At 36.0% G+C, this 70690-nt stretch overlaps 10 protein-coding genes, 1 long non-coding RNA gene, 1 other non-coding gene and 1 pseudogene across 13 annotated transcripts; 7 read left to right on the forward strand and 6 right to left on the reverse strand.

The window, feature by feature from the left end:
- Nucleotides 1–2501: 2501 nt before the first annotated feature.
- LOC125197056 (vacuolar iron transporter homolog 4 pseudogene) lies at nt 2502–3426 on the forward strand (annotated as a pseudogene).
- Nucleotides 3427–8546: 5120 nt separating this feature from the next.
- Nucleotides 8547–11630, reverse strand: LOC125192504 (uncharacterized). The gene is made up of 4 exons (XR_007171414.2): nt 11233–11630; nt 10808–10890; nt 9444–9485; nt 8547–8996 (listed from the first exon to the last, which is right to left on the reverse strand). It is a non-coding gene; the product is annotated as an uncharacterized LOC125192504 (long non-coding RNA).
- A 5809-nt stretch (nt 11631–17439) lies between these two features.
- Nucleotides 17440–20540, forward strand: TRM11 (tRNA modification 11 protein). Its single transcript, XM_048095989.2, has 6 exons — nt 17440–17800; nt 17944–18155; nt 18712–19029; nt 19136–19210; nt 19592–19666; nt 19809–20540. Exons 1-6 carry the CDS (start codon nt 17602–17604, stop codon nt 20340–20342), a joined length of 1413 nt encoding a protein of 470 aa, XP_047951946.1. The 5' UTR covers nt 17440–17601; the 3' UTR covers nt 20343–20540.
- Nucleotides 20541–23292: 2752 nt separating this feature from the next.
- On the forward strand, nt 23293–24880 carry LOC125192948 (peroxidase 43-like). The gene is made up of 3 exons (XM_048090631.2): nt 23293–23852; nt 23929–24091; nt 24405–24880. The coding sequence occupies exons 1-3, from the start codon at nt 23454–23456 to the stop codon at nt 24812–24814; spliced, it is 972 nt and encodes a 323-aa protein (XP_047946588.1). The 5' UTR covers nt 23293–23453; the 3' UTR covers nt 24815–24880.
- A 1933-nt stretch (nt 24881–26813) lies between these two features.
- Nucleotides 26814–28459, reverse strand: LOC125196496 (FAD/NAD(P)-binding oxidoreductase family protein). The gene has a single exon (XM_048095027.2). It carries the CDS (start codon nt 28401–28403, stop codon nt 26964–26966), a length of 1440 nt encoding a protein of 479 aa, XP_047950984.1. The 5' UTR covers nt 28404–28459; the 3' UTR covers nt 26814–26963.
- A 218-nt stretch (nt 28460–28677) lies between these two features.
- Nucleotides 28678–30909, reverse strand: LOC125196497 (uncharacterized). Of its 2 annotated transcripts, XM_048095029.2 has the most exons (4): nt 30738–30909; nt 29743–30229; nt 29588–29647; nt 28678–29428 (listed from the first exon to the last, which is right to left on the reverse strand). In XM_048095029.2, exons 2-4 carry the CDS (start codon nt 30226–30228, stop codon nt 29051–29053), a joined length of 924 nt encoding a protein of 307 aa, XP_047950986.1. In that variant the 5' UTR covers nt 30229; nt 30738–30909; the 3' UTR covers nt 28678–29050. The 2 variants fall into 2 exon arrangements, with proteins under 2 accessions (XP_047950986.1, XP_088912322.1); XM_089056196.1 differs by lacking the exon at nt 30738–30909 and having other exon boundaries at nt 29743–30237.
- Nucleotides 30910–36618: 5709 nt separating this feature from the next.
- On the reverse strand, nt 36619–39129 carry LOC148927384 (uncharacterized). The gene has a single exon (XM_089056573.1). The coding sequence runs from the start codon at nt 39127–39129 to the stop codon at nt 36619–36621; it is 2511 nt and encodes an 836-aa protein (XP_088912699.1).
- LOC125197595 (small nucleolar RNA R71) lies at nt 38636–38742 on the forward strand. Its single transcript, XR_007172131.2, has one exon. It is a non-coding gene; the product is annotated as a small nucleolar RNA R71 (small nucleolar RNA).
- A 3485-nt stretch (nt 39130–42614) lies between the features above and the next one.
- LOC125194768 (F-box protein CPR1-like) lies at nt 42615–43742 on the forward strand. Its single transcript, XM_048092994.1, has one exon. The coding sequence runs from the start codon at nt 42615–42617 to the stop codon at nt 43740–43742; it is 1128 nt and encodes a 375-aa protein (XP_047948951.1).
- Nucleotides 43743–48053: 4311 nt separating this feature from the next.
- Nucleotides 48054–50841, reverse strand: LOC148927385 (F-box protein At3g07870-like). The gene is made up of 2 exons (XM_089056574.1): nt 50761–50841; nt 48054–49181 (listed from the first exon to the last, which is right to left on the reverse strand). The coding sequence occupies exons 1-2, from the start codon at nt 50839–50841 to the stop codon at nt 48054–48056; spliced, it is 1209 nt and encodes a 402-aa protein (XP_088912700.1).
- An 8033-nt stretch (nt 50842–58874) lies between these two features.
- LOC125194769 (F-box protein At3g07870-like) lies at nt 58875–59744 on the forward strand. Its single transcript, XM_048092995.2, has one exon. It carries the CDS (start codon nt 58875–58877, stop codon nt 59742–59744), a length of 870 nt encoding a protein of 289 aa, XP_047948952.2.
- A 4695-nt stretch (nt 59745–64439) lies between these two features.
- Nucleotides 64440–65329, reverse strand: LOC125194771 (uncharacterized). Its single transcript, XM_048092997.2, has 2 exons — nt 65015–65329; nt 64440–64829 (listed from the first exon to the last, which is right to left on the reverse strand). The coding sequence occupies exons 1-2, from the start codon at nt 65327–65329 to the stop codon at nt 64440–64442; spliced, it is 705 nt and encodes a 234-aa protein (XP_047948954.1).
- Nucleotides 65330–68487: 3158 nt separating this feature from the next.
- LOC148927386 (F-box protein At3g07870-like) lies at nt 68488–69570 on the forward strand. Its single transcript, XM_089056575.1, has 2 exons — nt 68488–68751; nt 68890–69570. The coding sequence occupies exons 1-2, from the start codon at nt 68488–68490 to the stop codon at nt 69568–69570; spliced, it is 945 nt and encodes a 314-aa protein (XP_088912701.1).
- Nucleotides 69571–70690: the final 1120 nt, after the last annotated feature.

The raw sequence follows: 70690 nt of genomic DNA on the forward strand, positions 1-70690 counted from the left end.
TTCACTAAAACTACATTTTAAAGAACTTTTATGTACATTACTTTTTTATTTTGTTTTAAATTAACAAAAATAGTTTGAAAATTGTACTATTATTAATTAATTGATTAGTTTTATTATTACTTTTTACTTTAAATATGTAGAATTATATTTTGATTAAGATTTGTATTTTTAATTTTTTAATTAAAAGTTAGTTCCGTTTAAGAAAACATTAAAATTTCCCAAACAATTAAATGTTTTTTAATATTATTTTATATATAGAAATTATAAATTAAATCTACATACCATTCTTATAAAATATTGCAATTAAAATATGAAATTTATTGTATATCTCAATAGAATATTATTAAGATAAAATTTATATGGAATTCATAGTTAAATTTATAGTTTACTAAAATAAATTTAGAAACCAAATTTATATATATATATATATATATATATATATATATTCAATTTCTAATGCAAAACTTGGTCTTTGTTATGGTTCCACTGTAAAAAAATTATTTTCATATATATTTATAAAATATATTTAAATATATTATAGTACTCCTTATATGGTTTCGGTGAACTATATTTTGGTACTTAAGCTTGCTATAATATATAAAGGTTGTTTGGACCAAAAAAAGACTAAAATACCCTTTCGGAGCATAAGGGTATTTTGGAATAAAAACTATTCAAAAAGTGCAAAAATCTTCAACGATATTACATGAAAGTTCAGGGACCTGTAAGATATTTTAAAGTATAAGGAACGCGTTTCAAAATATAGCAAAGTTCAGGTATAAAAAATGTAGTTCGCTCCCTTCTTGATGTGTACTGTTAATTTCTTATCACAGGAAGAAAAATAATAATTACTTGATATTATTATTATTATAAAAACAATTCCTCAAAATTAGTTTAATTATAGACTATAGATTTATTGCAATAATTTGTGTAAATTCACTTTATTTATCACAAACAACAAATCATATTTCATACTAATATTTTCACGAATTGACAAAATTGATTTTAAGTGTGATGTTGGTCCCGATTATTTTTGAAACACTAAGTTTTTTTTGGTATATGCAGCTTGCAGTAGTTAACATTTAATTATAATATGACGCTATAATAGTTGACCATTTTCTATTTCAAAATTCACATTAAATTGCGATGGTTAAATGTGTGTACCTAATGCCAAATTTATTAGTACTTCTTTTTGGGATGAACGGTGTAGGTTTTAATAAGCATACAGTATGAACTCATGTAATTGACTTACGAATATGACATTTTCGTTTCTCAGATATATATAGTACTCTAATTTTTGTGTAGTAGAGCAGGGAAGAAATAAAAAGAAGAGAACCCGATTTTTGCGGAGATGGAAATAAAAAATGTTCAAGGAAGAAAAAGGACAAAATATAAAAAATTAAAAGGCTAATATTATTATGAATTGCAAGTGATGAATATACTACTAAAAGTTCCAAAATACCCTTAAGACTTCAGTAATGTAGAGGCCAATTAACGTATTTATAAAGTAAAACATACTGTCTTAATTAAGTCATTTAGTCGAGGATGACTTAGTGGTGTTAGAGTACTACGGTAAGTTGAAAGTCCACAAACCTTTTTTACACTTAATTTTTCAAGTACAATTTACATCTGTGTTTATTTGTAGACTATTCTCCATGTGCACACTATAAAGAACGCCCACATATGAGTGGGGCGGTACGATATATTTTATCAAAAATTTGGTACGAGAGAGTATTTTCACCTTACAAAAATTTTCGTTATACCGTGCTTTGGTATACCTAATTTCAATATGACAAATTTCAATATCAATATTGTACCTCATTTTTGGTATATCGTACTTTTGCGGTATACTAGACTTTCGACATTAATGAAAATAAAATATATGAGTCTTTAGAATATTATTTAGATTTTATAATTATATTTTATATAATTATATTTATATTTAATAATAGATTTTATAATTTAAAAATATACTATATATGTAATTATATTTATATTTTTCGTATATACCGCAAATTCGGTATACACTCTTTTTTGATAAATCAAAATTCAGTATACACTGTGTATGTGATACATACCATATTTTTGGCATATAATGTAATCACGTTAAAAATGGTAATATACTGATTTTCGGTTGCCGCAATATATGGAAATTCATACCATTACATTACCGAAATATTTCGATAAGTATGAAATCGTACCAAAAATATATTTCGGTAAGGCATGATACCATACCAAAAATTTGATATTATCAGTATTTCTCTAATATATGATAAGACCAATATTTCGATATTTTGTTATTTTTTCCAACCGTACAAGTTCATTTAATACATTTGTCACCAAGTATGAAGGATAGACCTAAAAGGGTAGATATATTTAATTACGACTAATTACACTTTTTATTTTTGTTCTTTAGAATAAAATTAGTGTCAACTGAAGCTAATATATAGTGTCTTCCTCTATAAATACCTCTGCGTAGCCATTAGCCAATTCACATCATCTCTACTTGCAAAGCAAAGCCCTCTCTAATCTTCATATATGGCTGCATCAAACCAGCTCCAAATTGTAGTCCCTAATGATCTCCCCAAAGTGGAGGAAGAAATCGACTACTCCGAAAGGGCACAGTGGCTCCGAGCGGCGGTGCTCGGAGCCAACGACGGCCTGGTCACCATTGCGTCATTGATTCTTGGAGTCGGAGCCCTCAAACACGAAGCCAAGGCCATAGTCCTGACCGGCTTCGCCGGACTTTTCGCGGGAGCTTGCAGCATGGCCATCGGTGAGTTCGTGTCGGTGTACACACAGCACGACATAGAGAAAGCGCAGAGGAAGAGAGAGAAAGGGAACGGAGAGGAGAGGGAGAAGCTTCCGAACCCTTGGCAGGCCGCGGGGGCTTCGGCCCTCGCCTTCGCGTTGGGGGGCGTTATGCCGTTGCTTGCGGCTGTCTTCATTTCTGATCATAGGGTCAGGATGGGGGTGGTGGTGGCGGCCACCACGTTGGGGCTGGCGGGGTTCGGAGGTGTCGGGGCGGCGCTGGGGAAGACTAAAGTGGTGAGGTCTTGTGTGAGGGTGGTGGTGGGAGGGTGGGTGGCCATGGCTATCACATTTGGTCTCACTAAGTTGCTTGGCTCTAGTGGATTTGCAGTCTGATTTTTCATGTTGCTCTTTTGTGAGTGAGTTTGGGTTCGTGGAAGATATATATATAGCGCAGCTCAGTTGGTGAGATCGGGGATGCTCAAGTCTTCTGATATGTATATTTATGGAGTAACTATAAAAAGTATTGCAATAAAATGTGCATCAACACTTAACCTAGTGTTCATGCAATTTATATATGTACGCATTTTGTTAGATTTTTTTTTTTGAATAATTAATCTTATATTGTATCCATCAGTTCGATTTATATCACGTACTCCTATACTATTTATGTTTTCAGTTCATTTCTAACTTAATTTATTATTTTAGCATTGCCTTGTTTCTTAAATTTTGTTCTCAACTAAAAGAAAATATAAAGGGGAACAAATTCGTACCAAATATAAATCGAATATATACAAGCATGATACTTGAAGTCTTTGAACCATGAAATAATTCATGTGACTATTGTTTTTTTTTTTGCCACCACATGACTCAAAAATTTTAAACTGGGGGTATCTTTTACTTTTGGATAGATTTATCTGTCGCAAGTTCATGTTACACTATCTATCCATTAGGGCATTAGCAATGGTGACCGATCGAAAGGGTCGAGCGATCGGCGACCCTATGGGCTCTCAAAGGTCCCTATTGTGGAGATGGGGCTATCTCCACTCACCAAGGCCGAACAATCGCCTCAGACGATCCGCCATCGGCTCTCCATGGGCCCTGAGATAGCCCCCATTGCGAGTGCCAGACCGATTATCAATTTTTTATTTATTAAAAATTAATTTATTAAATTCCTTCCCCTATAAATACTTCATCCTAAATTATGTGTGAGAGAAAAATATGAGTAGAGAATTAATTTATTATGTATATTAATTTAAGTTATTTAGGTTTTGATTAAAAATAAAAGAAAATAGTATTGATGTGGAAATGAGATAGACTCTGTGATGAGCTCACATTGCCGAGAAATAAGCTCCGAGATGGGCTACTGACGTGGCAGAAGAAAATCTATACAATATATAAAAGGAGAGTTTTGGGAAAGTTTTTAATTTTAATAATTAGGGGAGTTTTTAATTTTAAAAAGTTACACTATTAAATTAAAAATGTAGATGTGGGAGGTTTTGGGGGAGTGGGAGGTTTTATAATAATTTATAAATGAAGATATTTTATTTTGGGGGGAGTTTTAATTTAAAAAAATTACACTATTAAATTAAAAATTGTAGACGTGGGAGGTTTTGGGGGAGTGGGAGGTTTTACAATAATTTATAAATGAAGATATCTATACAAGGTTTATGATCAATTGAGATTTTTTAGGGTAATTGAGAAATGAGATGCAATATCAGTCACTCATTTTTATTAAATGAGTGGTCCAGATTTTGCCACATAAAAAATATTTTTAGATTAATTTATTACAAAAGGGTATAATGGTAATTAAAATTCAGCAACTCCCATCTCTTGCTCTCTGCTTCTCGATCTCTCTCTCTCCATCTCTGAGGTGTTCCTTCCATACACTGAGGAATCTCCTTACACAAAATTGCACCTCGAATTCGAGCTCCGTTCATCTCATGATTGTATTCCTCCATCAGAGAGAGAATTGGAGATCAGATAATATAGAAAATCGAGAAGAAGATGAAAATTGAAACCCTAGGTAGAATCTGAACGCCGTACAGACTGTGCAACAACTGCCTATCGAGATCGGTGAAACCGAATTTCAGACGAGTTTGGCGGCGGAGTACAAATTCGAAGGTGTGGAGAGAGGATCGAAGTCTGATAAGCTCGATAAGGAGCGACGACATCGGCCACATCTACCTCTGCCGCCTCCGAGGCGCGGCGGACGACAGTGTTGTTGCAATTATTTAATCAGTTTGATGAAATCCTCAATTCAGATGAAATAGCGAATCCTCAATTCAGATGAAATCAATTTTTAATTTATTAATTTAGTGTTGTTGCAATTATTTAATTAGCTAGAATTGTTGTATATTTGCAGATTATATGCTCCGATTTTGACCTCTCTTTATGCTTCGCCGCCGTCAAGTACCCTGACTTCTCGCCGCATCCACCATCGCCGGCGAAATCCTCCACCGCATCGGCACTGACTCCGTTCTCCTGCATCTCCAACCGCCTCTTTTGATATGTGATTTGGTGATGATAGTCGGAAGGAATTGGATTGGATTGGATTGGATTGGGGAATAAGCTTAATCATAATGCACTCAAGGTGTTTGGTGATATTCCCCAATTGGGAATTAGTCATCTCCTTTTTTTAATGTTGTTGTTGACATTAATTATATGTAAAACGTTGCAGTTGAAATTAATTATATAGTTTGTTGACATGAAAATGTTTATTCTTGACATGAATTATATAGCTCGTTGACATAATAACGTTTGTTGTTGACATGAATTATATAGGTCGTTGACATAAATTTTATGAAAAATGTTGTTGACATAAATTATATGTAAAACATTGTTGTTGACATGAATTATATGTAAAATGTTGTTGTTGACATAAATAATATAGGTCGTTGATATGAAAATATATGTTGTTGACATTAATTATTTGTAAAATATTACTGTTGACATAATAATTGACATAAATAACGTTGTTGACATAAATAATATCAACTACACGTACAAGCCTACAAGCCATGTCAACTATGTTATATACTATGTCAACTTCACGTATAAGCCATGTCAACTACACATAGAAAACATGTCAACAACAATTATAAGTCATGTCAACTACACGTACAAGCCATGTCACAACAATCAGAATTGTTTTTTAGTTGTTAACATATACTACTCCCTCCGTTCCACTTAAGATGACATATTTTCCTTTTTTGTTTGTCCCAACTAAAATGACACATTTCCCTTTTTGAAAACTTTCTCTCTCCAATTAATACACTCAACCACTTTTCCTACCCCTATTAAAATCCATCTTTCTTTCTTTCTCTATTTCAATACATCCACCCACCTTTTTTCTCTCCAATTAAACATATTAACCAATTATTCCTAAAACCCCGTGCCGGCTAAGGAATGTGTCATCTTAGCCGGGACGGAGGGAGTACAAGTTATTGACATTTTCTTATTAGTTGTTGATATTTGATTTTGCTCTCTATTGACATCTATCGTATGATTTTCTTTTTTAATTTTAAGATTTATTTTCTGAGTTGTACACACTTTATACAAGCTGTTGACATTTGGTTATAAGTTGTTGACATTTCAATACAAGTTGGAGTCAGGCTTCCTTCCGTGCTCCTCGCCGATGAGGTCGTCCAGACTGCCCCAATCCTGCCTGGAGGGGTAATTACAAATATAATTCATGTTTTTAAGGTTAATTACAATTAAAAATCATGTAAACTATGTTAGGTTTGGTATACTGAAAAGCATGTTTCGAGCAAGTTTCGCTCGAATAGAATCTTGCTTGTATACGTAAAACTCTACAATCCACTTTTAACCCGATTCAGTATTATTCGAGTAGTCTCGCACGAATAGAATCACTATTATTATTACATTGTGTTTGCTTGTGCATTTATAAGATGTTTTACAAACATTTAAATGCATAAGAAGCAAACAAAGTCTAAGTCTTTTGCTTAGTAAACTGGTTGTGGGCGTCGTCCACTTTAAGGTAACACAGTCGGTTCTATGCAATGCTTTGCAAAAGAAAAAGAAGAATTTCACAACCCAGATAGGCTTAGACTACCTATCGTGAAAGGTTGCAATGTCAGTCCGATTATTTCTAAGCCTTTCTGAAATAAGATGACGTTGGTGTGGTATAACACTGAATGGATCTAACAGCAAGACGTGTCTTTATGCTATCTACTGAAAGACTAGGTCTTGATAAAATACTATTTCTTAATCTACATATGTTAGCATTGAGCATACGGTATTGATTATGCACTACTTTGACTTATCAAATGGTGCGGGTTTTTCGCAACTCAATAATCCTGATATATTGGGTAGTGGTGATTAATATCTAGCGGTGCTAGGATTGCTATTATGTTGAATCGTGCACGAGGTGAGTCTCGTTTGATAATGTCCTCAAGAGGAGCTCGAACAAGGTTTTATTATTCGAAAAACTGGCCAGTTGGAGTTTTATTACTCTATGAATAATAAATAAATGATTCTTGCTAAGTCCACTCTTGGAATTAATAAGATATTAATTAATTAAGTCCATAGCAGACATTAATTAATTAATGGACATTTATATCTTAAGCGCATGAAATAAATAATAAACAAAGTGGAAATCCGAATTACTTATAATTTCGGATTTGGATGGGGAGAGTTCAATATTACTTCTGTGGTGGCTGCTCGTAATATTCCAATATAAGCTTGTATTAAATTGTGGGTTCAATTTAATTAGTAAAAAGCTAATTGGGCGAGCCCATATCCAAAACCTTCCATAGATCCCTGTCTGGGCCCAAAAGGAACTTAATATAAATAGGAGAATAAAGGAGACAGAATTAACACAATTTTCATATTTGTAATTTTCGAAAATTTCAGCTTCCCCAGCTGTAGTAATTTTCGAATTCCACTCCTTTTTCCAAAAGGATTTCTTCTGTCTTCTTTATTCGAGTCCTAGTATTTTGATAAGATCAGCCCACCCTGATATCGAGATACAGTTCGGGAACCAGAGAGAAGATCCGTGGTCTAGTATTGAAGATCATCACGTGGAGAAGGCGCAAGCAATCGACGATTCTTTGGAGAATCAAATCGGTAACTCTAAACCGTAGAAATCATGTTTAGGATTTATTTTCTATGAGCATGAATTATTTGCGTTCTAGCATGCAATTATCTGTTTAACATGTGAATTGATTAATCGCATAATCGGTCAAATAGATCCTACGTCTGATTTATTTGTTTTGTACAAGTCTTCCGCTGTGCAAGGGGCTCCAAACCCCATCAAACTATATATACTAGCTGTGTCAACAACTAATATAATTATGTCAACTATGGTGCACATCGTGTCAACGGCACATACAAGTCATGTCAACTACGGTACATATCGTGTCAACTACACATACAAGTCATGTCAACTATGTTACATACTATGTCAACTACACGTACAAGCCATGTCAACTACTCATAGAACACATGTCAACAACAATTATAAGTCATGTCAACTACACGTACAAGCCATGTCAACAACAATTAGAGTTGTTTTTTAGTTGTTAACATATACTACAAGTTATTGACATTTTCTTATTAGTTGGTGATATTTGATTTTGCTCTCTATTGACATCTATCGTATGATTTTCTTTTTTAATTATAATATTTGTTTTCCGAGTTGTTGACACTTTATACAAGCTGTTGACATTTGGTTATAGGTTGTTGACATTTCAATATAATTAGTTGAACTGATTAACATTTGATATAACTGATAAGTTCAAAAGTCAGAATCCACAATAATAGTTTTAAAACCCATCTAAAAAATAAGTTAACATCAAACATTAAAATCACTTTTTGTTCACTTCTTGTTTCTACGACTAAACAAATCCTTGTACTTGTGGTTTAACTCAAGCAATTTATCCATGTTTGCTTCTATCCAATCATGAGCCAGTTGTAACATCGGCAACCTCTGGTTATTGTAAATTGATGCAATCATCGTGTAGCAATACTTTTGTCACCATATCTGATGGGAGTAGGTTCTGAGACCCAACTCCACTGTCATCTACATCAAGACTTTGTTCTTCATTCCCTTGCTGCTGCTCCTCATTACGAATGTATCTCTTCTTTATACGTCCTAAACCAAAAACTTCTGCACTGGTCTCTCTATCTTCTCTAGCATGAAGATGCTCACTTTTCCATCCTTTCATTAATGAAAATGTTCGAGGAACAAAACACTTGTCTTGTGTAACTCTGTCTAAGTAGTAGAGCTGCATATGTTAAAAAATACATGTCAATTACTAGTGTGTAGTGTCAACTGAATACACAAGCCAATTAAATAACTAATACTCCCTCCGTTCCATAGTAATAGGGGCGTTTTTCCATTTCCGTCCTGTAACACCCCTTACCTAATTATTTTAATAATCAATAAATAATGTCACATTTTGGTATTAATCTTGAATTGACAGAAAAAATATATATATATATATGTATATATTTAATATATAGATACTTTATTTTCCTTTATTTGGCAAGTAGGAAAACTGATATATGATATCTAGAACTAGAGCATAAACCTGTTTCCAAGATTCTGAATGTATATTTTTAAAACCTAGATAACGAAGTAAATAGAATGTCCATTCTACATTAGACATTCTATACATGCCACATCTAACATATTAAACATAATTTTTCAAACGCAAAGGCGGGCTAATGACCTGAGCAGCTGTACAACAAAAGAGCTTGTGTGATCCTCTAATCTGCATGGGGGAAACAAGAAAGGAGTGAGCTTCAACAAGCCCTGTAGTATATACAACATTAGAGCAAAATTTCCGGAGTTAAATAAACTTTATGCAACCCACATATTTATAAAATTTATTACCATGAATTTCTCTCTCCATAATCAACATCCTTATGTCCATGTACATATGTTTAGTTAAAAAGAAATTGTCAACAATACATCTGACCTTTATATCATCCTCTCTTGATTTTGGAGACTTACCGAAATCATAATCATACATCACTTCATTAAAATATCTAGAAATATGCAGTTATAGTATAAATGTCATCACTCACACAGTTTCAACACATATATACTTACCAGATCTATACATTTTTATTCTTTACCAACACCAACCACCATTTAGATTCCACATTCATATAGTCGCCATTGCTCTCGATGAATTTACCACAAAATCGATATTCACATATCCATTCCTAAAATATGTAAGACAGGATACAAAATAAAAATAAGCTAACCACACCAATTATTGAATTAAGCCCAAAGAATACATTACGATCTTATTCAAATATCAATGCATATTCGGATGACAGATCACTAATATCTTCACATATCCGAACAAATATAACCCCTTAAGTGCTTGGTGACCGACTGGGATACACAGACCAAAACAGAAACAAAATTTAAAACCAGAAGAATCCAGAATCAGAAGCAGAAGCGAATTTTGTCCTCGAGAGGACTCCACACAGACCACCCATTTAGGGTGCAGACAGATACAAGATAATCAGATACACAGATCAGAGAGATCATATATCATAGATAGAGAGATATCAGATACAGAGATAGATATCAGAGACATATACTCATTCTCATCTCAATATTTATTCCAAATAATTTCTAACATAACATTTCAACAACTTTTTCAGACCATATCGTATCAAATGAACAAATTAGATTCCAACTCTCTCCATACCATCACACATCCAAAATTCACATAATTCATGACATAAACAACATATACAGATCACCCACAGAGTGTATAACTGATTAGCATACAATATTATTAACACCTGCTATAGAATATATTACTTTATAACCCAATGCAATCGATCAAGTAGGGGCATAACGTAAACTCATTCCCTTCTCCTTTTCATATTTCATTACAAATCATTCAACAACTCATCACATTCTAATAATTTACTTCATAATCTCTTATTCCATAATTAATCATAATTCATCGAGTTCACAAGTCACATATTCGCATATAATCACACAAGGACATTCAATTATCACATAAGAGCATAAAAAGAACTAAGCCTTTTTAAGTGCTGAGTATACTACCTCAAAATCCCAGACACCTTTGACATACGAATCACATTATCCATGCTCCTTCTCCATGTCATTTCCCGGCAGACCAGGGCAGTCTACTTGCAAAAATCATTATAAATTCATTTGAACTCAGATGAAGTTGAATTTGGTCACATGGCAGAAGACACATAAAGCTATGGTCATTTAAAATTCTGTAAGAAAATAAGGTCGTTTACTTGGTTAAACCGGAGCTGGAATACGCTGCCAGAACAAGACATACTAGCTGTCTTCTTATTTTCTTTCACTACAACATGCTTTGTATGTAAAAATCATCAACTTTCACATTTAGGGATAGGCTGTCCTAAATTATCTTCCACCAAAAAAAAATATGAACTTAAACCTTCGCTTTCAATCGAGGATGAAATTGGGCAAATAAAAGGTGAAAGGAGGTTGCTTACTTGAATTATTGGAGAATTCGCAATTGAATTAACGAAAAGATGAGGAATCGAGGTGTAGAAGCAACCATGAAGCTCACGGCTTCTGATTTCTCCATGGAGGCCGAGCTCTCCCTCTCTAAAAATGGATGTTCTTCCTATTCAACTTCAATTTATAACTATTTTTGGATGTTGGGTAGATGTGGGTTTAAAGCACAAGTTCTAAAATTAAGAGGAAGTAATGGGAGTAAGGAGTTGAGGGTAGTAGCGTGTTTTACATGCTTCCCGGAGGAGCCGTCTGGCGCTATCATGGTGTTGGCGCCATGGCTGAACAAAGAGAGAGCATGAGGGGAAATGGAGCAGAGAGAGGGACGAAGAGATGGATGAGGGAAAGAGAAAGTTTATGTTTTGATACCTATTCCAACCTTTTCTTTTTCTTTCTTTTTTTCATTCTCTAATTCCCCTTTCTTTATTTTACTTTAATTCCCCCAAAGACACGTTTCACTCCCCCCCCACCATATCATTATCCTTTTCTTCTTTTTTTTTTTCTTCTTAATTTCTATTTTTTCTATTTCTTATGTTTCTAAATATAACAAAAAGGACACAACACTCCACTATATCATAAACTCTACATTTTTAACTCTAAATTTTAAATTTCCAAAAGTTAGGGATATTACACGTCCGTTCCATAGTAATAGAGTAATTTCCCTTTTTAGTAAAAGTCAACACATTTTTCCACACCTACTTTACTCTCTCTTACTTTTTTCTCTCTTCATCTCTCTACCTTTTTCATTTTCCACTTTATTCTCTCTTTACTTAACTCACCTAACACAATTTTTCTTAATCTCTGTGCCGAAAAGTTTTGCCTCCATTACTATGGAACGAAGGGAGTACAACTTATGTCAACTATAGCACAAGCTATATCAACTACACATACAACCCAATGTAATCATGTTAACGGTTAATAATCTGTAATGCAAAATGTAAAACATACCATAAGGAAGGGAAGTGGTCAGACAAAGGTGTTCTTCTTTGTCTTCGACCAATTTCCCATTGCAAACTTGGACACAAACATTGTATATGAACAACAAATGATATTTCTCATATTATCCAGATCATCAATTATCTCTCCAATCTTAGATTTTATCATTCCACATGTTGATTGCTCAATCAATGCTGATTCTAATAGGACCAAGAACATTCTCTTGAACTGTGTTCCTCCTTGAAGATCTGCTAACATAAGCTGTTCAACAACTTTATGGTTCACGTTTCCTGGTTTCGTATTACATTTTTCTGCTATCTCCCTCATGAAAGGTGCATTACTTTTCCACTTTTCTCTAGATTAAGTAATATCACCTCTTGAAAATCCGTATACAAGCTCCACATCCTCTTCAATGATATGAAGTTTTCCCCCTATTATAAAGCTTTATCTTGCACTTTTTTTCATCAAAACTTTTTAATAATAAGAATGCTAATCTACTAGGAATGTAATCAATGTTGAAATGTAGGACACTCTCAAAACCCAACTCCTTCATAGCATTAATCTGTTCCTAATTCAGTTTGCTTATTGCATCAACAAAAAATAACGACTTCCTTAGAAGCCTTTGAGATAAATTTTCAGCAATTTCAATCTGTTTTTCATCCTCTACACTTTTCTTTTGTTTTTTTCTCAATAATCAACTCTGTCTGAAATACTGAGGTACTCCTTTTTCGCTTTGATATTTTTCTATTATTGGTTTAAAATCAAACATAATAAATCTATATCAATTATACACAATATCATGACAATAACAAATATACTCTGTTGACAGCAAGTGCATGTATATTACTAAAACTACGTCAATAGATATACCAAGCACAATTAACATAAGTTCAGGCATTAAGTATACTCTGTCATTAACAAGTATATCCCATATATAGCAAGAACAATTATCTTATTACTATTATGTCAATAGTTAAAGTTTATAATGTTGACATACCCTGTTGATTATCTTATAAAGTTTATGGTAAGCATATCCTGTTTACATAAATATGACTATGTCAACAACTATTCAAACAAACACACAATATGTCAATAGCTATTGATATACTACTACAACCATACATATCATCCTAACAACCATTCAAACAAGCATACAATATGTCAAACAAGCATACACTATGTCAATATAATTATGTCAACACCTATTCAAATAAGCATACACTATGTCAATAACTATTGACATACTACTACAACCATACATATGTTTTATACAACCATCCTAACAGTCATTCAAACAAGCATACACTTTGTCAAACAAACATACACTATGTTAATATAATTATGTCAACAGTCATTCAAACAATCGTACGCTATGTCAATAGTATATTATTATAGCTATATCAATAGCTATTGTATAAAATGTCAATAATCTTAAAAATTTAAACAAATCCTTAACTGGAAGGTGATGCTTGTCCTCTTCCGTTTTTTTCCATAATCATTGTTCCTTTCCATCTCTTCCGATTCTACCATCGCTAATCAATAAGAAATATTAGCAGAAATCGATTTCATAAGAAAACAAATTCAGATGTGTTGTAATACACTAAAATCGAAGCAATATACTTTAAATTTGAATCAATTTCTTAACCTGAAGAAGTCGCTTCAACAACCGCCTATTTGGAATGCCTTTTTCTGGATGCAATCGCCGCTTCAGCTTCAACTATTTCTTCGGTCCTCTTTTTTCGAAATTAATTGATGTAGAAAACTGACTGAAATCTAAGATTATGAGATGAATCGCGATGAAGAGGAGAGAAGATGCAAAATTGTATTTAGAATCGCGATGAATCGTGACAGAAACTTGGGAGAGAACTTTGAGAAATTGTTCGAGAGTTTTACAGAGTATTTAGAATATAGTTTAAACATTTTAGAACTGAAATGACAAAAATACCCCCCTGTTGACATAAACTACAGGCTGTTGATATCGCGCGAATGAGTGGCTGTAGTTGCATCTCAATTCTCAATTAGGCCCAAATCTCAACCTAACAAGACCCATCTATACAATATATAAAAGTGGAGTTTTGGAAATATTCATAAGATTGCCATTATGAAATTTTTGTAATATTAATAAAACAATTAAAACGTGGGGTTTTTTTTTTTTTCTAATGAGCAAGGCGGGATCATCGGACTGAGGTGACGTGGGAAGATAAGCAGAATATCAATAAGTTTGGAAGATTGAACAACCGCCTTCACGAAGTAGAAGATGAAATCAAGATTGCTAAGGTATTCGATTGTTCGGCTCTTTTGCACTCTGTTTTTGTGCATTAGGAATTTGAATTAGTTTAATCATTTTTTTAATAAATTATTAGTGTATGAGTTATGTTCAATAGTACTCCCTCCGTCCCACAAAAGATGTTACACTTGTGGGACGGCACGGGATTTTAGGAGGTTTTGTTTTGTGTGTTAAATGAAGAGAGAAAATATAATTTTTATATTCATGTGAGGAAGAACTTTTTCCAAAAAGGAAAATGTGACATCTTTTGTGGGACAAACTAAAAAGGAAAATGTGACATCTTTTGTGGGACGGAGGGAGTATATAATTAGTTTTGTGAAGGGTTTGTTAGAGAGAGAATCAGTTTATTACTAGATGTTTTGCGCAAAATAGCTGAATGAAAATGAGGAGGAATAGCATTTGACTCAGCACGATTTCTTTTAGCAGTGATAACAGTTAAAGAGAAGGAAAACTGTTAGTATTTTCTTTTAAACCGATATTAAGATGTTTCTCAACTCATTTAATTTGACCTTTTAGATCAGGGTATGCCTTTTTGTTTCTTTTTTTTTGGGTGAGTTTATTGAAGGTAGCTGGTTGTTCAGATAATGATCCACTCAAACTTGAGGTTATTTCCATAAATCTATAATTGAAATGTTGTGTGCTGAACATGTGTAGTAGAGTTGTATTTTGCTTTAGAAAAACAAGATAGTTGATGTGTATATGTGAAATGGTCATGCAGCAAAGAGAGAAATCATGATTTGCATTTTCCCTTAGATCAAGAGTGCAGTATATGTCGGGGCCTCTTCTGGACTGTCTACTGTTGCAAGTGAACAATCATCCCAGTCTCCCTCTTTGGATTCTTCCATTGGACCAGTTGCTGCATTTTGCCTGCTCCTATTTGACCCTCATCAGATTCACACACATTCTTATCATTAAACGTGTGATTAAGTGGAGTGAGTGGAAGGTTTTACTCTGTCATTTAAATTTGGTTTAAACGTTTGATCAAATTTTCAAATAAATTTCTTATTTGTCCTTTCATCGAATGCATGTGGTGTGAATTGTTCGATTGTGTACTTTCATGGGTCTCATCTTATGCTTTGCTCTACGGATGGTCGTTTTAATCTGATTGTTGATTTTGTGTATTGCAAATTGATTTTGTTACTTATTTTTATTGTAGTTTTAGGTGAGACGGACGACTTTAAAGATGACAAACGAGTTATTTTACTTATGACTTCTGTTGAAGAGTGATGAATTGTGAAGAATTGAAGGTTTTAGTTTATAATGATAAGGTTGATTTTAATTTTAAAGTTAATGTAGTGTATAAAGAAGTTTTAAAAATAATGAGTAATTATCTATTGTGTTTAATTCTTTATTGTGATAAATTTTTATCTTTCTACTCCATGATTTAATATTTAAACATTATAGTATGTGATTTGTTTCAAATTTATTATGATTTAATGTTGATTTGTATATATTTTTTGTTCTCATATAACTAGAATTATTGCTCATATTGTTTATTGTTACTATTGATTCTAAATTTGTTTAATTAATTTAAAATTGAATATTAATGTATTAAAAATATATTAATCTGTGCATAGCACATGCGTGATACTAGTTGAGATAGACTCTGAGACAGGGGCGGAGGGAGGCTGGGGCCAGGGGGGCCCATGGTCCCTCCACTAATTTTTTAAAAAAAACAAAGGGTATTTTAGTAATTTCACATTAATTATAATTTATAATATATATAATATTAAAGATAGATTTCAGCAAAATTATACTCCATAAATCGTTTCTTCTCAATTAGTTTTCTCCTCTGCCGCAATTCTACTCCTTCTACAGCGTAATCTGAAATCTGGTTATCTAAAACTAGGTACTCCCCCCGTTCCAAGATATTAGACCCATATACCATTTTGGGATGTTCCAACATATTTGAGTCATTTCTGGTAAAAATAAACTTTATTACCAACTTCACTTACACAACTAAACAACATCTCCTAAATTCCTGTGCTTAAAAGAAAGGGGTCTAATATCTTGGAACTGGGGGAGTATATTTTAAAACTCAAATATAATTCAATTGATTTTTCTATATATGTTGTTTTTTTTTGTTTGGCTGCAATAGTTATGTAAATTGAGACCTAAATAATCATATTCAAGCTCTAAATTGGTACACCTAAATTGAAATGGGTAGAAAGAAGATAGCTTATGTAATTCAATGGCTACGAAGGTTCTTTGTTGGAATTCTTTAACCCCTATTCTTAATTTGATATGTATGTATTAATAGTTTTACACTACTTGATTTGTGACAACAACATTTTAGATTTGAGAATATTGTATATTTTGTTTACTCTTTATTCTTTTAGTTGTGAAGCATAAGATGAACTTTATCCTTTTTTCAGTATGATTTATATTTAGTAAACTTAATCAGTGTTGACTATTTTTGTAGGTATATGGATCGTTATTTCAAGAAACTTTCTTTCGTTGATTCTTCATCAGTTGAATGGTTGCTTAGTTCCTTATATGGAAAAGGATGTGTTTGTTAAAGTTACCAATGAAACTATTATGCAGCGATTTCAGAAGATGAAGGATAGAACAAATGTTATGATGTGATGACATTTAAATTTTACATTTTAAACCTTATAATTTAATTTATGTAATTTTTTTTAAGTTTAAATTTGGACCCCGTGATAAAATTTCTGGCTCCGCCACTACTCTGAGATGAGCTCCCAATTTAAAGCTCTCATTGTGATTGCCCTTACAATATTTATAATATTTATTTTATTTATCACTACTATTTATGAAGCGAACTTTTCCCATATTCTTATTTGGATATGAATTAAAAATTTAGATGTATCATAGAATTGATAAGTTGAAACTTGTAATAAACTGATTCTTTAATTATTCATAATTAAAGATAAAAATGATAGTAATTTTCAATATTTAGGATATAGTAGTAATTTAAAAGAAAAGAAGAATAAAAAAAACAAAGATTTCATTTTCAAGGGTTTTGGGCCGGGGTTTTTCCAACGCCCAACTCCTGCGCCGTCGTCTCTCCGCCGCCAACAGCTTCCGATTCCCACACTCCCCATAAAAGTGAAAGCATTAAACTTAATCCAAGCACTTCTCCCCCAATAAAAGATCAAACACCATGTGGTATCTATGCGTCTTCTACCACAGGTTGTTGGAGTACAGGAAAGCTGAGTTCGAATCCCTCGCCGGACTTTTCGAGGGCCGGAGCGGCGCCACCCATCTCCAATGGCGGCTTCCGGAAGACCACCATCCGGATTCGCCGTTCCATTTCGTCAATCTTCCATCCGAAGAGACGGCCCGCTTCATTGCCAATCGAAGTAATTACCTAAACCCCCCAAAACACTCATCAATTGGAGAAATTGGCAACGAATTAACACTTCCAGAAATCTCAACTTTCGATTGTTGCTTTAGTATTGGATTATTTTCTGTAATGTTGGTTATTGAAGTCACGCTTTTGCAGGTATACTTGTGAAGGGCATATACGAAATTTGGGGCGAAGGGCGGAGTTTTGAGGAACTGGAGGAGGCTGTGAGTAGTTATCCAGATGAGCGGAAGACTCTCTACTTGAGTTCTGGCACCACATTCAGAATCACTGTTGAATGTTTTGGAAAAGCTTTAAGCTTTCCCGAGCAAAACGAACGTATCCAGAAGTTGGCATTCGTTCCGTTTCAGGTTGCTCACTTTTTTCAATCTTGGTGAATGAATATAATGCACAAGAGTTTTTGATGAATGCTCATTTACTTTCAAGCACAACTAGCTTTTTTTTTTGTCTTAAACAGTATGAGGAAGCATGGTCGATACGATTCTCATAGCCCTCCTGTCTGGAAAATTGTTGTTTTGTCTTTGGAATTTTAATTGAAGCAGGATGTTCCACCATTTTTGAAATTTTTGATGAGTTTTGGAATAGAATAGGTGGTTCTTGCCTATATATTTGATTTTGTTGTCTATTTGTACTCAATACTGTCGATACATGTCTATATCGATTCCGTGTTCATTCTCTTGCTTTTGTCGTCGAAGAAGATGAAGAAGTTATGAACTTCTACCTGTGATGACATGTGGTTTGATTTGATTCACAAGAACATTTATCTAGGGAGTACTAAGTACTTAGCAATCTGTTTGATAGCCATAGTAGAGGTTCCCCTACTTCAGGTTTTTGAACTATTCTATACTAAGTATCAATTTGTATTCATGTGGACAATTTTCCAACTTCTAAGCTAGCATCTTTCAGGGACGGGTGAATCTGAGGAATCCTGATCATAATTTCTGTCTTATTGATAACGATGATTATGGAGATAAAAACGGGCTTCCTCCTGCGTCCCAAAGGAGAATCTTTTTTGGCCGGGAGGTAGGTGCTTCTGATAGGAAGATCTTGCAAACATATCAGCTAAAAAGCCGTAAATATCTTGGCCCGACTGCCATGGATGCAGAAATGGCTTTCCTGATGGCAAACCAAGCACAAGTCAAACCTGGAAAATTGGTTTATGATCCTTTTGTTGGTACAGGAAGTATTCTAATTGGGGCTGCTCATTTTGGAGCAATGACAATGGTAAGAAAATTTCTTCGTGATCCAACTCTTTATTCTGCAATAGTGTTATTCTTTTATTAATTAATGTGGTTTTATTGTTTCCACTTCACTAATGTACACAATTCAGGGTGCAGATATTGACATCCGGGTAGTGCGTGATGGCCGTGGTCCCGATTGCAATATCTGGAGCAACTTTAAGCAGGTAATATTTTTTTTCTTTTTCTTCCGGTTCTTTCTGCTAACTTATGATAACTTGAGTCCTCTTTCTTCTATCATTAATATTTTTTTTCCGCTTTTGTTATTTTCTTTACTTTAATATTTCTTGCACACATTAGATAGTGAAACCTTCGGTGGGCATTTTACCATAGGTTTCTAATCTATCCTTGTGTGATTCCTGTTGAACATATACTCTGGGGTGTGTGCAGGTTGATGGTTAACGTTGTAATTAAAATACGATTATATGTGGTGAATACTGAAGAGTGCGAATTATAAAAATGTGACTGAAATCAGTCATCAATTTCTGTATTTGTCTGGAAGCACTGTTTGTTTTATGAACCTGACTACAAGTTTCACCGTGGTACAGTATGGATTGCCAATGCCGGTATCTTTATTAAGGGCCGATAATAATCTTCCCCCATGGCGTGCTGATTTAAAAGAGGTAACACTTTTATGCCTCTGATTAAAATGTTTCTCATGTAATGGTTTTATATTTACCTTTTCTCCTGTAAAAGCATTCTTTATTGGTTGATTACCATTTGGTCAACTATTGTTTCCTTGTTTCTGAACTTGTGATGTTTCAGATGTTTGATGCCATAATTTGTGATCCTCCTTATGGGGTTCGTGCCGGGGGACGTAAATCTGGTGGACGTAAGCTCTTAAAAGGTGCTGTAGATCCTTACACAGTGCCAGACGATAAAAGGGTCGGCCACATACCTTCTACCGCTCCTTACAGCTTAGTGGAGTGTGTGCACGATTTGCTCGACCTTGCTGCTAAGATGCTCGTGATGGGTGGGCGTCTGGTCTACTTCTACCCCGTTCTGAGAGACGAGGATTCACCTGATCCAACCTTCCCAGAGCACCCGTGTTTCGAATCAGTTGCGACATGTGAGCAAATACTCAGCTTTAGATACAGCAGGGTCTTGCTAACCATGGTTAAAGTTGCACCGTACACTGAAGAGATCGAGTCGGCGGCGAGGCTCAGACATCTGGAGTTCAAGGAAAACCACCTCAAGTGGTTAGAAGATGGCAACTTACATTCAGCTGTTTTTAGCCCTGCTGATGTAACAGGTGAGAAGCTCAGCTCCAAACCTAAATATAGGGGCAAATACGTCTAGCTCAAATATTTACAGACATTGGTTTTGTAATTTTAATACTCTGTGATTTATTTGTAATCTCATAGTAAATGCTAATGGATTTTGTTAGGAAGTTTTGAAGAGGAGTGAGTGCTCTATAAATAGTCAGGACTCTTTTAATCTGATTCTGTACGGAAACTAGTTCTTGATAGTAATTTGATTCCTAATTTTTAGTTTTAATGTCTGATGGTTCAATTACTTTTGTTCCATTTCTGTGGATATTTTTAGTTTTAAATAATGTTTGAAAATAGAATTGAGAGGTTCATTAATAATTCATTTCACAAAACGAACAATTGGTACATGGTTGCTTCTTTTTTTGTGAATGATGTTTAGTAGGTGAGGTGGAAAAAACAAATCAAACCACACTAATTAAACTATAATCCATCTAAGAATTTAGTAGTATTGTTTTTAATTCACCATATTGTTGAGTTTGCTAACACATTAAAAAAAAGGACATCAACATGCCCTGAACTCGGTAAAGAAAATGGCTGTTTCGGTTTTGGTTCAAATCACTGATTTTTAGACGATTTTCATCGATTTTTTTATTATAAATTCACAGTGCCATAGGCAGGATTATGAGTCATGGCATTGGGTGCTCTAATTATAGGATAATTTTCAGGTTCAACGTCACCGATATATACGACAATTATCGTTAAACATATTATCGGTGTCGAAAGAGCCTGCCGTGTTATTAAAGTGGCAACTGTTATTGGGAACATTTTTTCTTAGCTACTAAAAATACTACTTTTAACACAAAATAAATTATATGGTACTATTATCTTTATTATTTTTCTACACACTAAATCTTACAATATTCACTCTATAATTTTTCTAAAAGCAGGAAAACTAACAAGAGTTAAAGAAGAATCGAATATGTGAGAAAGTAGAAAAATAGAAAAGGAGGAAATAAAATTGAGCTCCTTAAAACTTTAAAGAGACTAGAATAATACTGTATGAAACTATATACATGGAAAAATATAGAAATAGGATAAAGAAATACTAGAAAAATAACAAATCAGGTTCCTAAACTAGCTACACCCCAAATTACCTTTGCCCCTTTACCTTGGTCTTACACATTTTCCTGTTTTCCCAATTTGAGGCCAAAATCGCCGATCTAATTCCTTTGAACCACCGGTTCGATTTCAGTATGCGTAGCAGCTTAGCTAAGAAAGAGGCGTATAGATATCGTTCTTTTTCTACTCCGCTAATGAGACAACAACAATTATACAACACTAAAAAAGATATGCAGTAACTCAGTTCGACACTTGCGATTTAGGATTCCAATGCTGCCAATTTTAGTTCATGCGATGCGATATACACCTTCTGACAACTTTTCTTATTCCTATCTTTTTGACTTATGTGCATTAATTACTATAAAATGCTTCAGAATAATGTTTACCCCTTCACATTGTCACAAGTATTTATCCCTGCTTTTACTCCAATTACTTATATAGATCAAACTTAAAAAAAACATTTCAGAATATATTCTTTACATCGTGCCTAATTAAGCAAAAGAAAAAAGACAATTACTATAATATTTCAAACTTCTAAAAATACATTACAGAATATGTTCTTCACATCGTGCCTAATAAAGCGAAAGAAAATATATCCGGAAGGGGTTAAATTCTCAATTTTTTTCCATATTAGTATATCATACTAAATCCTATAACTAGTTCCACCCCAATTTGGAATAATATAGTAAAAAAATAAATGCATGTCTAAATTGCGGAAGGGATCACCTCATACTTTGTATGCTACATTTCTTAATACACTGCTAATGACTTGACAAATGGATCTTATTTTATAGAAAGAAAAATTATTTTCAGAATTTATTTCCTGCACTATCTCCCTACTATATTTAATTATGTTAACTCTTGTAAACAAAAAATATAAATAGTCAAATTTTACTTATTTCAAAAAAATTATAAAAAGAGTCAAATCTTTACATATTTCAAAAAGTTATAAAAAGATGATTTTTTCTTTTTTCTTTTTTTATTTTATTGAAATAATTTGGTTTGTAATATCACTAAAAAAACTTTGATTTCAATTAATTAGAATTTGACAAAACTTCTTAGATTTAAATAACTATTATCTCAATAAACAGTACTATAAATATTTATAAAATTTCCATAAAAGTATTGTAAAACTTTAATTAGTTAAAAAATTGAAATAATTAGTTGACTCTATTATATTTTTATTTTATTGAGAAAAGATAATATAAGTAGTTAGATTTAAAATATCAGAGAAAGTAGAGGAGAAAGATAATAGAGAGTTATATCATAAAGATTAGTCTATTTTTAAATATTAAATTTTTCCTAAGTTATTTTAATAAAGTAAAAAAATATTGAAAGAATTTAACTCTTTTATATAATCTTTTGAAATAAGTAAAATTTAACCTATTACTACATTTTTTATTAACAAACGTTAAAGATAATTATTTCAATTTATATTTTTTTGTTAACAAATGTTAAGACAATTATTTCAATTAAATATAGAAGAGAGATAGAGATGGAGTACCGTGAAGGAAATATGTGTGTTGTATTGGAAATCATTTTTCTTTCTATAAAATAAGATCCATTTGTCAAATTATTAGTAGTGTATTAAGAAATGTAGCATACAAAGTATGAGGTAATCCCTTCCATCTAAATTGTTAATCATGTTTTCAATTTTATATACGTCAACAATAATTAGTCTATTTCATTTTTTGGCAAGTTTCATCGTCTACTTAAATGAGACATATTTTTAAATAACAATATTTCAACTTAAGTATGTTATCAATTTTATTTTAAAATTTGTGTTGAACACAATATATACATAACATTAAATAAAAGTTGGGGAGTGAATGAAACAAGATGCAAATCTTGAGGCTTCAATTGAAGGAACCAATTACAAATATTGGTAGTCTTTCAACATATAAAAGGCCACGATTTAATCTCCCCTAATACTAACCATTTTTTTCTCCCCAATCCAACACATACCATCTCACTTCTTCTGTTCTCTCACAAGAGTAATTTTGAGCTTCCTCCTCCCTCTTAATAAAATATAAAAATCATATACATATACATATAGTTTTGAAGTTAAAGTTGAACCATAATGGGTGGTTATAGTTATTGTAGAATAGTTGGATTGATAATGATAAGCTGTTTATTGGGAGGATCAGAAGGGAAGGTCCGTGTAGGTTTCTACAACACTAGCTGCCCCAACGCCGAGGCCATAGTCCGCAACGTAGTCCATCAATCATCCATCTCCGACCAAAACAACCTCCCCTCCCTGCTCCGCCTCCATTTCCACGACTGCTTCGTCCACGGCTGCGACGCCTCCATTCTAATCGACAGAGCCTCGGAAGCAGACGAGAAGCGAGCCTTTGGACATCAAGGCGTCCGAGGCTTCGACGTCGTACAGACCGCCAAAGCTCAGCTAGAAGCCGCCTGCCCCGGCGTCGTCTCTTGTTCCGACATTCTTGCCATGGCTGCTAGAGATGCCGTTTTCCTAGTAACTAATTCATTAATTCTTCTCTTTTGCTTTACTTAATTCAATAATTTCTTAATTAGTTTGATGATATTTTCAGTCGAAAGGGCCATGGTACGATGTGGAAACAGGCAGAAGAGATGGCTTGGTGTCGAATGTCACACTGGCTGCTCACATGCCTGATGTTGCAGATTCCATTCACAAATTGAAAGCCAAGTTTTTAGCTAAAGGCCTCACCGCCCAAGATCTTGTCATTCTTAGTGGTATGGAGTAGTATTATATTTTAGTAAATGTGTTAGGGACTCAATTCCCACAACCGATGTGTGGTATATAGACTCTCTCACCTAACATGCTAGTCTTTTGGAATGAATTGGTTGTGAGAACAACTGATACAGATTTTTATATAGACTAAATGAGCTCTCTCACCTAACTGACTAGTATTTTGGGATGAGCCCATTTAGTCTATATACCCCACATCAGTTATTCTCATGACCAATGTGAAAATTGAATCCGTAACAAAATGTTAGTAATATGTATCAATAGGGCCAATAAATTAATGCATGTAACAAATTGTAGGTGCGCACACGATCGGCACCACAGCGTGCTTCTTCGTGAACTCAAGGCTGTACGAGTTTCCGGCCAACAGGGGCTCGGACCCGTCCATAAACCCGGGCTTTCTGCCGGAGCTGAAGTCGGTGTGCCCGAAAAACGGAGATGTGAACGTGCGTTTGGCGATGGACAGAGGCAGCGAGCAGGTGTTTGACAAGCAAATACTGGGGAACATAAGGAGTGGAATGGCTGTGCTGCAATCTGATGCGGCTCTCTATCAAGATGAGGCGACGAAGCGTGCGGTCGACTCTTATCTCGGGCTTCCTGGGCCATCGTTCGAGGCTGATTTCGCTGCTTCGATGATCAAACTGGGGAGGATTGGAGTGTGGACGGGATCTAAAGGCCAGATTAGGCGTGTTTGCTCCTCTTTTAATTGAATCATACTATTGAATAAACACATACTCCTACCATACATAATTTTCACTTCTTGATGCTTTGTGTTTTATTGTAGTATACTTATTAGTTTTAATATTGAGGTAATTGTGCTTAAATATGCGAACTGAAACTTTTGAATACATGATTTTCATTGTAAATTTTTGACAAATTAATGTTATCGTGAGTAGCCGAAGTGAAAAGTTAATGTCATCAATCATGACTAGCACAATTATTATCATGCATAAAATTATATCTTAATATTATTAAATCCTCATGCATGTATATTTGTGTTTGGATTGATATTGTCGAGAGAATGGAATAGGATAAAGAGATGATTTTTGGAATTATTTGTCTGTGTATTTGTGGTGTTGCATGACATGCATTGGCCATTGATCACTGTGGACGACACGTGAAGTTTTTTTTTTGTTTACTAATGAATTTCGAATATGATGAGACCACACCTTTGCCTGGAGTCTGTTAATTGTGAACATGACAACACTTCTCATTAGCCTTCGAGCTATTATAGTGTACAACTTCTCTTTGATGATTGAAGTTGGCTGATTATAATGCTTACAAGTGGAGATTTGAGGGGAGATTTTTCCTAATGACATATATCCTTATGATATGATTCCTAGCATTATTATATTATGGTTCTCTATATTGCCTATAATATAAGAGTTGTTCTCGCGTTATAAATTGCGTGGCCAACTATTACATAGTGAAATCCTTGACTTCATAAATGTAGATATAAACGAATTGGGTAAACAATTCTTATAATCATCAATATTATATACTACTACTATGTGATTATAGGCGTTAATTTCCCAATAGTGAGCACATTAATAGTGCAGTAGTGATATCTTTCTTTGTCATTCCTGTTTATTTAAGATTTTAATATTTTTGGATATTGGTTTAATTTTTATAAAAATTCAATTTGATTTTATTTTAATTTTAAAAAAAACTTGATTAAGATGTGAAATGTTTTCTCGTATCAGTTTGAACTATCACCCTCTTTCTTGGTGACATTAATGCTACCAAAGCATAAGCAATTAATCCTTTCGGATGAAGGAGCAAACCACATTGTACTATCTAAAAGGTCGGCAAGCCTGTCGAATCATTCCCAGGAGCCAAAATATTGACTTTCACATCTTCTTAGGACTTAAATTCTTGCCTATCATTGCCAATGAAATTGTCCTCCAAGATGGAAATGCATAGAGAAGTTGTCATATAGAGCAGAAGTGGAACATAGCCAGTTGATTGACAGAAGAAAATAGCCAGTCCTTGAGTTGAGAGTTCAGAATCAATCTAGATGGAAGCGCAAAACAAAGGAGTCCTTTACAACTTGCAAATATAACTATAGAAACCAAAGATGATGATCACAAACATGGAATATTTAGAATTCAAAGTAAAATAACCAAATAATCGATCTAATTTGCATACATGCATGACCTAGTCAAGCATAATGAAATCACGAACAATAAAAACACAAAATATCAGAAAATCCATAGCCAATTAATGTTGCAGTTGCAGATGCTGGCTCGTCACGTGAGGAATTGCAATTGTTGTGAGCACTTCTTTCTCGAGTCTCTCTTCTTTTTGCAAAATTTTCATGAAAAACTGCTCCCAAAATAAAGTTAAAACTGAAATTTGCACTCTCAAGTCTCAATTACTAGTACTTCACCTCACTTGATAGGACAGAATATGGGCACAAAACCATCCGATCAGGTCGAAGTCTCTGGCCTGCAATCTAGGACGTTCACCCGACCGGTTAAAGTATGGAAAAAAATGTCACCCGATGTTTGTCTCAAACTCAAACTAGGCAGTTCATCTGGCCCGGATAGGATGCTGGTCACAAAGCCACCCAGACAGATTGGGTTGGGCATCCTGTTCCAAACTAGATATAGTATCCAAAACTTTTCCTTTGAACTTGTTCTGATCTTCAATCCAACCTTGTTAATAATTAGTTATACAAAACTTTGCTTCTACAAATTATAGTCACTCTTACAAAAATCCATCTTGTTATTATAAATGTTAACACATATACACAAAATATATACCATAAGAATCGTTGTTCACATTAAAAAATGAAAAAATATCACAACCCCTAACCCGGAGGAAAGAGATCTGCCGTCGAGAAATCACAGTGAAAGATCAAAGGCCAACCGCCGCTCGATCTTTCAGCAGGGCCTCGACAGCCCTCCTCCCCGAGAGCAACGCCCCATCAAACGTGGCATGAGTCACATAATCCCCACACACATACAATCCCCCGCCCTTCACCCTCACCCTCGCCTCCTTCAACAAATTCGTCGGCGGCCTCTGGTTCGGCTGCGCAAACTCCACCCGATACATCCTCAGGTAGTTCCACCACCCCACCGCCTCCTCCCCGAACCAATCCGACAGCTCCTTCACCACCCGCTCCACCAGCTCCTCCTCCCCCACCCCACTATACACACCGATCAGTGACACCGACACCAGTGCCTTCCCGGCGGGAGCGTATGATGGTGCCACATTGCTCGCGAAGAACATGTTGTTCACTATGCCCCGACCCGACCCGTTCAGAAGCAGAACCGGCTCCTTCACCGGAACCTTGTCCTCGTCCACCGAGAAATACAGGCAAATTGTGCTTCGCGCCGGCAGTTTCGCCTCTGTTTTTCCGGTTACAACTTTCGCGGCTTCGAATTCTTCGATTGCGAGTATCACTCCGAGATCGCTCCTCAACGACTCCCCGCTTTGCAGATTCACGACTACCCCCTCTCCCGACTCGTGATCGATCGAAATTACCCTAGAATTCAACACGATCGAGCTCGGATTCAGTTTCGCGGCCAATTGCTCAGGGATTGCGGCGATGCCGTTCCTCGGGAGAGTGTTGTCGCCGAGCGCGAGGCATTTGAAAACGAAATCGAACAATCTGGAAGTGGTTTCGAGCTCCCTGTCGAAGAATATCCCGCCGAAAAAGGGGCGGAAGAAGCGGTCCAGGATCGAATCGGAGTACCCGGTGCTCCTCAGCAGTTCAATCGTCTCCACCTCATCGGCTGTCAGAATATCAAAATCAGACTTGCTCAGAACCCTAATTATCGTCAGCGCGATTAAAAATTTGTCAATCAGAGAACCGATCGGATTCGCGAGCGATTGGAGCGAATCGGAGAAATGCCGCCGGGGATCCGCAACGGTGTGGAAGCGGCCGCCGAAGAAGACCTTAGCGCCGGAGTAAAACCGCTGGAGATCGAGGGCGTCGTAGTCGAGAAGCTTCCGAGCTTCGGGATATGCCGTGATAAAGATCTGGAAGCCGCGATCGAGAGTGAAGCCGTCGACGAAATCGGTCCGGACGCGGCCACCGACGGCGTCGGAGGCTTCGAGGAGGAGGAACGGGATGTTCTCGGCCTGGAGGTGAGTCGCGGCGGCTAAGCCGGCGAGGCCGGCGCCGATAACGATGACGCCGGTCTTGTCGGGGAATTGGGAAGGAGAGGGGGTTGGATTGAGCGGGGAGATTTGCGATGGGGTGGCGTTGGGAGGCCTCAAAGATTTGAATTTGGAAGAGGGAAAATGGATTGGAGAAGAAAGCGGGAGGGAAGAGAGCAAAGCGACTGACATTTTTTGTGCGAGTTAGATTTGGATAAGGATGTGGTTATCAAGCAATCCATAACCATTCTTCAATATCCAGATATGCCTTTTTTGTGTTTTTCCAAAATCCAATTTATAGACAATTTCAACCCAAATTGTAAATATACTAAGCCCAATTGTCCCAATTGCGGTCTAGGTGACCCGATGTGGTTAGTAATTTCTCAAACATTGGTCACAAACTAAAAATATTATACTCGAAGCCTTGAAGGCCTGATTGAAAGACTAAACACTTTTGCTATAATACAGGGGTTTGATGACTGTTGATGTAATGATGTTAGTGGTAAGGTATGAAAGCTAACGCAATATGTGAATAGTCAAGGTATAATATGAGGGTGTGGATGACCTAAACAAGCTTGAGCTTGAAAGTGTTCTAGAGTGGATACACAACACCCCTGATACATTGTTTTACATGATTCAACTACAGCACAAACCAGGCAACAGTTTTGTTGTTTCAAGGCCAAAAAGTAAGTACAGTAAATGCCTCATCACTCAGTAAACAGATAACCACAATTATTCACAGACCACAGTAAGTAACTAGGAGTTACCAGTTGAGTGCTATCAGCAATAGCAGCCATATTTACCCCATTCACTTGAGCAAATGGTTGGATCACCATGAATCAACTAGTAGAGTCGGGGCAAATCTCGACAAATACAGGCAGCCTATTCTTCGCCTTAGCCCCATAGAGCACATTCTCAATGTAAGCATCTACATCTTCCTTGGATGGTCTCTTTTCCCCACATGGCAAAGTGACCTCAATCCCATCACTCTGAGGAGTCCAATCTGAGTCGAGCAGTGTAGTGACTGGGATCGCCCTAGTTCCCGAAACTTGTTTAGCTGGGATTGGTGATGCAGGGAACGCCATTTCAGGTGACAGTGGTGGCAATGTGAAGGCCTCCACTTCTGCTGAGGCCGCATTGACTCGGCTGTTTCGGTTAAACTTAGAGCTATATGGCGATGGGCTTGATCCCTCGAAACTGCTGTTTAATTTGGAGATCTATGCCACAGGAAAATTGCAAGAACGTACCAAAAACACACAAGAAACCATGTGCTATATAAAAATCACACCCAAAACAATGGTTATCATCACTCGAGATTACTTAATTACTCGTTGATGGTAAGAAATGACTCAACAGAGCATAGGTTAGCTATGTACCTCAAGTTTGATCTTGCCTGAGAACCGATGGTGGCGCAACTCCTCTTTGCCGTGTGCAAACTGTTCCAATGGAAACCAAAATTTATGTGAGCACTGTTAAATAGTTACTTGATGTGTGCATATGTGTGAGTGAGAGAGAGAGAGAGAGGAGAGACCTGGCATTCGGAACCAAATTGGCATATACGGGAAGTCTCCCAGTAATGACAGAGCTTGTTCTTATAAGATTTGGTATTTTCAGCCCTGGCACGTCTACCACCGCTCCCCGACGACGAAGATGAAGCAGTGGAATTCGATTTCCCGAAACTGCAATTGACAGAGTTTGATGACATCAGAGGCAACCTCAATCTGACTTCACCGCTGCTGCTGTTGGACTTAGGCACCGAAATCCCATCCATGACAATCACGTCTTCCTCAACCTTGACCGGCGTGACGAACACCGGCGAGGAAGCGCCTCCGGCCGCCGGATCGACAGAACGCAGGAACTTCATCAGCGGAGACGGAGAATCTGAACTGTCTGATGCGTACGGATCAAACAATGACCTAGAGCGTCGGCTGCCGGTCATATTCATCAAGCTGATCGGCGATAAGACGCCGGAATCGAACTTCGGACCCTTGGTATCGCGCTTGTTCTCCAAATACATCCTATGCATTTACATTTGGAATCAAAACCACATGAACCTCAATAAAATTTATCAAGAAAGACTTGCGTTGAACAGAGAAGAAGGCTGAATTCCGACTCCGTAAAGAAATTCAAAATCTTTGCTGAGATATAATCCAATTAATTACGCGAAACAACAGCAAAAACACACCGAGAACTGAATTACCAATTCTGGAAATAAAATTAGCTACAGAGAGGTTAAACCTAGAGTAATTTCAATTCCGGCTCGGCGATGCGAATGCGCGCAAATTCTAGGTTTCAAAACCGCAAAGAGATTAAGCGGATGATTTAACGAAATACTAATTCAGCAGAGCAATCGAAAACTCAGAAGAGCAGACACAATAGTATAATCGTTATGCAACCGGACTGAATCACAGGAAAATTGAGTCAGAATTGAAAGATCAAAATGAAAAACCTCGGGTTCTGATTCTATCAACCGGCGCAGGAAACATCAAACATGAATGAAAAAGCATCATCAGAGTTAAATCACACCTGAAGACGAGATCTTTCTCTGTGGCCAAGGTAACGCGTTGATCGATCGAAGCAGAATCCGTGAAACGAAGGTGGAATCGGGATTTAGAGCGGAGCAATGAGCTTCGCTTTCCTGCGCATATTTGAAAGAGAGAAATATTTCCGCCCAAAATTTTAAATTAGTTGAAACGCATTTATAGTTGCAGATCTAGTGATTCGGAAAAATACAATTGTTTGACCCCGATCGAAATAAATATTTAATGTGCAAAGCGAATTATTGATAAAATACTTTCTAGCATTTTTTTTTATACATTAAAAATAAATATTTAATGTGCAAAGTGAATTATTGATAAAATACTTTCTATCACATTTAAGATGTTCATCTTTTTTCCCGTGTCACTCAAGAATATGGACTTTTTGAGTGGGATTGAGAAATTAATATTTTAGGATTCATTATTTTAAAAAAAAATTAAAATTCACAACCATCAAACTAATAAATAATAAAAAAATAATATATTTATAAGTACGACATGTTCATAATAATTTTTTTTTAAAAATAATGTATAGGCTTTGTTCAAAATAATTTATATTTCCTTCGTCCCTATAATTTGTCACCATTCGACCCGGCATGAGTTTTAAGAAATGTAGTAGAAAGTGGGTTGAAAAAGTTAGTGGCACGTGAGTCCTACTATATATATATAATATTAGTTTTATAATAAAAATGTGAGTAAGAATGAGTTGGTGGAATATTATCCACTACCAAAAATGGAAAAAGTGAAAGGTGACAAATTTTTAGGGACAAATAAAAATGGAAATAAGTGACTAATTTTCAGGGACGGGGGGATTAGTACTCATAGAAATATGTCATATTTTCTTTTTCATCCGTCCCATATAAATAGTCCATATCCATTTATGACATCATTTTTTTCTTTCTTTTTTACATTATTATTTATGTGTCCCATTATCCACTACATAATTTTAACTACTTTTTCTCCTTCTTTCTTACTTTACCAATTATGTATAAAAATCCGTGTCAATACCAAATGATCTATTTTTATAGGACAGATAGAGTATTTAAATAATTATATTAAGACAACCTATTAATAAATATGGTGTCATTACACACGTAAATACAATTTAATAAGTAGTAGTATAATATATTTCGAGGAACTAGCTTGGAATTAATTCAAGATCTATACTTTATCAACCAATTTTACTATTCAAAATAATGCAACATAGAAAATTGGTGTGGTGTATTTGTGTACTGTATATGCTAGCTACGTAATTCTATGCTTATATTTAATATTTTTAGGTTTAAAAATACTCCCTTCGTTTCAGATAGTTTATCTCATTTTTTCATTTCAGTCTGTCCTACATAGTTTGTTCCATTTCACTTTTTACCATTTCTGGTAATATACCCCATATTCTACTAACTCATTCCTACCCACATTTTATTATAAAACTAATATATAACTGATGATAAACAACCAAATTTTGTACAACCAAAATAAGGTTATATTAATAATTTGATGTATTAATGATATATTAAAATAATAAATGTAGTAAGTGGACAAGTTAAAAAGACTTATTTGCCTTTCACCTTATTTTTTATTTTTATATTTAAATTTCCTTTCTATTGTTTTTAAAATTTGAATTAAAGTATGCACTAATTACATTTATGGTTCCAAAAAAGTAAAAAAATTATACATAAAAATCATAAATATATGACCATAATATTACGCATTTTCCATGTACTATATATGCATCTATATATTTTAATTAAATGCATAAATAAACCTATTTTTTTTGCAAATAAACTAGTTTTTGTTTGTACAAAATTTGGTCACATAGATTTGTTGTATAAGTAAAAACCATATTTTACTAACTTTTTCAACTCATTTTTCATTATGTAATTCTTAAAATTCGCGCCAGGTCAAAGTGAGACAAACCATATAGGACGGAGTGAGTATTCAAAGAAGTGCAAAAAGACAAAATATGTGATTAATCAAAGTTCAAAGATCATCTAAGAGATCATCAAATATATTTTTAAAGTTGAGAAGTAAGAGACCGAGAGATAAAATTAATACTTCCTCCGTCGCATAGAAATAGGTCATTTGGAGTCGACACAGATTTTAATGTATAATTGGTAAAGTAAGAAATAAGAAAAAGTAGTTGAAATTGTGTAGTGGATTGTAGGGCCCATAAATGATAAAGAAAAAAGAAGGAGAAAAAGGTTTCCATAAATGGATATGGACTAATTGTCTAATTCTATGGGACGGACGAAAAAGAATATATGGCCTATTACGATGGGACGGAGAGAGTAAAATTTATAAAAGGTACTCTCTCCGTTTCATGTTATTTTAGTTATTCTTTTTTACTCGTTTCGAGAAAATGAAAATAAATAGTTCCAATTAAGAATAATAAAGTAGGAGAGTGAATAAATTAGATGAGAGTTCAGAATGAGTGAAAAAAAAAAGTGAGTTTAAGTAAAATACTAAGACACGGAAAGAGCATATATCTTGGGGACAAAAATATGTCAAAAAATATACAAAAGTACCAAATATGTAATTACCCATAAATTCAATAATGTTTCATGATATTTTTAAAGATGAGGGACTGAAAATGTGCAAATCTAAATTAAATTCACTAAAGATGCTCATTGTCTTCTCTATCTTTTTCTTCCCTCTGTCATTCTTTTTCTCCGTCTGATTGAAAGAAACGCATTCCATTTCTAACAATGAAGCAAGACTTCTTCAAGAATCTACCATCAGAAATCACCATCAACATCCTCTCATGGCTCCCTCTCCGAAGCAAATCAATCAGCAAATGTGTTGTGATTTTTAGGGTGCAATTTAAGTACACAAAACAAGTAATAAATCCCTAAAAATACTACCTCTGCAAGTATACAGACGTGCAATGCAGTATAAAAGGTGTCGAACCCACAGGGAGGAGATTAATTGCTAAAACTAGTAAATCTAACTAAAAAGCAGTAAAATAATTTAATTTTGGGTTTTTTTTTTTGATCTAGAGGCGAGTGAAGAACGAAACGAGAAGGAAAAAGAACAAGGGAATCACGATAAAGAGGGAAGACTACTCCTAGCTTGTTTCGGGTTGCTTGTTCACATGAATCCTAAAGTCTAATTACTTTCCAATATTTATCGGGATCGTGTTGATTTTACGCTCTCACGCAGCTGATCACTGATCGTGGAATTTTACACCTAGGATAAGCTGATCACGTCTCCTAGGCTCTACTCACCAACCCCTCACTCCTACAGTCGCATAGTAAGCTCGAGATTGGCTTCTACAAACGTTCAACACATAAGATCCACCCCGGACTATCCCCTGATCAGTTTTAGCCTAGGGTTCCTTATCTATGTTAGCTCCCTACTCCAAGTTAAAGAGACATTGAAGTTAAGGCCTTTACCGGATTAAGTTTGCTAGCAAAACCCAACACGGATTGAAATAAACACATAGACAAGAACCAAAACATGGAAATCTATCAAAACACAATCATAGATTCATATTTACAAGCTTCCCTAACAAACTAGGAGTAATCCCTAAAATCTAGCCACTCATGGTGGGCAACAATACAAGAAGATGAGTAAATGCTACCATATGAGGCTTGATTTTAGGTGGAAGGGGGTTTGATCTTCTCTCCCCTTCTAAAATGGCTCCCAAGCTCTAAATGCTCTTCCAAATTCGTTCCCCAGCCGCCAAAGATCCATTGGAAGTCGTGCCCTAGCTATTTAAATAGTTAGGGCCCGAAAAACAGGCCCAGTAGCATTTGCCCGGTCGGGCGATTTGGATCTTGAAAAAACGCCCGATCGGGCGTTTTGTCATACTCTCGATCAGGTCGCGCGTTTTGATGCCCGGTCGCGCGTTTTGCACTGCATTGCGCAGTCTTCGTAAAACAGCCGTATCTTCTTCATCCGGACTCCGATTGAGGCGTGCGAGGTATCCACGCGAAGCTCTTTCGAAGGTGAATGGAATGGTGGACTTGTAGAAGCATTTTAAGTTAATCTTGCAGGGCTGATTACTGATCAGATTTAGACCTTTGTTTTCTTCCTCCTCTCTCTTATGGATTGGTCTTTTGTCCTACAATATATCAAAATGAGTCTATTTTTCACCTAAAAATGTGTGTTAAAACAATACAATAAAGGACTACAATTTGATTCACATCAAATACCCCCAAACTTAAATCTTGCTCGTCCCGAGCAAGTTAACAATTTAGCACTTTGTAGACCTAGAAATCTTTCTTCTCATATCACACCAACCCACACAAGTCCTCGAAAATTATTGGATGGACCCCGCATTCACTCGCAAGTAGGACTTTAGAACATGCAATGTGCACCAATCAACCGACCAACCACCTAAGAGCTTGTCACTCCACTACACCAATTTATGCTCGGGTAGTGCCTAGAGAGTCTCAAACCGTCATAACTAGATCATCAAAAGGAGTTCTTCCGGCTATTCTATTTTCTTAAGGTACTTAAGGTGTTTCCCCCAAACTTAAACAAAACTTACCACTAACAAGTCATTGTGATGCACAAATCAAAGGACTTTGATCATTTGGTTGTAATGGGGCTTTTGGTCAAGGTGGGATCATATTTGGCTAAGTGACTCACCACCAAGTTTAAAGTTCTAGCACATCCATTACACATCTCACATCTCAAATACAATACAATACACGCCCCCAAACTTGATATTTTTCATTTTCTCAAAACTAACAAACCAACACTTTTATTCTATTTTTATTTTTCACTTCACTTTTCTTTCTCTTTTTTTTTTTTTTTTTTTTTTTTTTTAGCCTTGGCTTTTTCAAACATAAAAGGCTGCCTTTTATTCTATTCATTTTTTTTTTCTCTTCTTTCTTTTTTCTCTTTTTTTTTATCAACATCATTTACCACCTAATGGCTCAAACACAAGCCCTTTCTTGTCACACAACAAACCCTCCCAAGATGTGCTAGCTCTTTAACCTTGGTGAAAGGGACCATCAATTAAGGCTTAGCAAATGATAAAATAACATAGGCTCATTTAGTGACTCAAAAATTTCAACAAAAAATAAGGCTTCAAAGCTCAAAATTGGCTCACTAGGGGTTTATGAAGGGTAAGGCATGTGATAATATGGATTTGAGGCTTAACGTCCTATTGCCTAATCATTTTCATGCATCAACAATAACAAGTTCACAATTCATCAAGCTTAAGTTTAGAAGATCAACCTTAAGCCCTTTTTTCATCAATTTTTTAAAACCGGAATTATCCTCTCTCCTTAGCTCAAGAAATCGGACTCCTAAGGACACTACATTCACTTGATTGAAATATGGAAGTTATAGCTCTCAAGCAGTTAATAAGTGAAAGAAAGGTTCTGCGGCCCAACTCTTAAGTAAAACTAAGTCCACACCAACAAATCCTAAAGGAAACGATGTGCCTAGTGACATTCGAAGGAAGAAAATCAAGCATGCTTATACACAAATATAGGAAGAATTTAAGCCAAAATCAACACTAATCAAGCAAGCATGCAAACACCCCCCCAAACTTAAATCATGCATTGTCCTCAATGTGCATACTCATGAAACGCAAAGGACAAAAATAGTAAAGAAAGGGGTAAGAAGACTCCCTCAAATCATGTTAAGTCGGGGTGGGCGGGTCGGGTATTTTTTTTTTCTTCGGCTCGGCTCATCATCAATAGCTCGTCCTTATTCCTACAAAACAAAACTAGACAACAAACTATTTACAATACTCGGTTCAAGATCAAAAACGAGGGAAAGAACCGAGTTAAGAAAACCCTCGCGATCAAAATAAAAACTAAACAAATAAACACTCAAACCACATTTGATGGGTTGCCTCCCATCTAGCGCCTTTCTTTAACGTCTTTGGCTAGACCTTCCTTTGGTGCTTTGACTCACCCATATCCATCACCATCGCAACTCTTCCATTCACTAGGATGACCATTATGGCTCTCCTTCCCATTTCTTCCACTCACGCCATTAGAGGCATTCAATTTGAATCTTTTTAGATCTCCTTTGTGCTTATTCATCCATGCCACGAGCTCTTTTTCTTCCAAAGGCTTGAGATGAGCGGAGATGAGAATTGGGAGCGGCTCATCCTCTCCAACAAACACAAACTTGAAGTATTTAGGAGGCTTCAACTCAAATTTTGGGGTTTCTTTAGAACAAGCATTGAAGTCCATGGGCTTTCTTGTGGCCCCTACCCCCTTGAGAGTTACCTCCTCTCCATTGACTCTAAAAGTCACAGTGTTGTCTCTAGCATGGAGAGTCACGTCACCTGTGGCCAAGAATGGTCGTCCAAATAGAATAGGCATATTTTTATCTTCTTCCATGTCCAAAATCATAAAGTCCACAGGCAGAATGAACATATCAAACTTAATGAGGACATCTTCCACGATTCCTCTAGGCTTGACAATGGACTGGTCAGCTAACTGGAGGTGGACGTTGGCCGGTTTCATTCTTTTTAAAAGACCAATTTCATCTGCAGTCTTTTGAGCCATCAGTGAAATGCCAGATCCTTGATCAAGTAAGCAGCTCAAAAACTGCCTATTTTCTACTTCACATGAAATATGGCAACTCCCAGGATCTTGCATTTTTGGAGGTATTCGCCCAGTCAAGATATGTGAGCATTGTGCACTCACTTGCACCATTCCTTCCTTAGGTAATTTTCCTTTCTTTGAGATCAACTCTTTACACAAAGTGAAGAATTTTGGGAAGTTAGCCATCAAGTCCATAAGGGATACCTCAACATTCACCTTTTTCAAGATTTCTTTCAACCACTCAACATTTTGAGGCTTCTTCTTTCCAACAAGGGGGAAAGGTGGTGGTGGGAGGTATTCGGGAAAATTGTAGGGGCTCTTTGGGTCTCTTGCAGGACTCAGCTTCTCTTTGTTCTTAGCCGAATTGATGAAGCTTCCTATCTTAGAATCCCCATAGCCAGATGCAATCTCTTTTCTTTCTTTTGTCGACTCATGTGCAACCGAAGTAGCCTGCTCACTCACCTCGTCCGCCCCTGCGTGCGAGGTTTGTGAACCTAACACATTGTCCACCCCTGCGTGCAACGTGTTTGGACTAACTGAGGTTGCCCCTAACTCTCTTCCACTCCTCAGTATCACGACATTGCAATGCTCAACGTTTCCCTTTGGATTTGGAATTGTGTCACTCGGTAGGCCTCCAGGTGGCCTTGTGTTCGAAGCCGATGCAATTTGCCCAATTTGGGTCTGCATGCTCTTCATGGTGGCATCCATTTGCTGAAACTTCTCTACTACATCCTTCTTGAATTGATCATTTTCTTTCCGGTATTGATCATTTTCCTTCTTACTATCAGACATGAAGGTAAAGATGGCAGCTAATGGATCTCCAACCTCGGGCTTCTTTGTTTCAAGTCCGGGAGGTGTATTTGGCCTCCAATTCCCACTTGGCCCCTGATTCCCTTGGTTTCCTTGGTGTAACTGATTGCCTTGGAAATATGATTGATTCGGGCCTTGATTAAATCCTTGACGGTTGCCCACATAGTTCACCTTCTCAGTTTCTTGTACAAGATGACACTTATCAGTGTGGTGATCCCCTTGGCAAACTCCACATTTCACAATGGCAACAGTGGAGGGAGCACCCAACTGCATGGATGTGAAGGCCTTAGATAGGACCCCCACTTGGGTGTGGATGCTCGCAATTTGGCCTTTCACCAAGGCCAACTCTTCATCACGCAAGCTATCATCAAATGTTTCCGCTTTCTTACTAGCTCTCCGTGAGTTATGCCAAGTCTTCTGTGCCGCCGCTTGAGTCTCGAAGAGCTCTCTCACTTGATCAAAAGACATCTGCAACAAGTCTTCCTTACTCGCGGCATTGATCCAACACATATCTTCATAAGTTAGACCTTTGTAGAACTTGTGCAACTCCTTGTTTGGAGCCATACCATGACTTGGGCATTTTCGAATCAAGTCAGAGAATCTATACCATGCCTCCGAGAAGGTCTCATCATCCTCTTGTTTAAAGTTGTGGATGGCCTCTCTAAGCTTGTCCAACCTCTCGGCAGAATTGAACTCAATCAAGAAATTCTTCTTGAGCTCCTCAAATGTGGCAATCTTGTACCCCGGCAAGGAATCATACCATAGACGTGCCTTTTCCCGTAGAGTGAAAGGAAAAAGAAGTCTCTTGACTGAATCATGTGGCACTCCTTGCGGCTTGTAGTTACTTGTGAGATCATAGAACAAATTCAGATGGGCAATGGGGTCTTCATCACTCTTCCCCCAAAACTGAGATCTTTCAGTAATCAAACCAATGTAGTGAGGAGGTATGTTGACATTATCCGACGCATATGCAAAGGCATCCAGATGATCATTGGCCTCTTGGAAAAAATCACCAAATTTTTCTTCCGGTGGCACAATTCCCTCTCCACCATCCATGTTTTCAACGAACAACAATGTATTCTCTGAATCTGAACTTTCTGAATCAAACCTTCTCTGTCTTTGTCTCACTGAACTCAAGGTACCAAACTCGGCTAGACCCTTTGATCGTGTAAACATACACTAGAACCCCCGTCAAGCAGAAAATACCAAGCACAACACAACAACACAAATTAAAGCAAATAAGGGGTTAAGTTGGCACGATGTCACCCCTCTACCGGAAGCGAGAACCTCGACAACTCCGGGATTAGTCCTAATAATCGTGTGTGCGGTAAAGAAGTGTTCTAGCAGAAAATCCTAAGAGTGGGAGTCAAGCCATCCGTTACCCAACCGTTGAGAAACGGTCAACTGCTTCAGAACTTGATGACCACTAATCACGTGCTTTCCACACAAGCCCCGTTCTCGTTGCTAAATAAGATTTCTGCACAAGAAACACACGGATTACGGACACCCTGTGGAAAACAAAATAAATAAAAAACTAAAAATTTAACTAAACTAAACTACCTATAAAACTAAGAAAATTAAAAAAAAAAGAAAACACACAAAGTTCTAACAACTAACGCCTCCCCGGCAACGGCGCCAAAAACTTGTTGTGATTTTTAGGGTGCAATTTAAGTACACAAAACAAGTAATAAATCCCTAAAAATACTACCTCTGCAAGTATACAGACGTGCAATGCAGTATAAAAGGTGTCGAACCCACAGTGAGGAGATTAATTGCTAAAACTAGTAAATCTAACTAAAAAGCAGTAAAATAATTTAATTTTGGGTTTTTTTTTTTGATCTAGAGGCGAGTGAAGAACGAAACGAGAAGGAAAAAGAACAAGGGAATCACGATAAAGAGGGAAGACTACTCCTAGCTTGTTTCGGGTTGCTTGTTCACATGAATCCTAAAGTCTAATTACTTTCGAATATTTATCGGGATCGTGTTGATTTTACGCTCTCACGCAGCTGATCACTGATCGTGGAATTTTACACCTAGGATAGGCTGATCACGTCTCCTAGGCTCTACTCACCAACCCCTCACTCCTACAATCGCATAGTAAGCTCGAGATTGGCTTCTACAAACGTTCAACACATAAGATCCACCCCGGACTATCCCCTGATCAGTTTTAGCCTAGGGTTCCTTATCTATGTTAGCTCCCTACTCCAAGTTAAAGAGACATTGAAGTTAAGGCCTTTACCGGATTAAGTTTGCTAGCAAAACCCAACACGGATTGAAATAAACACATAGACAAGAACCAAAACATGGAAATCTATCAAAACACAATCATAGATTCATATTTACAAGCTTCCCTAACAAACTAGGAGTAATCCCTAAAATCTAGCCACTCATGGTGGGCAACAATACAAGAAGATGAGTAAATGCTACCATATGAGGCTTGATTTTAGGTGGAAGGGGGTTTGATCTTCTCTCCACTTCTAAAATGGCTCCCAAGCTCTAAATGCTCTTCCAAATTCGTTCCCCAGCCGCCAAAGATCCATTGGAAGTCGTGCCCTAGCTATTTAAATAGTTAGGGCCCGAAAAACAGGCCCAGTAGCATTTGCCCGGTCGGGCGATTTGGATCTTGAAAAAACGCCCGATCGGGCGTTTTGTCATACTCTCGATCAGGTCGCGCGTTTTGACGCCCGGTCGCGCGTTTTGCACTGCATTGCGCAGTCTTCGTAAAACAGCCGTATCTTCTTCATCCGGACTCCGATTGAGGCGTGCGAGGTATCCACGCGAAGCTCTTTCGAAGGTGAATGGAATGGTGGACTTGTAGAAGCATTTTAAGTTAATCTTGCAGGGCTGATTACTGATCAGATTTGGACCTTTGTTTTCTTCCTCCTCTCTCTTATGGATTGGTCTTTTGTCCTACAATATATCAAAATGAGTCTATTTTTCACCTAAAAATGTGTGTTAAAACAATACAATAAAGGACTACAATTTGATTCACATCAAAATGCGTCTGCAAACCATGGCTCAATCTGATCGAGTCCGACGTCTGCAAATTATATAAAATTAAAGGTAATATTATAAGGATTCTAATGAGATCTCAATTGCATATGTTCTTACGGCATTCGAATGATGAAATTTGATCATTTTTATTTAAGTTTTCGTGTATCAACAAATGCATTATAAAATTTCAATATAATGCATGAAATTATCAATAAAACTGTGTTGATATTTTCTTATATACTTATGTTCAAATACTCATGTCATTATGTTGATATTTGTAATATACTATGTTTGTAAAAAAAACCACAAAAAATATAATATGATAACAGAATAACTATATTTGTAATATACTATGGGAAATCAATTAAAAATCAATGAGAAACATGAAAAATAGAAATATAAACATACAACATAAAATAATACTAGCTCTTAATTTTATTACTTCCTCCGTCCCATAAAAATATGGGCATTGGATATGGCACGAGAATTAAGACAAAATTGGTAAAGTAAGAGAGATGAGGAGAATTGTATGGTAAATTAAGAGAGAAGAGAAGAATGGTACTCCCTCCGTCCCACAAAAAGGAAAGTGTGACATCTTTTGTGGGACGGAGGGAGTAGTTAAAGAATTGTTAATGGATAGTGAGACATATATTATTAAATTGATAAAACTTTTCCAAAATGGAATACACATATTTTTGTATGACGGATGAAAATGGAAAGTGCACGTATTTTTATGGGATAGAGGATGTTAATGGATTCCCACATTTTCTAACCTCTAAAAAAAACTATACTTTCATTGTTTTATTAATGGTCAATTATTAGAATGATAAATTCAGTTTTTATATATGTATATGTAAATATTGTTCTATAAGGGAAAAATATTTTTATTAATATTCTAAAAATAATTTAATTGATGTACGTACTTTAATTTAATTTCATAGTAGTGTTTAATATAAAAAACAATATTATTCTATTATTCATGAATGAATTAATTTCTTATATTTCGTTCAAGACTAAATTATTACTACTCCCTGTTTATACTATTTTCTTACATATATATATTTCTTCATTTTTCTAAATTAAAATAAATATAAAAATAAATTAATAGTTCATACATTTGCTCGAGTTTCACATTAGTATATTTTTAAAGCTGAGAAGTGAGAGAGACGGAATTAGTGAAGGTTACAAATATACAAAAACACCCTCCTGGAGCATTTCAGTCTTAAAATATGTTAAAAAAGTGAATGAATACCAAATATGTAATTACCCAATGACATGTAACATTAGACATATGAAGTACAAAAATGACATCTATACCTTGGGGACATTTCAATCCAAAAATATGTAAAAAAATATAAATATACCAAATATGTAATTACCCATAAATTGAAAGAATGTTTCATGATATTTTTAAAGTTGAGGGACTGAAAATGTGCAAATCTCTAACAACCTAAATTAAATTCACGAAAGATGCTCATTGTGTATTAGTCAGCTCTTCTCTTTCTTTTTCTCTGTCCGATTGAAAGAAACGCATTCCATTTCTAACAATGAAGCAAGACTTCTTCAAGAATCTACCATCAGAAATCACCATCAACATCCTCTCACGGCTCCCTCTCCGAAGCAAATCAATCAGCAAATGCGTCTGCAAACCATGGCTCAATCTGATCGAGTCCGGCGATTTCGTCAAATCCGAAATCAAAACCCCACCCGCTCTAGTTCTGCTGATGCCGGAGACGAGCAAATCAACTCGGTGCACCATTATCGAATTTGAAGACGAAGACGAAGAAGCAGATCTGGAGAGCTATGCTCTTGATCTTCAATTCCGCCACCTCACAGAGATCGAAATCCCTCACGGAAACTCAGTATCATTATATCGAGCTCGACAAACTAATGGATTGCTTCTTTTAGACTTACCAGCTGAGCGTCTTGTTTACATAACCAATCCTCTCACTCGTCAACATATCAAGCTCTCCTTCCCTCATGTATACATACATGACCATTTGTTGAATTTTGGATTTTGTGTGAGCAAAATCAGTGGGCAATACAAGGTCATCTGTATCAATGGGGGGGCTTCCGACGCTCATCATGTATACACTCTCGGAACAGGAACATGGAGGCGCGTTGGAGCTGGCCCCGCTTCTGGCTGCACATTTTCTTACCATGCATACACTGTATGTAACGGCAACCCCCATTGGGTAGTGTATGATTCCGCTCAAACCTTGTGGATCTATGCTTTTGATGTTGAAACAGAATGTTTTAGCATCTTCGCTGCCCCTGCAGTGGATGAACTTATTGTTGATGGCGAGCTTCCTTTGGATATGAAGTTGAATGTTTTGAGGGGCTGCCTTTCTTTGTCTTACACATTAGACAAAGAACTCGTCGTCATCTGGTTGATGAAGGAATACAAAGTCAAGGAATCTTGGACCATGGAGTACCAGATTGTTATTGATTTTGATCATGATTGGAGTTATTTGAATATTTGTACATTCAAAATTTTCAAAAATGGTGACGTTTTGATTGTTCTGGGAGACACGTGCCTCATCTACTACTCGAACAAGATGGACTCTATTCAACAAGTCGGTATAATTACAGATGAGCTTGCCTATACCATGATTTATACTCCTAGCCATTTCTCACTCAAGAATTTCGGAGGTGAGAATGTGATCTCGTTCTAGTTCATAATGTTGGTCTACATATGTGTTTTTTCATTAAATACGGATGTGTCTGTGTCGAAGGTATCTTTATTATGTTGTAGTATTTGGAAATGGAGTTATCATGCCGACCTTATCCGCCTAGCTAGTATAGATATGGGCGTTATCGTGTCAACCCGACATGCACGAGTGCATTTTGCATTGTAATGAGTAGCTTAATTGTTACAGTTGCCTCAGCATGTGAATCATGAATCAGTTTGATGAATTCTTCGGTTATTCTAAACTTTTATTCTTGTCAATGGGTTAAATTTATGTAAACCGTTGTACATGCATTTATAATGGATTATTTCTCTTTATATTCTAATGTCTCTTTAACTTGGAGTTTGGATGAAATTGTAGTCATTAAACTCGAGAATTGTGACTTTTTCAAAGAGGAAATATTTATTGGACTATAGAGGGTTGTGGTTTTGAATTTGGGACTTTTGTTATTACCCATAGGATAGTTCTGCAATCATAATTAACCTTTTGCTTTGTGTTCAACAAGCTGATGTTTCACAATAGTTGTAGAGTGACGTTGATATTTAAGATCTAAAATTGATGTTTTTCTAGTTCATAATGTAAGTTTATATGTGTTTTATCGTTATATATAATCGTGTCTGTGTCGAAGGTTTCTTTATTGTGCAGTGTGTATGAATTTTGCGTTATCATGTTGACCTTATCAGTCTAGCTAGTATATATATGGGTGTTAATCAAGTCAAGTCGACATGCACAAGCGTATTTTGTCTTGTGATGAGTAGCTAAATTGTTCATGTTGCCATAGAATATATTTAGGAGTGATTTATGAACTAATTTGATGAATTATTCGGTTGTTCTATGCTTCATTTCTTATCAATGTGTTAAATTTCATTAAATTGCTGTAGGTGCATCTATAATGGATCAATTGGAATTATCTTCAAATTTGAATATCTCTTTAACTAGAAGTTTGTATGATAACTAAGACATGAAACTCAAGAATTGTGACTAGTTCAAAGAGGACAAAAGGACATGCCAAAACCCAATATTATCGGAATGTATTCCGTTATTTTGGCAAGATTTCCATGCGTAATTGCTGCATCCTTCAAACTATTCTCCCCTTCTACGACTTTAGCGTCTAGGTTCATTGCATTCATGGGCGAAGCCTGGTCCGCCGTATCCAACTGCCAACCGCCTTCGACACTTGCATTCTCCACCGATTCCTCAATGAAGTGACCATTCTTTTAATTGGTCCCCAATTCCTTGATCTTCCATCTCCTTTTGATACTCCAGATTGGAATCAATTTCCTCCATCGCTCCCTGCTAGTAAGAGTATGCAAAACACACATTCTTGTATTTTATGCGTTTTCTTTGAACACGCATTCAAGGAATGCATTTAAATTCCCCTTTTGGGAACCTACATTCCATTTTCTACCCAATTGAGAATTTTACCCACTATGAAGCACCTATCATTAGAAAGGTTTGTGTAATCACACAAGAAAGGAAGGATGAGAAATTGAAATGATACCAAGTTAGATAAACAGAGCAAAGTATAATTAATTTATATTTTGAGACATCAAAACTAGTACCTACTAACTACTACCTCCGTCCCTTAAAAATAGAAACTATATTCACTTTGGTCCGTCCCTTAAAAATAAAAATTTTCTAAACTTTTCATTTTCAAATTTGAAAGTTTGGATGAAATTGTGGACAGGAAACTCAGAATTGTGACTTGTTCAAAGAGGAATACTATAATACTCTGGTAGAGATAAAAGAACAAGTAGATGACTCTCATACAATGATACAATACAACAATAGTTCAGCTTAATGTATGACAAAATGGTCCATGTACAGATTTTGCAATTCCTCTTCTGTAGAATAGGGGGATGAAACTTCACTTCCGGCTGCTTGTTCTGGCCTGTGGTTTGCCCTTGACCTCAGCCTCCTTGGTCAAAGGATATAGCGTTTATTTTACAAGCACCGAACACATGAGATGGTTGAAAATAGAAACCAAAGCATAATTTTGAAATGAAAGGTGTATGCAAAATGAAATAGTTGGTATGTAAACAAATTCAAGAGTATGCAATTGAATTTGAAAAATTAAGAGCCTAATTAAGAGCAAACAAATTCAAGAGTATGCAAAATGAAATAGTTGGTATGTAATTGAATTTGAAAAATTGTGCGTTCACACACTACACACAATGTGTGTGTGAGTTTGCATGTGTGCAGCGTGGGTGTGTAGTGAGTGTGAATGTGTGTATAAGTGTGTGCAATGTGTGTGAATGTGTGTATAAGAGTTTACAGGAATATGATAGGAATAGGAATAGGAAACAGTGAAGACATGAATATAAAGTTGGAGACTTGAGAAAGAGAAAACCATACAAGAAACGCTGTTTCTGAAGCTTGTCCAATACCCGAGTTGGTATGTTTCCAAGCTCGTGTGTGCAATGGCTACATCTGCTTAAACATGCAGTGTAGGTGAAGTTCAATTTCCCGATACCACACCAACTTGACACGGGATTATAAAACAGGAGTTATTTGGATCTCATCTGTTATAGTACTAATCTAGAAGTAGCAGATATATATCACCCATGCACCATTGACATTGTTTAGCTTAACCATTCTTTACCATAAAGAATTGCAGCCAACGTCGATGATAGCATTTACAACATGTTGAAGCACAAAGTTTCAATCCAGAAATTTTCAAGCTCAATTAAACACAAACTAAACGTTGCTTCCTTCCTTGCAAAAAAACAAAGGAGATAAATATGATTCTATAGTTCTCCAGGAAATAGGTTTAACTACGATTCAACGAAAAAAGGCATAGAATATCAATAATTATTACAAGATGAATTTTTATGTGACTTACAAATACTGCAAATTTGTGTGAACTCTAGAATTTGTTTGCTGTTAGGCTCTCTATAATGTCATAATTAGAACTTAGAAGGTATACTAGTTCTGAGGTCTCAAAATAAAAATGAATTACACTTTGTTCTGTATATCTAACTTGGTATCATTTCAAATTCTCTTCTTTCTACCTTGTATGATAACACAAACCTTTCTAATGAATTTTCAGAAACTCAAAGCAGAAATTGCACAGAAAATTTATTGCGACCATTTTTTTTATCAGAAGTGCCTGGTAGTGGGCAAAATTATCAATTGGGTAGAATATTAAATGTAGGTTTTGAAAAGGGGAACCAATATTTAGTTTGCAAAAAGAGTGAAAATGCATTCCTTAAACGCGTATTCAAAGAAAACGCTTACAATACAAGAATGCGTGTTTCTTTAACACACATTCAAGGAATGCGTGTTTCCAGCAGTGAGCGATGGAGGAAATTAATTCCAATCTGGAGTGTCAAAAAGGGATGAAAGATAAAAGAATTGCGACCAAAAGAATGGTCACTTCGTTGAGGAATCGGTCACCAAGCCGTCTATTACTCGTCCACTCCGTAGGAGAATGCAAGTGTCGACGGCTGGTTGGCAGTTGGATAAGGCGGACCAGTTCGTCCATGGACGTAATGAACCTGGACGTCAAAGTAGTAGAAGGGGGTAACAGTTTGAAGGATGCAGTAGTTTCGCATGGAAATTTTGCCAAAAATACTAGCATACATTCAGAAAATATTGATTTTTGGCATGTCCTACGTTTTCATCCACACTCCAAGTCAAAGAGACATTTAAATTTGAAGACAACCAATCCATTATAGATGCATCTACAACAGTTTATAGAAATATAACCCATTGATAAGAATTGAAGCATAATCCATCAAATTAGTAGTACATGATTAAAACCGGTGCATGTTGGGTTGACATGATAACACCCATATCGATACTAGCTAGGCCGGTCAGGTCGACATGATAACACAAAATCCAAACACTACACAATAAAGAAACCTTCGACGCAGACACGACCATATATAACAACAAAACACATATGTAGACTAACATTATGAACTATAACGAGATCAATTTTAAATCTTAAACTTCAAGTTCAATCTTCGACTATTGTAAAATTTTAGCTTGTTGAACACAAAGCAAAAGGTTTAATCCATTATAAATGCATGTACAGCGGTTTATAGAAATTTAAACCATTGACAAGAATTGAAGTTTAGAATAACAGAAGAATTCATCAAATTAATTCATGATCGCTTACTCATTACAATGCAAAATACACCCGTACAAGTCGGGTTGACACGATAACGCCCATATCTATACTAGCTAGGCGGATAAGGTCGGCATGATAACGCCAATTCCAAATACTACAACATAATAAAGATATCTTCGACACAGATACGTCCGTATTTAATGACAAAATACATATATAAACTAGAACGAGATTACAGTCTCACCTCCGAAATTCTTGAGTGAGAAATGGCTAGGAGTATAAATCATGGCATAGGTAAGGTTATTTCTAGGTATACCGAATTGTTGAGTAGTTTTAGTCTTGTTGGAGTAGTAGATGAGGCACGCGTCTTCCAAAAATATCAAAACGTCACCATTTTTGAAAACTTTGCATCTAGAAATATTTAAATAAATCCACTCCAAATCAAAATCAATACCAATCTGGTACTCCATGGTCCAAGATTCCTTGGCTTGGTATTCCTTCATCATCCAGATGACGATGACCTTTTCGTTTATTAGGTAAATCAAAGATAGGCAGTCCCTCAAAACATCCAACTTGATATCCGAAGGAAGTTTATCATCAACAACATGTTCTTCTAATGCGGGGGCAGGGAAGATGCTAAAACATTCTGTTTCAAGATCAAAAACAGAAATCCACAAGGTTTGAGCGGAATCACATACTGCCCAATGGGGGTTGCCATTGCATACAGTGTAATGATCTATGTAATTGAATCGACAACCAGAAGCGGGGCCAGTTTCAACACGCCTCCATGTTCCTGTTCCTGTTCCGAGGGTGTATACATGATGAGAGTCGGAAACGCACCCATTGATACAGATGACCCCATATTGGCCACTAATTTTGCTCATACAAAATCCAAAACTCATCACGTAGTCCGAGTCCGATTTGTATTCATCACGGAGGCAGAGCTTGATATACTGACGAGTTAGAGGATTGCTTATGTAAACATAAAGAACATCTGGTGAGTCTAGAAAAAGCAATCCATTAGCTTGCCGAGCACGATCCATTTGCGGTATTGAGTCTCCGTGAGGGATTTCAATATCTGTGAGGTGAACTGGAGCATAGCTCTCCAGATCTGCTTCTTCATCTTCGTCTTCAAATTCCAAAATGGTGCACATAGTTGACTTGCCTGTCTCCGGCACCAACATAACTAGGGTTGGTGGGGTTTTGATTTCGGATTTGACGAAATCAGCGGACTCAATCAGATTGAGCCATGGTTTGCAGACGCATTTGCTGATTGATTTGCTTCGGAGAGGGAGCCGTGAGAGGATGTTGATGGTGAGTTCCGATGGTAGATATGTGAAGAAATCTTGCTTTATTGTCAGAAATGGAATGCGTTTATGCTCTTCAATCAGACGGGTTTAAAAATGAGAGAAATAGCGGAGGTGACAAAATGAGTATCTTTTGTGATTTAAATATAGGGTTATTAGGGTTTTCTGACATTTTTAGCATCTGGAGTCTACATATATCACGACACATCCCTGAATTCGGAGATAATTATATATTTGGTACTACTGTTTTCACCCAAAGATACTGAGGGCATATTTTGAATGGTAAAATTGGTTGATAAATATAAATCTTAATTAATTCCAAGCTTGTTCTTCGAAATATATTATGCTTATTAATTTATATTTATGTGCATCATGACACCAAAATTATTTTGAATTAATCCTACTTTATTCTTTTTGTAATTTATCATGAACATGCCATACTTATTGATATATTATTGTTGTTGTTATTATTATTGTTACTATTATTATTATTACTATCAATTATTAGTTCAATGGTATGAATATTAATATTTTTAAAAAAATAGTACATAATGAGAGCCCGATGCATCGCCCCCTTTGGAGCTGATAACACAAAATAAACATTACTTTTTATGGTCAATATTATATTGATAAATTTATTGTTTTATTCATGGTCAATATTATATTGATAAATTCACTTTTTATGTTTGTATATGTAAATATTGTTTTATAAAGGAAAAAATATTTTTATTAATATTTTTTTTAAAATATTACATAATGTGTGTCGGATGCAACGCCCCCTTTGGAGCTGATAACACAAACTAAATATTACTTCCTTCCTTGCAAGAAAACGGAGGAGATAAATATGATTCCATAACTATGCATGAAACAGGAATAGCTACGATTCTATTAAAAAAATTATAAACTCCCTTTTATAATTGAGGGTTATAATCTTATGGTTCGTTTGGTACACAGAATTGGAATTGAATTAAAATTAAAATTCAATTTCAAATTTTTTGTTTGGCAAAATGAAATAATTGATATGAAATTAAATTTTTAATTTTAAATTTTTGAAGTGTGTCTACATGTGTGAATGTATGCGGTGTGTGAATGTGTGTGTGCAGTGTGTAAGATTGTGTGCAATATTGTGAGTGTATGTGTGTGTGTATGAATGTGTGCAGAGTATGTAATCTATACTATACTTAAAAGCTCGGTTTTTTGGGGGCAATTTTAAGGGGCTTCCCCCCTGTTTTGAAATTTCCGTTTTGGGGTGTATTTTGCAAATGCCATCCGCCAACTCACACTTCCATTCTTTGACCAATAGTTAAAATGACCCCACCGCCTTTCATGCATTAAAACATCGGGTTAATAGCATCATTTTAGTTGTAAAGCTGAATAAACAATTAATACCTAAAAAGTTAAAAGTCAATACCACAAAAAATTTTAATTTCAATTATATTTTTAATTAATAATACAAATAAAGTAATTGTAATTTATTTTCAAACTTTGTCACAATAGAAGAAATTGTAAGAGGTGGGGAATAAGAGGAGGGGAATAGAAAGGGGATAATAATGTTGAAATATTCACCTAGAAATAAAGGGAAGACAAATTCAAAATAACTCTTGGTAATTGAATCGACAACCAGAAGCGGGGCCAGCACTAACGCGCCTCCATGTTCGTGTTCCAAGGGTGTATGCATGATGAGAGTCGGAAGCGCAGCCATTGATACAGATGACCTTATATTGGCCACTAATTTTGCTCACACAAAATCCAAAACACATCACATAGTCCACTATGTATTCACCAGGGAGACAGAGCTCGATATACTGACGAGTTAGAGGATTACTTATGTAAATATAACACTCTGCTGGTGAGTCTAGAAGAAGCAATCCATTAGCTTAACAAGCTCGATGGACATCAGTTTCCGTGAGGTATTTCAATATCTGTGAGGTGATGGAATTGAAGAGCAAGAGCATAGCTCTTCAGATCCGCTTCTTCGCCTTTGTCTTCAGCTTCAATAATGGTGCACATAGTTGATTTGCTCGTCTGCGGCATCAACCTAACTAGGGATGGTGGGGTTTTGATTTCGGATTTGACGAAATCGCCGGACTCGATCAGATTGAGCCATGGTTTACAGACGCATTTGCTGATTGATTTGCTTCGGAGAGGGAGCCGTGAGAGGATGTTGATGCTGATTTCTGATGGTAGATTTCTGTTTCATTGTTGGTAGAAATGGAATACTCACGTCTCTGCTCTTCAATCAGACGGAAGAAAATGAAGAAATTGCAGAGCTGACTACAGTAAAAATGAGCATCTTTCGTGAATTAAATTTAGGTTTATTTGCACATTGTAGATCTCTGGAATCTAAAAATATCATGGGACATCCCTCAAAATAGAGTAAATTACATAGTATTTGGTTTTTATATTTTTTTTACACCATTATCGTATTTGAAGACGAAGAAGCGGATCAGGAGAGCTATGCTCTTGCTCTTCAATTCCGTCACCTCACAGATATCAAAATCCCTCACGGAAACTCAGTAGTATTATTTTGTCGAGCTCGCCAAACTAATGGATTGCTTCTTCTAGACTTACCAACATAGCGTCATGTTTACATAACCAATCCTCAAACTCGACAGCATATCAAGCTCTTCTCCCCTGATGTATACATTCAGGACTATTTGTTGAATTTTTTATTTTGTGTGAGCAAAATCAGTGGGAAATATAAGGTCATCTGTATCAATGGGGGCGCCTCCGACGCTCATCACGTATACACCCACGGAACAGGAACATGGAGGCGCGTTGAAGCTGGCCCCGCTTCTGGTTGAACATTTTCTAACCATGCATACACTGTATGTAACGACAACCCCCATTGGGTAGTGTATGATTCCGCTCAAACCTTATGGATCTGTGCTTTTGATGTTGAAACATAATGTTTTATCATCTTCTCTGCTCTTGCAGTGGATGAACTTATTGTTGATGGTGAGCTTCCTTTGGATATGAAGTTGAATGTTTTGAGGGGCTGCCTTTCTTTGTCCTACACATTAGACAAAGAACTCGTCGTCATCTGGTTGATGAAGGAATACAAAGTCAAGGAATCTTGGACCATGGAGTACCAGATTGTTATTGATTTTGATCATAATTGGAGTTATTTGAATATTTTGTACATTTAAAATTTTCAAAAATGGTGACTTGTTGATGTTTCTGGCTGACACATGCGTCATCTACTACTCTTATAAGACGGAAACTACGCAACAAGTCGCTATACTTACAGATGAACTTGTCTATACCATGATTTATACTCGTAGCCATTTCTCACTCAAGAATTTCGGAGGTGAGAATGTGATCTCGTTCTAGTTAATAATGTTGGTCTACATATGTGTTTTGTCATTAAATATAGACGTGTCTGTATCGAAGGTATCTTTATTATGTTGTAGTATTTGGAAATGGCGTTATCATGGCGACCTTGTTCGCCTAGCTAGTATAGATATGGGCGCTATTGTGTCAACCCAACATGCACAAGTGTATTTTGCATTGTAATGACTAGCTAAATTGTTCCTGTTGCCTTAGTATGTGAATCATGAATTAATTTAATGAATTCTTCGGTTATTTTAAACTTCCATTCTTGTGAATGGGTTAAATTTTTGTAAACCGTTGTACATGCATTTATAATGGATTATTTCACTTTATATTCGCATGTCTCTTTAACTTGAAGTTTGGATGAAAACGTAGACACGAAATTGGAATTGATATTCTATGGAATTGAATAGGAATGAACTGAATTGGAATTCATTTTCAAATCCTTTGTTTGGCAAAATGAAATAATCGATATGGAATTAAATTTTAGAATATGAGTCTGCACACACTACATGCAGTGTGTGTGTAAGAATGTGTGAGTGTATGTGTGAATGTGTGTGCAGTGTGTGTAAGAATGTGTGCATTGTGTGTGTGGATGTGTGTGTGCAGTGTGTGTGAATGTGTGCACTGTTTGTGAGAATATGTGCAGTGTGTGTGAATGTGTGCACTGTGATTGAGAATATGTGTGGTGTGCGTGTAATTCAATAAATATTTGTACACACTGCCTCCTCCTGATGAATACATATCGGACTATGTGATGAGTTTTTGATTTTGTGTGAGCAAAATTAGTGGCCAGTATAAAGTCATTTGTATCAATGGGTGTGCTTCCGACTCTCATCATGCGTACACCCTCTCGGAACAAGAACATAGAGGCGCTTTGAAGCTTGCCCCGCTTCTGGTTGTCGATTCAATTACCAAGATCATTACACTGTATGTAATGGCAACCCCCATTGGGCGGTATGTGATTCCGCTCAAACCTTGTGGATTTTTGTTTTTGATCTTGAAATGGAATATTTTAGCATCTTTCCTGCCCCGCAGTAGGTGAGAATGTGTTCTCATTCTAGTTCATATGTTGTTCTACATTTGTGATTTGTCATTAAATATGGACGTGTATGTACGAATGTGTGAGTGTGTGTGAAGTGTGTGTGGGTGAATGTGTGCAGTGTGTAAGAATGTGTGCACTGTGTGTGAGAATATGTGCAGTGTGTGTAATTTAATAAATATTTGGAATTCCAATGCTTTTGATATAGAATTCAAATTGTGGAATTGGAGTAATTGGGATTGTAATTCTATTCCAAATTCAAGAATTTGTATGATACCAAATGTTGAATATGAAATTAAAGGCTCGAATTCTAATTCCAAACCTCCAATTCCATGTACCAAACGGAGCCTAATTGTTGTAGATGCATATGTAATGGATTGGTTGGCTTTAAATTTGAATCTTTTAAACTTGGATTTTGATGAAAACGTAAAAAGGAAAGTGTGACATCTATTATGGGACGGGGGGAATATTAAATTACACACACTGCACATGCGCGCACACAAACACACAAAACGCGCGCGCACACACATTCAGACACACAACACACATTCACACACACACACACTGTACAAATTCAAAATTCAAAATTTTAAATTCAATTTAATATCAATTATTTGATTTTTCCAAACGAATGATTTAAGATTGAATTCTAATGCCAATTCAATCCCAATTCTGTGTACCAAACGGACCGTAAGATTCTCTACCTATTATCCTCATGGACGCAAATCATGACTTTACACTGTTAGCTCAATTATCAAAGGGAGTTAATAATTTTTTTCATAGAATCGTAGGTATTCCTATTTCCTGCAAAATTATATAATCATATTTATCACCTTCTGTTTTCTTGCAAGGAAGGAAGTAATGTTTAGTTTGTGTTTTCAGCTCCAAAGGGGACGATGCATCTGACTATCATTATGTACAGTACTATTTTTTAAAATATTAATATTCGTAACAATTGAAATAATAATAATAATAATAATAATAATAATAATAATAATAATAATAATAATTATCACCATCAACATCCTCTCACGACTCCCTCTCCGAAGCAAATCAATCAGCAAATGTGTATGTAAACTATGGCTCAATCTGATTGTGTCCGGTGATTTCGTCAAATCCGCAATCAAAACCCCACCCGCCCTAGTTATGTTGGTGCCGGAGACGATCAAGTCAACTCAGTGCTCCATTTTGGAATTTGAAGACGAAGATGAAGAAGCAGATCTGGAGAGCCTCTTCAATTACGTCACCTCTCAGATATTGAAATCCCTCACGGAGACTCAATACCGTCAATCTATCGAGCTCGGCAAGCTTCTAGATTCACCAGCAGAGCGTTATATTTACATAAACAATCCTATCAGTATATCGAGCTCTGCCTCCCTAATGATCAATACATATCGGACTATGTGATGAATTATGGATTTTGTGTGACCAAAATTAGTGGCCAGTATAAGGTCATCTGTATCAATAGGTTTCGACTCTCATCCTGCAGTAGATTAACTTGTTGCTGATGATGAACTTCCTTTGGATATCAAGTTGGACGTTTTGAGCTGCGTGTCTTTGTCTTCCATCATCTGGTTAATGAAGGAATACCAAGTCAAGAAATCTTGAAGTTATTTGAATATTTGTACATGCAAAGTTTTAAAAAATGGTGACGTTTTGATGTTTCTGGGAGACACGTGCGTCATCTACTGGTCCAACAAGACAAAAAAATACTCAACAAGTCGGTATACTGTAAGATGACCTTTCCTATACCATGATTTATACTCCTAGCCATTTCTCAGTCAAGAACTTCGGAAGTGAGAATGTGATCTCGTTCTAGTTCATAATGTTGTTCTACATATGTGATTTGTCATTAAATATGGATGTGTGTGTAAGAATGTGTGTGGTGTGTGTAAGAATGTGTGTGGTGTGTGTAAGAATGTGTGCAGTGTGTGTGAATGTGTGTAAGAATGTGTGTACTGTGTGTGAGAATATGTGCATTGTGTGTGTAATTTAATAAATATTTGGAATTCCAATACGTTTGATATGAAATTCAAATTGTGGAATTGGAGCATTTGGAATTGTAATTCAATTCCAAATTCAAGAATTTTTATGATACCAAATGCTGGATTTGAAATTGAAGGCTCCAATTCTAATTCCACACAACCAATTGTTAGAGTTTGTATAATAGAAATCACGTTACGAGTGATGAATACTGTAAAACTCTTATTTTATTTTCCAATGAATAAAACAGATTATTTTTGTCATAATGTTGTTATGTTTTACATTTAATGCATGTTAATGCATGTTTAAATGTATAAGTTAACTTAACAAAGTCTAAGTCTTTGTTTTAGTAGACTGGTTGTGGGTGTCGTCCACTTTAAGGTAACACGGTCAGTTCTAAACAAAGAAAAAGGTGAATTTTCACAACCTAGTTGGAATTTGACTATCCATCGAGAAAGGTTGCAATGTCAGCCCGCATATTTCTAAGCCTTACTGAAATAAGATGACATTGGTGTGGTATAGCACTGAACGGATCTAACAGCAAGACTTGTCCTTATGCTATCTACTGAAAGGTGGGGTCTTGATAAATATTTGTTTCTTAATCAATGTAGGTTAGCATTGAGCATACGGTATTGATTATGCATTACTTTGACTTATCAAATGGTGCAGGTTTTTCGTAACCCAATTATCCTGATATATTGGGTAGTGGTGATCAATATCTAGCGGTGCTAGGATTGCTATTATATTGAATCGTGCGCGAGCTGAGTCTCGTTTGATAATGTCCTCAAGAGGAGCGCGAAACAAGGTTTTATTATTCGGAACCTAGCTAGTTGGAGTTTGATTACTCTATGAATAATAAATAAGCGTTTCATGTTAAGTCCACTCTTGGAATTAATAACAAGTTAATTAATTAAGTCCATAGCAGACATTAATTAATTAATGGACATTTTTATCTTAAACGCGGGAAATGAAAGTTAAACGGAAACCCGGATTACTTGTAATTTCAGATTTGGATGAGGAGAGTTCAATATTACTTCTGTAGTGGCTGCTCGTAATATTCCAATTATAACTTATATTAAATTGTGGGTTCAATTTAATTAGTAAAAAGTAAATTGGATGAGTTCATATCCAAAACCTTCCATAGATCCCTGTCTGGGCCCAAAAGGAACTTAATATAAATAGGAGAATAAAGGAGACAGAATAATCACAATTTTTATACTTAAAATTTTCAAAATTTTCGTCCCCCCAGCCGAAGGAGATTTCGAATTCTACTCATTTTCCCAAAAGGATTTCTTATGTCTTCTTTATTTAAGTCCTAGTATTCTGGTGAGATCAGCCCACACTGATATCGGAATACAGTTCGGGAACCAGAGAGAAGATTTGTGGTCTAGTATTCAAAGCGTCACGTGGAGAAACAGCTAGTCATCTTCAATTCTTTGGAGAATTAATTAGGTATTTTTCTGCTCTGTAGAAAAGCATGTTTTAGGTTTCAATATTCTTAAAGCATGATTAATTCAAGTTATGAGCATGATACATGTAAGAATTACGCGAATAGATTTTGTCTAAATAATCTGCTAAATAGATCTGATTATTATGTGATTTATTGGTGTGATTGATAATTGTTAAATTATGTTAATCCATGAAACACCGCTTCCGCTGGCAGTTCCATCACCAATTACATGTACCAAACGGAGCTTAACTGTTATAGATGCATATATGATGGATTGGTTGTCTTCAAATTTGAATCTCTTTAACTTGGAGTTTGGATGAAAACGTAGACAGGAAATCGAGAATGGTGACTTAATCAAAGAGGACAGATGTCATGCCAAAAACCAATATTATCGGAATGTATGTAGTTACTTTTGGCAAGATTTCCTTGCGTAAGCATCCTTCAAACTATACTCCCCTTTTAGCAATTCAGCGTCTAGGTTCATTGCATTTAGGGACGAAGCCTCATACTCCATATCCAACTGCCAACCAGTCGTTGACACTTGCATTCTCATTTGGCATGGACGAGTATTAGACTGCTTTTTGACTGGTTGCCTAATGAACCCACCATTCTTTTGGTCCTCAATTCTTTGATCTTCCATCTCTTTTAAATACTCCATATCAGAATCAATTTCCTCCATTTTTCCCTGCGGGTAAAAGTATGCGAAACACGTAATCTAAGAATGCGTGTTCTGGAAACATACATTCCTTGAATGTGTGTTAAAGAAACATGCATTCTTGTATTGTATGCGTTTTCTTTGAACACGCATTCAAGGAATGCATTTTCACACTTTTTGCAAACTAAGTAAAGGTTCCCTTTTTAAAAACCTACATCCATTTTCTATCCAATTGAGAATTTTGCCCACTACCAGGCACCTATGACAAAAAAAAATGGTCGCAATAAATTTTCTATGTAATTTCTGCTTTGAGTTTTTGAAAATTTATTAGAAAGGTTTGTGTTAATTAGTTATTCCTATTTCCTGCAGAACTATAGAATCATATTTATGCAGCTTCAGTGAATATTCCTAGCACTATGTGAATATTCCTAGCACTTCGGTGCTTGGTAAATGCAGCTTTTTTTTGTAGTGAATCATATTCATCTTCTTTTGTTTTCTTGCAAGGAAGGAAGTAATGTTTAGTTTGTGTTATCAGCTCCAAAGGGGGCGATGCATCCGACTCTCATTATGTACTATTTTTAAAAAAATATTAATATTCATAACCATTGAACTAATCATTGATAGTAATAATAATAATAGTAACAATAATAATAACAACAACAATAATATATCAATAAGTATGGCATGTTCATGATAAATTACAAAAAGAATAAAGTAGGATTAATTCAAAATAACTTTTGGTGTCATGATGCACATAAATATAAATTAATAAGCATAATATATTTCGAAGAACAAGCTTGGAATTAATTAAGATTTATACTTATCAACAAATTTTACCATTCAAAATATGCCCTAAGTATCTTTGGGTGAAAACAGTAGTACCAAATATATAATTATCTCCGAATTCAGGGATGTGTCGTGATATATGTAGACTCCAGATACTAAAAATGTCAGAAAACCCTAATAACCCTATATTTAAATCACAAAAGATACTCATTTTGTCACCTCCGCTATTTCTCTCATTTTTAAACCCGTCTGATTGAAGAGCATAAACGCATTCCATTTCTGACAATAAAGCAAGATTTCTTCACATATCTACCATCGGAACTCACCATCAACATCCTCTCACGGCTCCCTCTCCGAAGCAAATCAATCAGCAAATGCGTCTGCAAACCATGGCTCAATCTGATTGAGTCCGCTGATTTCGTCAAATCCGAAATCAAAACCCCACCAACCCTAGTTATGTTGGTGCCGGAGACAGGCAAGTCAACTATGTGCACCATTTTGGAATTTGAAGACGAAGATGAAGAAGCAGATCTGGAGAGCTATGCTCCAGTTCACCTCACAGATATTGAAATCCCTCACGGAGACTCAATACCGCAAATGGATCGTGCTCGGCAAGCTAATGGATTGCTTTTTCTAGACTCACCAGATGTTCTTTATGTTTACATAAGCAATCCTCTAACTCGTCAGTATATCAAGCTCTGCCTCCGTGATGAATACAAATCGGACTCGGACTACGTGATGAGTTTTGGATTTTGTATGAGCAAAATTAGTGGCCAATATGGGGTCATCTGTATCAATGGGTGCGTTTCCGACTCTCATCATGTATACACCCTCGGAACAGGAACAGGAACATGGAGGCGTGTTGAAACTGGCCCCGCTTCTGGTTGTCGATTCAATTACATAGATCATTACACTGTATGCAATGGCAACCCCCATTGGGCAGTATGTGATTCCGCTCAAACCTTGTGGATTTCTGTTTTTGATCTTGAAACAGAATGTTTTAGCATCTTCCCTGCCCCCGCATTAGAAGAACATGTTGTTGATGATAAACTTCCTTCGGATATCAAGTTGGATGTTTTGAGGGACTGCCTATCTTTGATTTACCTAATAAACGAAAAGGTCATCGTCATCTGGATGATGAAGGAATACCAAGCCAAGGAATCTTGGACCATGGAGTACCAGATTGGTATTGATTTTGATTTGGAGTGGATTTATTTAAATATTTCTAGATGCAAAGTTTTCAAAAATGGTGACGTTTTGATATTTTTGGAAGACGCGTGCCTCATCTACTACTCCAACAAGACTAAAACACTCAACAATTCGGTATACCTAGAAATAACCTTACCTATGCCATGATTTATACTCCTAGCCATTTCTCACTCAAGAATTTCGGAGGTGAGACTGTAATCTCGTTCTAGTTTATATATGTATTTTGTCATTAAATACGGACGTATCTGTGTCGAAGATATCTTTATTATGTTGTAGTATTTGGAATTGGCGTTATCATGCCGACCTTATCCGCCTAGCTAGTATAGATATGGGCGTTATCGTGTCAACCCGACTTGTACGGGTGTATTTTGCATTGTAATGAGTAAGCGATCATGAATTAATTTGATGAATTCTTCTGTTATTCTAAACTTCAATTCTTGTCAATGGTTTAAATTTCTATAAACCGCTGTACATGCATTTATAATGGATTAAACCTTTTGCTTTGTGTTCAACAAGCTAAAATTTTACAATAGTCGAAGATTGAACTTGAAGTTTAAGATTTAAAATTGATCTCGTTATATTTCATAATGTTAGTCTACATATGTGTTTTGTTGTTATATATGGTCGTGTCTGCGTCGAAGGTTTCTTTATTGTGTAGTGTTTGGATTTTGTGTTATCATGTCGACCTGACCGGCCTAGCTAGTATCGATATGGGTGTTATCATGTCAACCCAACATGCACCGGTTTTAATCATGTACTACTAATTTGATGGATTATGCTTCAATTCTTATCAATGGGTTATATTTCTATAAACTGTTGTAGATGCATCTATAATGGATTGGTTGTCTTCAAATTTAAATGTCTCTTTGACTTGGAGTGTGGATGAAAACGTAGGACATGCCAAAAATCAATATTTTCTGAATGTATGCTAGTATTTTTGGCAAAATTTCCATGCGAAACTACTGCATCCTTCAAACTGTTACCCCCTTCTACTACTTTGACGTCCAGGTTCATTACGTCCATGGACGAACTGGTCCGCCTTATCCAACTGCCAACCAGCCGTCGACACTTGCATTCTCCTACGGAGTGGACGAGTAATAGACGGCTTGGTGACCGATTCCTCAACGAAGTGACCATTCTTTTGGTCGCAATTCTTTTATCTTTCATCCCTTTTAGACACTCCAGATTGGAATTAATTTCCTCCATCGCTCACTGCTGGAAACACGCATTCCTTGAATGTGTGTTAAAGAAACACGCATTCTTGTATTGTAAGCGTTTTCTTTGAATACGCGTTTAAGGAATGCATTTTCACTCTTTTTGCAAACTAAATATTGGTTCCCCTTTTCAAAACCTACATTTAATATTCTACCCAATTGATAATTTTGCCCACTACCAGGCACTTCTGATAAAAAAAAATGGTCGCAATAAATTTTCTGTGCAATTTCTGCTTTGAGTTTCTGAAAATTCATTAGAAAGGTTTGTGTTATCATACAAGGTAGAAAGAAGAGAATTTGAAATGATACCAAGTTAGATATACAGAACAAAGTGTAATTCATTTTTATTTTGAGACCTCAGAACTAGTATACCTTCTAAGTTCTAATTATGACATTATAGAGAGCCTAACAGCAAACAAATTCTAGAGTTCACACAAATTTGCAGTATTTGTAAGTCACATAAAAATTCATCTTGTAATAATTATTGATATTCTATGCCTTTTTTCGTTGAATCGTATTTATTCCTATTTCCTGGAGAACAATAGAATCATATTTATCTCCTTTGTTTTTTTGCAAGGAAGGAAGCAACGTTTAGTTTGTGTTTAATTGAGCTTGAAAATTTCTGGATTGAAACTTTGTGCTTCAACATGTTGTAAATGCTATCATCGACGTTGGCTGCAATTCTTTATGGTAAAGAATGGTTAAGCTATACAATGTCAATGGTGCATGGGTGATATATATCTGCTACTTCTAGATTAGTACTATAACAGATGAGATCCAAATAGCTCCTGTTTTATAATCCCGTGTCAAGTTGGTGTGGTATCGGGAAATTGAACTTCACCTACACTGCATGTTTAAGCAGATGTAGCCATTGCACACACGAGCTTGGAAACATACCAACTCGGGTATTGGACAAGCTTCAGAAACAGCGTTTCTTGTATGGTTTTCTCTTTCTCAAGTCTCCAACTTTATATTCATGTCTTCACTGTTTCCTATTCCTATTCCTATCATATTCCTGTAAACTCTTATACACACATTCACACACATTGCACACACTTATACACACATTCACACTCACTACACACCCACGCTGCACACATGCAAACTCACACACACATTGTGTGTAGTGTGTGAACGCACAATTTTTCAAATTCAATTACATACCAACTATTTCATTTTGCATACTCTTGAATTTGCTCTTAATTAGGCTCTTAATTTTTCAAATTCAATTGCATACTCTTGAATTTGTTTACATACCAACTATTTCATTTTGCATACACCTTTCATTTCAAAATTATGCTTTGGTTTCTATTTTCAACCATCTCATGTGTTCGGTGCTTGTAAAATAAACGTTATATCCTTCGACCAAGGAGGCTGAGGTCAAGGGCAAACCACAGGCCAGAACAAGCAGCCGGAAGTGAAGTTTCATCCCCCTATTCTACAGAAGAGGAATTGCAAAATCTGTACATGGACCATTTTGTCATACATTAAGCTGAACTATTGTTGTATTGTATCATTGTATGAGAGTCATCTACTTGTTCTTTTATCTCTACCAGAGTATTATAGTATTCCTCTTTGAACAAGTCACAATTCTGAGTTTCCTGTCCACAATTTCATCCAAACTTTCAAATTTGAAAATGAAAAGTTTAGAAAATTTTTATTTTTAAGGGACGGACCAAAGTGAATATAGTTTCTATTTTTAAGGGACGGAGGTAGTAGTTAGTAGGTACTAGTTCTGATGTCTCAAAATATAAATTAATTACACTTTGCTCTGTTAATTAACTTGGTATCATTTCAATTTCTCACTCTTCCTTTCTTGTGTGATTACACAAAACTTTCTAATGATTTTCAAAAACTCGAAGCAGAGATTACATCGAAAATTTATTGGTAAAATTTATGATAGGTGCTTCGTAGGGGGTAAAATTCTCAATTGGGTAGAAAATGGAATGTAGGTTTCCAAAAGGGGAATGTAAATGCATTCCTTGAATGCGTGTTCAAAGAAAACGCATAAAATACAAGAATGTGTGTTTTGCATACTCTTACTAGCAGGGAGCGATGGAGGAAATTGATTCCAATCTGGAGTATCAAAAGGAGATGGAAGATCAAGGAATTGAGGACCAATTAAAAGAATGGTCACTTCATTGAGGAACCGGTGGAGAATGCAAGTGTCGAAGGTTGGTTGGCAAATGGCAATTGGATACGGCGGACCAGGCTTCGTCCATGAATGCAATGAACCTAGACACTAAAGTTGTAGAAGGGGAGAATAATTTTAAGGATGCAGCAATTACGCATGGAAATCTTGCCAAAATAACGGAATACATTCCGATAATATTGGGTTTTGGCATATCCTTTTGTCCTCTTTGAACAAGTCACAATTCTTGAGTTTCATGTCTTAGTTATCTTACAAACTCCAAGTTAAAGAGACATTCAAATTTGAAAATAATTCCAATTAATCCATTATAGATGCACCTACAACAATTTAATGAAATTTAACGCATTGATAAGAAATGAAGCATAGAACAACCGAATAATTCATCAAATTAGTTCATAATTCACACCTAAATATATTCTATGGCAACATGAACAATTAGATCCTCATCACAAGACAAAATACACCCGTGCATGTCGACTTGACATGATTAACACCCATATATATACTAGCTAGGCTGATAAGGTCGACATGATAGCGCAAAATCCATACACTACACAATAAAGAAACCTTCGACACAGACACAGTCATATATAACGACAAAACACATATAGACTAACATTATGAACTAGAACAACATCAATTTTAGATCTTAAATATCAAAGTCAGTCTACATCTATTGTAAAACTTCAGCTTGTTGAACACAACGCAAAAGGTTAATCATGATTGCAGTCTGCATAACTATTCCTATGGGTAATAGACAAAAGTCTCAAATTCAAATCCAAAACACTTAATAGTCCAATATAAAATTCCTCTTTAAAAAAAGTCAAAATTCTCGAGTTTCATGTCAACGATTTCATCCAAACTCCAAGTTAAATAGACATTCGAACATAAAGAGAAATAAATCATTATAAATGCATGTACAACTCTTTGTAGAAATTTAACCTATTTACAAGAATGGAAGTTTAGAATAACTGAATAATTCATCAAATTAATTCATGATTCACATGCTAAGGCAACAGGAACAATTTAGCTACTCAATACAATGCAAAATACACTCGTGCATGTCGGGTTGACACGATAATGCCACGATAATGCCCATATCTATAATAGCTAGGCGGATAAGGTCAGTATGATAACGCCATTTCCTAATACTACTACATAAATACATAATAAAGAAACCTTTGACATAGACACGTCCATAATTAATGACAAATCACATACGTAGACCAACATTATGAACTAGAACGAGATCACATTCTCACTTCCGAAATTCTTGAGTGAGAAATGGCTAGGAGTATAAATCATGGTATAGGCAAGCTCATCTGTAAATATACCGACATGTTGAGTAGAGTCCATCTTGTTGGAGTAGTAGATGAGGCACGTGTCTCCCGGAACCATCAAAACGTCACCATTTTTGAAATTTTTGAATGTACAAATATTCAAATAACTCCAATCATGATCAAAATCAATAACAATCTAGTACTCCATGGTCCAAGATTCCTTGACTTGGTATTCCTTCATCAACCAGATGACGACGAGTTCTTTGTCTAATGTGTAAGACAAAGAAAGGCAGCCCCTCAAAACATTCAACTTCATATCCAAAGGAAGTTCACCATCAACAATAAGTTCATCTACTGCGGGAGCAGAGAAGATGCTAAAACATTCTGTTTCAACATCAAAAGCATAGATCCATAAGGTTTGAGCTGAATCATACACTACCCAGTGGGGGTTGCCATTGCATACAGTGTATGCATGGTATGAAAATGTGCAGCCAGAAGCGGGGCCGGCTCCAACACGCCTCCATGTTCCTGTTCCGAGAGTGTATACATGATGAGTGTCGGAAGCGCCCCCATTGATACCAATGACCTTATATTGGCCACTAATTTTGCTCACACAAAATCCAAATTCAACAAATGGTCATGTATGTATACATGAGGGAAGCAGAGCTTGATATATTGACGAGTGAGAGGATTGGTTATGTAAACATGACGCTCCGTTGGTGAGTCTAGAAGAAGCAATCCATTAGTTTGCCGAGCTCGATATAATGATACTGAGTTTCCGTGGGGGATTTCGATATCTGTGAGGTGACGGAATTGAAGAGCAAGAGCATAGCTCTCCAGATCTGCTTCTTCGTCTTCGTCTTCAAATTCGATAATGGTGCACTGAGTTGAGTTGCTCGTCTCCGGCATCAACAGAACTAGGGCGGGTGGGGTTTTGATTTCGGATTTGACGAAATCGTCGGACTCGATCAGATTGAGCCATGGTTTGCAGACGCATTTGCTGATTGATTTGCTTCGGAGAGGGAGCCGTGAGAGGATGTTGATGGTGATTTCTAATGGTAGATTCTTGAAGAAATCTTGATTCATTGTTGGTAGAAACGGAATACTACGTTTCTGCTCTTCAAACAGGCGGAGAAAAAGAAAGAAATGGCGGAGCTGACTAAGACAAAATGAGGAGTATCTTTCGTGAATTAAATTTAGGCTGGTTGGGATTTGCACATTTTAGGTCTATGGAATCTAAATATATCATGGGACATCCCTGAAATTAGAGTTAATTACTTATTTCGTATTTTTATATTTTCTTACATATTTTTGAATTGAAATGTTCCCAATATATAGAGGGCATTTTACTTGACTCGCTTTTTTTTCACTCATTCTGAACTCTCATCTACTTTAGTAATAATATAAATGGTAATTATAATTTTGTCTTGAACGAAATATAAGAAATTAGTTCATTCATAAATAATACTCCAATAATATTTTTTTTTTATATTAAACACTACTATGAAATTAAAATGAAGTACGTATATCAATTAAATTCTTTTTAGAATATTAATAAAAGTATTTTTTCCTTTATAAAACAATATTTACAAAAACATACATAAAAATTGAATTTATCAATATAATAATTGACCATGAATAAAACCATGAAAATATAGTTTTTTGTTTAATTTATTTATTCACTACTACACATATTTGTAAGGCGCTGGGTGCTGTTTGATCTCCATGATCCCTTCCAACATCTGCACGACCTTCCCCATCATCGGCCGCTGCTGCAAACGCTGTTCTTCGATGGATGCACCGACCCTCCTCACTTGTTTCATGTCGATCTCATGGAGATATTTTACATCACAGCATTGGGTAATGAATCTCAGCAATAACATCAATCTAAGACTATTGAAAACTTCAGCTTGTTGAACACAAGGCTGAAAGTTAATAAAATAATTCCTCTTTGAACAAGTCATAATTCTCTGACTCTCGTGTTTACGTTTTCATCCAAACTCCAAGTTAAAGAGACATTTAAATTTGTAGATAACCAATAAATTATAGATGCATCAACAATGGTTTACAGAAATTTAACCCATTGATAAGAAATTGAAGCATAGAATGACTGAAGAATTCGTCAAACTAATTCATGATTCACACCCGGATATATGCTAAGGGACTGGGGAACAATTTAGCTAATTACAATGTAAAATACACCTGTGCATGTCAGGTTGACACGATAACGCCCATATATATACTAGCTAGGCCGGTCAGGTCGACATGATAACGCCAAATCCAAACACTACATGATAAGCAAACCTTCAACACAGACATGCATATGTAACGACAAAACACATATGTAGACTGATCACCATATATAACGACAAAACACATATGTACACTAACATTATTTACTAGAACGAGATCACATTCTCACCTCCGAAAAGGTTATGAGTATAAATCATGGTATGGACAATAAAATAACCTTATTTAGTGAGCAGGAATCAGATGTTAGATATTATATAATGTAGTTTAAGAATACATAGAAGGTATTTTTGTCTTGATGAATGTTCAAGTATAGTCATAGATTATTCAGATTAAGATCCAGGCTCGCCAAGTTGGTATGTTTCCAAGCTCATGTGTGCAATGGCTACATCTGCTTAAACATGCAGTGTAGGTGAAGTTCAATTTCCAAACGATACGGGATTATTAAACAGGAGCAATTTGGATCTCGTCTGTTATAGTACTAATCTAGTAGTCTCTCGAGCAGATATAGCTTAACCATTCTTTACCATAAAGAATTGCAGCCAATGTCGATAATAGCGTTCCAACGTGTTGAAGCACAAAGTATCAATCCAGAAATTCTCAAGCTCAATAAAACACAAACTAAACATTGCTTCCTTCCTTGCAAGAAAACAAAGGAGATTAATACGATTCTATGGTTCTGCAGGAAATAGGAATAACTACGATTCTACGAAAAAAATATTAATTCCCTTTGATAATTGAGCTAACAGTGTAAGCTATAGGCAGAGAATATTATAATTACTACAATAGTACAATGATGGTTTTCTATGTGAATTACAAATACTGCAAATTTGTGTGAACTCTTGAATTTGTTTGCTGTTAGGCTCTCTATAATTTCATGATTAGAAGGTATACTAGTTCTGATGTCACAAAATAAAAATTAATTACACTTTGTTCTGTATATCTAACTTGGTATCATTTCAAATTCACGTTCTTTCTATCTTGTATGATAACACAAACCTTTCTAATGAATTTTCAAAAACTCAAAGCAGAAGTTACATAGAAAATTTTTTGCGACCATTTTTTATCAAAGGTGGCTGGTAGTGGGTAAAATTTCAATTGGGTAGAAAATGGAATGTAGGTTTCTAAAAGGGGAACCTTTATTTAGTTTGCAAAAAGACTGAAAATGCATTCCTTGAACGCGTGTTAAAAAAAACGCATACAATACAAGAATGTGTGTTTCTTTAACACACATTCAAGGAATGCAAGTATCCTAAATACGCATTCTTAGATTGCGTGGTTCGTATACTATTACTGTATTACCGGCAGGAACAGTGGAGGAAATTGATTCTGATCTGGACTATTAAAAAGAGATCGAACCAGTCATTATAGGAACCAGTCACAAAGCAGTCTAATACTCGTCCATGCCGGAGGAGAATGCAAGTGTCGACGACTGGTTGGCCGTTGAATACGGCGGACGAGGCTTCGTCCATAATTGCAATAAACCTAGACGCTGAAGTGGTAGAAGGGGAGAATCTTTTGAAGGATGCGGCAGTTACACAAGGAAATCTTGCCAAAAATAATGGCATACATTTTGATAATATTGGTTTTTGCCATGACATTTGTCCTCTTTAATTAAGTCACAATTCTGGAGTTTCATGTCTACTTTTCATCAAAACTCCAATTTAAAGAGATTCAAATTTGAATACAACCAATCCATTATAGATGCATCTACAACAGTTATAGTAATTTAAAGCAATGATAAGATTGAAGCATAGGATAACCGAATAATTCATCAAATTAGTTCATGATGCACACCCGAATATATTCTAGGGTAACGGGAAAAATTAAGCTACTCATCACAATACAAAATAAGCCCGTGCATGTCGGGTTGACATGATAACGCATTCACGAAAGATACTCATTGTGTCTTAGTCAGCTCTTCTCTTTCTTTTTCTTCTCTCCATCTTTCTTATTCTCCGTCTGATTGAAAGAAACGCATTCCATTTCTAACAATGAAGCCAGATTTCTTCAAGAATCTACCATCAGAAATCACCATCAACATCCTCTCACGGCTCCCTCTCCGAAGCAAATCAATCAGCAAATGCGTCTGCAAACCGTGGCTCAATCTGATTGAGTCCGGTGATTTCATCAAATCCGAAATCAAAACCCCAGCCGCCCTAGTTCTGTTGGTGCCGGAGACAGGCAAGTCAACTATGTGCACCATTTTGGAATTTGAAGACGAAGATGAAGAAGCAGATCTGGAGAGCTATGCTCCAGTTCACCTCACAGATATTGAAATCCCTCACAGAGACTAAATACCGCCAATGGATCGAGCTCGGCAAGCTAATGGATTGCTTCTTCTAGACTCACCAGATGTTCGTTATGTTTACATAAGCAATCCTCTAACTCGTCAGTATATCGAGCTCTGCCTCCCTGATGTATACATATCAGACTCGGACTATGTGATGAGTTTTGGATTTTGTATAAGCAAAATTAGTGGCCAATATAAGGTCATCTGTATCAATGGGTGCGTTTCCGAATCTCATCATGTATACACCCTCGGATCAGGAACATGGAGGCGTGTTGAAGCTGGCCCCGCTTCTGGTTGTCGATTCAATTACATAGATCATTACACTGTATGTAATGGCAACCCCCATTGGCCAGTATGTGATTCCACTCAAACCTTGTGGATTTCTGTTTTTGATCTTGAAACAGAATGTTTTAGCATCTTCCCTGCCCCCACAGTAGAAGAACTTCTTGTTGATGATAAACTTCCTTCGGTAATCAAGTTGGATGTTTTGAGGGACTGCCTCTCTTTGATTTACACAATAAACGAAAAGATCATCGTCATCTGGATGATGAAGGAATACCAAGTCAAGGAATCTTGGACCATGGAGTACCAGATTGGTATTGATTTTGATTTGGATTGGATTTATTTGAATATTTCTAGATGCAAAGTTTTCAAAAATGGTGACGTTACGAAAACTACTCAACAATTCGGTATACCTAAAAATAACCTTACCTATGCCATGATTTATACTCCCAGCCATTTCTCACTCAAGAATTTCGGAGGTGAGAATGTGATCTCGTTCTAGTTCATAATGTTGGTCTACATATGTGTTTTGTCATTAAATACGGACGTGTCAACCCGACACGTCCGTATTTGGAAATGGCGTTATCATGCCAACCTTATCCGCCTAGCTAGTATAGATATGGGTGTTATCGTGTCAACCCGACATGCACGAGTGTATTTTGTATTGTAATGAGTAGATTAATTGTTCTTGTTGCCTTAACATGTGAATCATGAGTTATTTGATGAATTCTTCTGTTATTCTAAACTTCAATTCTTGTCAATGGATTAAATTTCTATAAAGTGTTGTACATGCATCCATAATGGATTATTTCTCTTTATGCTCGAATGTCTCTTTAATTTGGAGTTTGGATGAAAACGTAGAAACGAAACTCGTGAACTGTGACTTGTTCAAAGAGGAATTTTTTATTGGACTATAGAGAGTTTTGGATTAGAATTTGGGACTTTTGTTTATTACTCGTAGGAATAGTTCTCCAATCATAACTAACCTTTGTGTTCAACAAGCTGAAGTTTTACAATAGTCGTAGATTGAACTTGAAGTTTAAGATTTAACATTAATCTCGTTATAGTTCATAATGTTAGTCTACATATGTGTTTGGTTGTTATATATGGTCGTGTCTGTGTCGAAGGTTTCTTTATTGTATAGTGTTTGTATTTTGTGTTATCATGTACCCTATCTAGTATAGATATGGGTGTCATCATGTCAACCCAACATGCACGGATGTGAATCATGTACTACGACATGCCTTCTAACTACGACATTATAGAGAGCCTGACAAGTTTGTGTTCCTACATGCAAGAGATTGAAATTAATAGTGTAAACAATTAATACATTACAAAATGGATTCTATAAATAAAGTTTACGACGTCAATTCAAAATCCTTCCGTATGATTATTGTAATGGCTCGGTCTTTTTATTATAGAGTTACAGAAATTTTTGTTACTTAAATTAGTAATCATTTGTATACAAAAAACTCGCGATTTAGCAACGGAAAATTCCGTTACTAATGCCTTAAATCCGTTGCTAAAATTGATTAGTAACGGCTTAGTAGCGGATAGACTCCGCTGCTACCTCGCTGCCAAAATGTTTGTAACGAACAATATTCGCTACTGATTCTTAGCAA

This window comes from Salvia hispanica, chromosome 4, assembly GCF_029641045.1.
Source record: "Salvia hispanica isolate PSC_SH4W2 chromosome 4, Shi_PSC_v1, whole genome shotgun sequence".
Taxonomy (NCBI): Eukaryota; Viridiplantae; Streptophyta; class Magnoliopsida; order Lamiales; family Lamiaceae; genus Salvia; species Salvia hispanica.

Excerpts from the sequence above, each read along its gene's own strand:
- TRM11 (XM_048095989.2), top strand. The coding sequence starts at position 17,602 with ATGTGGTATCTATGCGTCTTCTACCACAGGTTGTTGGAGTACAGGAAA. Across the intron at positions 18,156-18,711 it reads TGGCATTCGTTCCGTTTCAG|GGACGGGTGAATCTGAGGAA; the intron begins GTTGCTCACTTT and ends AGCATCTTTCAG. Across the intron at positions 19,667-19,808 it reads GGCGTGCTGATTTAAAAGAG|ATGTTTGATGCCATAATTTG; the intron begins GTAACACTTTTA and ends GTGATGTTTCAG.
- LOC125192948 (XM_048090631.2), top strand. The coding sequence starts at position 23,454 with ATGGGTGGTTATAGTTATTGTAGAATAGTTGGATTGATAATGATAAGC. Across the intron at positions 23,853-23,928 it reads CTAGAGATGCCGTTTTCCTA|TCGAAAGGGCCATGGTACGA; the intron begins GTAACTAATTCA and ends TGATATTTTCAG. Across the intron at positions 24,092-24,404 it reads AGATCTTGTCATTCTTAGTG|GTGCGCACACGATCGGCACC; the intron begins GTATGGAGTAGT and ends AACAAATTGTAG.
- LOC125196496 (XM_048095027.2), bottom strand. The coding sequence starts at position 28,403 with ATGTCAGTCGCTTTGCTCTCTTCCCTCCCGCTTTCTTCTCCAATCCAT.
- LOC125196497 (XM_089056196.1), bottom strand. The coding sequence starts at position 30,237 with ATGCATAGGATGTATTTGGAGAACAAGCGCGATACCAAGGGTCCGAAG. Across the intron at positions 29,648-29,742 it reads AATTTGGTTCCGAATGCCAG|TTTGCACACGGCAAAGAGGA; the intron begins GTCTCTCCTCTC and ends CCATTGGAACAG. Across the intron at positions 29,429-29,587 it reads CAGGCAAGATCAAACTTGAG|ATCTCCAAATTAAACAGCAG; the intron begins GTACATAGCTAA and ends CCTGTGGCATAG.
- LOC148927384 (XM_089056573.1), bottom strand. The coding sequence starts at position 39,129 with ATGGATGGTGGAGAGGGAATTGTGCCACCGGAAGAAAAATTTGGTGAT.
- LOC125194768 (XM_048092994.1), top strand. The coding sequence starts at position 42,615 with ATGAAGCAAGACTTCTTCAAGAATCTACCATCAGAAATCACCATCAAC.
- LOC148927385 (XM_089056574.1), bottom strand. The coding sequence starts at position 50,841 with ATGGCTGCGCTTCCGACTCTCATCATGCATACACCCTTGGAACACGAA. Across the intron at positions 49,182-50,760 it reads TAGTGCTGGCCCCGCTTCTG|CAAGATTTCTTCACATATCT; the intron begins GTTGTCGATTCA and ends CTGACAATAAAG.
- LOC125194769 (XM_048092995.2), top strand. The coding sequence starts at position 58,875 with ATGTGCACCATTTTGGAATTTGAAGACGAAGATGAAGAAGCAGATCTG.
- LOC125194771 (XM_048092997.2), bottom strand. The coding sequence starts at position 65,329 with ATGAATCAAGATTTCTTCAAGAATCTACCATTAGAAATCACCATCAAC. Across the intron at positions 64,830-65,014 it reads AAATCCCCCACGGAAACTCA|GTCATTGGTATCAATGGGGG; the intron begins GTATCATTATAT and ends GGCCAATATAAG.
- LOC148927386 (XM_089056575.1), top strand. The coding sequence starts at position 68,488 with ATGAAGCCAGATTTCTTCAAGAATCTACCATCAGAAATCACCATCAAC. Across the intron at positions 68,752-68,889 it reads ATCTGGAGAGCTATGCTCCA|TATATCGAGCTCTGCCTCCC; the intron begins GTTCACCTCACA and ends CTAACTCGTCAG.